Below are 57,578 nucleotides of genomic sequence, written 5' to 3' on the forward strand. Positions count from 1 at the left end.
AGTACAGATGCAGTCGTTGCTGTGGGTAGTGGTGCTAGGACGCCGTTATATGCTGTGTGGGTTAAGCTTGTCACTTTTTTCTTCTGGCCAAGGGCTGGGATGCCTTATGTCCCACATGCCAACACCTGAGGGCTGTTGAATAGGAGCCTTTGAGCCAGAAAAACCACATACGGCCTTGTAATTCTTCCAAAAAGCTTTCTTCTGGGGGAGGTTTGCTTGGCAAGAGAAGGCCCCACCTCAACACTCTGGGCTTTCGCTGTGGACTCTGCTCGCAGAGAGGCGCGGGTGGCCGTCCTGCCTCAGGAAGCTCAAGCTAGGAGAGCGCACACAAACAAATCCCACCCTCCTTCGTGCCTTCAGACTGCGGGGTTTGCCTCGCTCGGCCCCTGGCAGGAGGCCGTACCGGTACGGCTAGGCACACGCCGAGGGGCCGGGCCCTGCCGGCGGCGGGGGGCCGGGCGGCGGGGGCCGCCAGGTGCCCCTCAGCGGGGAGGCGGGCGGCCCGGCCGCGGGCGCCTCTGCCGGGGACGGGCGGCGTTGCCGCTCCCCGTGCCGCGCCTCCTCCGCCCGGCAGCGAGGCGGGCGGGCGGAGAGAGAGGGGCTCGCCGCCGCTCGGGAGCTGTCGCAGCGCAGCCGGCGTCGGCGGCAGCCGGACCTTCCCCTCCGCCCCCGGTGCCGTCCCGCAGCCCGCCTTGCGGCGCGGCGGTGGGGGAGCGCCTCCGCCACCGCTGCCCGCCCCGGGCCGCCTCGGCGGCCAGCCCGCGCGGCTGGAGAGCCCCGCCGGCCATGGAGCTCTCCCTGCGGCTGCTCCTGGCGTCCTGCCTCTCCCTGGGGGCGGCCGGGGAGTTTGACAGAAGGTAGGCGCTGGCTCCCGCGGGGTGGTCGGGGTGGCCGGCCGGGGCAGGGAAGTTGGTGTTTCCTCGGGCAGGTCGGAGCCCCCCCCCGGGGAGAGCGGCGGGAGCCCGGGCTCTTCTCCCGGGCGGGCTTCGGCGCCTGTAACGGCCCGCGGGCTCCTAACTGCCACCAGAGCGCCGGGGCGCGACATGGCGGCGGGGTGTGTGTGTGTGTCTCGGTACCGGCCACCCCGGGGCTGCCTCCCGGCGAGGCGGGGGCGGCCGGAGCCCTCGGCGGGACTCGTCTCGGCCCTCCCGCCCCCTCAGCCGAGAAGAGGTGCCCGCGGGCACGGCCGAGGGGCCAGCGGCGGCCGCAGGTCGGGGAGAGGGGGCGGCGGGACCCGGTGCCGCCCCCCGGGGTTCCCCGGGACGGGGTCGCTCGTCCCCGTACCCTTGTCCCGCGCATCGCTCGGCAACCTAAAACGTGGGCTCGGGTGGAAAAAAAAGTTTATTGCCCCGGCAGGGCTGCGTCCTGCAAGAATTAAAAAAAAACCAAAGCGCTTTGCGTGCTGTAAAAACAAAATTAGCTTATTGACGCCTCGAGGCACTTGAAACAGAACACGGCGAAGGCTGCCGCTCAAGTTTTAACATGAAAAAGGAGGTGGAAGCGAACGCCCGGGGAGCGTGCGCCTGGTGGGCTGCGCTGAGCCGCGTCAGGTGTAGCGAGCGGCTGCGGCGGCGGAGGTGGCGTCGCGGGGGCTGCCAGCAGCCCGCTGCCCAGCGCGGCAGGTCCGCGGGCGCCTCCGTCGGGCAGCGCGACCCGCTCCCTCCCCAGGGGTCTCTTCGGGGGACGTGTTCAAATGCGGCGTTCGCGGGATTTCGGCTTGTCGTTAAAAAACAGTAACGAATCGTGACAACGCTTTGTGATTGCGTGCGGCTGTGGTGTCTGCTCCTTGGAACAAGGGAAGGAAGGCTACAGCTCTGCTTTTGTATTTAATTTCTGTTTAACCGTTCAGGAAGCTTTTGTTTTGATTTTTTTTTTTTCCCTTTAACGTTTCAGCGGGAAAATTTGGCTACATATTGTGAAATAAACCAGTGCTGAAACTTTATGGTGGTGGTTTATTCCATGTTATAAATTCTATGTTTCAGACTTCTGAAATTATTCAGTACCAGCCTGGGAGTGGCAGCAGTGAGCACATTGCAAAGCCTGTCAGCTTTTTCAAGCTTTACAAAGTTACCATAATTATCTTTTCCCCTCTTTGCCTATAGTCATTTACGTTTTCTGAACTAAACAAAGTGTTAACGATAGAAATATCATAGATTCATCTTAGAGCAGTTACTGTTTTCAAGAAAAAGGATATATATCTCCATGCAGGAGAGGTTTTTGCTGGTCTTTGTCTTCTGTTTTTCTTGATGTAATTTTAGCTACTTTCGGAACATTTCACCAGACTTTTTTGAACTGTCTTGTTCAGGTGGCCCAGACAAATAGTCTCCTCCGCAGGACTGTGTCGATTTGGAAGTAGAATTGACTGCTGCTGGGGTTGGGCCCGATTGTCCTGGGGACAATGCCAACGTGAGTATCATTGCTGCTGGGGCTTCTAGTCACTTGTAGAAAAGGCTTGTACACACCTAGTCATGTCTTTCGCACATTCACGGACATTCTTACAATGCAGGGCTTAGGCTTTTGCACGTGTGAGTCTGACTTACTTAGAAGGATGTTGTCACGTTAAAATTTTATTATTAGCAGTACTAAAAATGATTGTAATCAAGTAAGGTAAACTTTAGTTAGGGCAATGAGAATTTGGGAGTTTCTGTTTGGTTTCCGGTTCATTTCATGCACTGGTCTAATAGCCTGGCGTAACACTACACTGTGTCATGTTACAAGCACTGCAGGGCGAGAATATTTGCATCCAAAAAGGAAACCCAAATTGCTGATATTTCACTTAGAAACTCAATGGAAATGTTCCAGTTAGTATTAAGTTCAAACATTCTTTCAGTAACCCCAAACTAAGGGAATAAATCCCCCTGACAGCATCCTTTTACTGGGTCACACGTGAAGGGAAACATCTCTGAGATTCTCACATCTATCTAGAATCTTTGATGTAATTGCAGGATAACCAAGTAGATAAGTCTTCATCATTAACTACATCTCCAAAAGGTATTCTGTGGTGGTAGCTAGCACTATGTAGAAGTTAAAATTGTTAGGAGTATCTTAGAGACCTCAGCTTCTTAAACTTACTGGGAACGCTCGCTCATGTGTTTAACAGTGCATATGTGAGTGATATCCCCTAAGTTTTTGCAGGAGCGAACCTATAAATATTGGTCCTCAGTTTTTTTTTTTATTTATGTGCAAATGTCTGCAAACTAAATCATTTTCTGCCAAGCCATTTTTAAAGTAAAGCAGGTATTAAATACTGTAAGTTGCTTAGTCTGCAGGGCAGTGACTGTAGGTGGCAAATATTAGGCAAAAGATAGAAATAGCATTGGCAATGCAACTGTAGACTCTCGGCAAAGGCTTTGTTCAAATCTGTAAACAGCAAGACTGGCTTTTTCCTTCCCAAGTGTGTTAAAAACCCACAATGTTTAATAGGTATATAAGATGACTGGTAAAAAAACAGTGTAAAGTACTTTTAGGACATAACATCCCTGATACTGTTTTTTGATGCATAGTTCTCAGGTTGATATCTCTCAGGCCATAGATTGTTTTGATTTTTAGGGCTCTAACTGATAACAAGTAGTTCTTTCCTTGGGTTGAATGTTTATAGAGAAAGAAGGAGAATGTGAAGTAGGTTGATTGAGGCTACTCCAGAGATGATAGAATCTATGTCCATCTTTCATAATGCAGTTTTATTTGAAAATCATTGAGCATTTAAATATTTGAGGCTACAAAGGCTTAACTGGCAAGTGTTAATAATTCACATTGTTTAAAAAAAAAAAACCAAACAAACCCCAAACAAAACCAAAATAACCCAGAACACTAAAAGGGTCTCACTGTGGCCCTTTCCTTAGAGAAGTTGTCTCCTGTGTTGTGACCATAAATTGCAGCTCATGTTTAGGTGGAAGTCAATTTCTTGCTATTACCAAGTCTGATTTGGGGTTGCAATTTTATGATTTGGGAGACAAGAATAACATAAAGTGATACTATTAAAAGATTCATAACTAAAAGTTGAAATTACAAAAGTAATAATACAGAGAAAGTATTTTTTATTTTTTACTCTTTGAATTTTGTCAATAAGGTCATTTGTAGTGCCAACTTTTTCAGATACTGTAAATACTCTTTTTTTAAGGCTAAAGCTAGGTGAATTCTCACCTCCTTCCACTGCATTTTAGTCCATTATTCACAGATTTGTTCTCCATGCACATTTCCAAGAAGTGCAGAGATGGATTTTATGTGGTCATCTACAGTAGCTGGGACCAGACTTTCAAAAGAATACAATTATTATTTAGGTATCTAAATGCATTTTTTTCCCCCATTCTTTCACACACTGGGTGCTGATAATTTTTGAATCACTGGTTCAGAAGAGTCTCAGATATTTGGGTGAAGGCCTTATTAAAAACTTATCAGGTCCTTCTAGTTTTCAAATGGGAGCCAAACTCTTAGCAAAATAAAGCAAAAAATCTGCCCCAGTTGTAGGTGATGAAAATTCCAGTCATATCACAGAGTGGGAGATTACGCTAAATGAAAGTGAATCTTTCTAGTGCTTGCAGCCAAATAGAACATCTGTAGTCAACTCTCCACCTTGGGAATGTGGCATTCAGTATGAAGGATTAACCTGGCACGGAAGGCAGCATTCCTGACCTCAAAGGAAAACTTGAGTATTTTACTGTACAAAGGGATATCACTGAAAATTTTCCAAAGAGCCAAGTACACAGTTATTTCTCCTACTTTCTCTATGGAGAAGAGCAAATCTCCTAGTCCTATCCCCAACATGAGTGGCATAAATACATGTCAAACTTCATCTACTAAATGTACATTTTCTTTGCCATTTCTAGAATAAATTATATTTACATGATGAAAACAAGTATAGAGTCAGGCTTAAAAATCTGGAGTGAGACCCAATTTACAAATGAGTCCAAAAAAGAAGCTGCAAATATTCAGGCAATAATGCTGAGCTCTTTATTAGTGAGCTTGAACTGCTTTTCTCAAACTAGTTTGAGCCATCCTTGGCGTGCCTGCAAGCGCTACAGCACCTTTGGACTCTCACCTGCTTACTCATGTCTAATTTACTATGTAGGCACTAATTACCTCTGAATTTATCTTTCTGACAACAAATGTAAGGTGAGAGCCATGCTGGAGCCAGAGTGTAGCAAGAATATAGGGTCTGATACATGACAGCGTTGACCCTGTTTATGGAGACCTCTGAACCATGGTAAGCCATGGGCAAGTGCTTGCTGACTGTATACATTTTCTGCTGTCCAACTGAGCTGCTCCACCAAACACATGTGGGCATGTCTTCTGCCCATGGCTACTGAGAAAAAATGTGTTAGTTTAAACCAACTATGTGATTTAAGGTAACGGTTTAATTGTGATGGATGTTTATATATAACCTGTATATGTCAGCTCTAACAAGGTAGGAGTGTGGCACAGCTGACAAGCAGTAACTCACTAAGCCTTGGTAACTCAGTGTTCCTGATCTTCCATCCATAATCCATCCATACAGTTGCAAATGGAAACTGAACTGTGTTAGCTAAACTCGCTTTTGTGAAGTGTGGAGTAATTCCTTTTATGTCCCTTTGACTGACAAAGGAGTGCAAACAGAGCATAACCGTGCTTACTGCTGCTTAGTAATGAAAGTCAGCATAACTCGGCTGTCTTTTTCACTCTTATGAACATGTAGGAAGAAGTTGAAGTCAGGCCCCTCCTTTAATTTACACTCTTCCTTTAAAACATCCTCTGTCTCCTGTTAATAAATTACACCAGTCAAGACTTGTACGTGTAAAGAAGTGCATGTAGGTCTGATCTGTCTGTAAATTTGCTTCCAAACACTTTCAGTGTCAGCTGTAGCATCTTAGTTAGTAGAAATATTCTCTCTTCAGTGACATGAAATTGCCTTTCCAAATGCCCTTCCCAATTCCAGCAAATGCACTTAGAAGGTGCGCCTCCAACTGAAATAATCAAGAACTTTGAAAGAGGTTGGATTTTTTTTTTCTTTCTTGCAGGTTGTGAACACCAAAGTGAGATCCGTGTTTAGGCAACTAGATCCATTTTGAGATTGATACAAATATAGCCATATTTTCAAAGGGGCTGAACAAATATAACTCAAATTCACTGTCATTTCTTACTCCTTGTGAACTGAAAATCCATCCACACTTATTTAGTGTCCTAATGTAGATTTAGAACTGTGGATATATTCCATTGCTAACGTAACTAAGTAGCTTTTCTGAGGTTTTGATCTGGTATATAAACCAGGTTTATTGGTTAAACCCAGTGTGTAGAAAGGCTAATTTGGAAGCAGCAGAAGTGTTGTTTAAGCAACAACTCTTAGTTCATGTGAAGTAACCTCATCACATGATCAGCTGATCCTTTACACTGATGGACTCACAACATCAGTGCTTTAAAGTTAGATGTTAAGTATCCCAGTTGAAATCAGTCCAAAAATCCCATGTTGTTGCCCAGCCTGCAGGATTTACTTGCACCTTGATAAGTAGTAGTGGGAGTAATAGCTGTAAGTGGGAGTAATCACACAAAAGCCTACTTCTGTGAAAAATGGTATGTTGACAAAGATGAGATGTGTGTAAAAATAGGGCTGTTGTCTTGCATTATTATGTGTTATTGTTGTGCATGCAGCAAAACTATAACCCAGAGCAAAAGTGAGGGTAGAAAGAGTTTCTTCTGGATTTCTTCTCTCAGAGTAGGGGATTTTGACTTCCTACGGCAGAGCGTTTTTGGTGAGAGCAGATACCAACAGTACATTTTAAGTTCATAACTCCTTTTGCACTGTGAGTCACCTGCATCTGTGGTACTGAGCATGTTGTCCTAACCCAGAACCCATTCAATGGGTTTTAAAGCATACAGGGAATACCAGGTTGGGGCATGCATCACTGCATGCATCGTGCACAAAACGCACTTTCTGTGTGCCAGCAGAAAAAAATTGCCTTAGGAAGTTGATTCAACTCTTTTTTTTTTAATGTTTTAGTCAGCATTGATTTCCATGGTTTGAAATACCTGGGAGAAGAGAATTTCCAGCAGTGGTAGGGCTGGAGCTCAGTTCTTTGAGCTGAATGAGAAATGTCAAGTGCAGAATAGAAAACAGTCATGTCCGTTCTTGTATTCTAGCTACTGTAGTCTAGGAGACCTGCTGAGGCCTGTCATCTCCTAATAAGATGTCTGTGACAGTATTCTGCAGGGATGGCTGTCTTCCTGAGTGTTTCTCAAGGAAAGGATAATCTGGGCCTTGTTGTCCAAGTGTCTCTGCTAGCTAAAGAGGTAGTCTAAGCAGCAGGAAGGTCCTTGGAACTACTGCTGACTGACCCTCGCTGATAATCTGGTGTACAGAAATCAACTGTGAATATATACTTGCGTACTGAGCTCTGGAACCTGGTTAGCCTATCAGAAAACTAAAATATGGGATAAGAGATGCACTCATGTCATGGAGAGACTTATGTGAGTAGTAGTGTGATGCTTTTTTTTCTTCAGTATGAAAGTGGAAGTTCTTCCCTTCAGTCTCCAGCAGGCCATGGTAGGGGTTATCTGAAAAACAGTTCTTTGTGGACGTTTTTGCCACTAATCCATCTTGGTTCCCTGGAAGTTACTCTTAGAACTAATGGTCTCTACCTTCCTTGCTTTTAGCTGGCTTGCAAATATCTCTGTAGTTCTTTCAAAAGCTAGAAAAATGGTTTCCACATGCGTGTGTCATTCATGAACAAAATAAACCCGCTTTGTACTTGGCTGCATGTCTGTTTGTAATTGATTTGTATGCTAGTTATATGTAGTCAAGGTACACTAAAGATGTAGGCTGCTTTTTGCTTCAAAATTTCAGCTGCAGTTTAACAGCCAAGAACTGTAGAAAGAGATACTACTTTAACATAGATTTAAAAGGTTAAGCAAGATTTTTTTAAGAAAAGCAATATAAACCAGCTTGAATTCTCATTCTGCATTACAGTTTGGACAACTCCTTTGCTAGAGGTGATGGCAAAAATTGTTCCTCTTGCTGTGTTCACATATATACAAAACAGAAGGTTGGATCTGCCGTTTCTATAAATGGATGCAGATCCACTGTCAGATCCTCTGTTGGCATGAGTCTGCATGACTGTTGGAGTCAGCAGAGGGTACACAGATTTTGTCTGGTGGACAGAAAATTTGACCAACAGAAGATGCTTGACAGGAATAAAATCCCACTGGACATGGATTTTTACAAGTAGTGATGTTATTTTATTACCTCACTTCAGTGTTGAATTCTTCTTAAATGATAACAAAGTCTATAAAGTTTGTCTTGAGAAGGGGTTGTGAAGATGAGCGTGCTCTTTCAGAGCATCCATCTGTTGTAACTCCATCTGGTTATCTCCCTGTGCTGAGGTTTGAGTGTTCTGCCTAGGGAGCAAAACCAGAATAGGTCAGCAAAGTAGTTTCCCACCACCTTACACTAAAACCATGAGAATTGGCTTAAAAGCCTAGGGACAGAGCAATCAAGAAGGTATACAGTAAAATAGCCCATTAGTAAAAGTATAAGTCAAGCCATCAGTTTACACCTCCCCTTAGCATTGTGTCATTAAGAAATGTAATTGAAGGATGTCAGCTTAGCATTTAGGTTTAGTCAAACCTAGTAGAAAGCATACTGTTTCAGGAGGTTCTTAAGAGGACCTGCAAAAGAGAGAGGGGAGCTTGTACAAGCTGATATAGCAGATGTAGGCGTAACCAAATGCTTTGCTGGGAACTGTGCATGCTGCTGCCTTCTTACAACAGTTGTGAAGAAACTTACAGTGCCTGTGCTGCTGCTCCTGTCCTGTGTATCTGTACTGTGCAATCTATTTACAGCGATGCAAGGTGGTGGTGGTTGGGGGGGCGAAGAGGTGGCTGTGCTCTCATTGATGCCTAGAAGGAGATTTTGTATAACCAACGATAATGTTGATGGGAGTTTACCCATATAAATAATCTCATACATCAATGGGAGAAGAGGCCATGAGCTGCTTAGGACTTCTGTTTCTTGCACATAACAATGCTTTCAGTGGAAATGGCAGTTCTGTATAGTCCAAGATGCACAAAAATAAAACCATGACAAGCCATGAAAAGACTGGCTGCCAGGAGACTGACCTACTACCAGAAACCTCCTTAAAGTAAATAAATGTTTTGTTACGGAATTTGTGGTTCCAAGACTACAGTCTGTATTAATGCATTGTGTTGGCAATGTTTAATTAATATTGATATGCAGTATGTCTGCTTCTTAAAAAATGACCAATATTTTTGTGCATCCCTGGTACTTTTCAATGAAAAGACGTTTTATACAGAATTGCAATACTACTTTAATACTGCTATGCAAGAAAAAATGAGGTTTTGCTATTTTTATTCAGTTGGTGTTTGTTGGGTTTTTTTTTCAGTTTAGAAGCTTTATGCTTTTAAAGTAGTTATGACTTTACTACGTTAAAGATACAGTATCCTTTTCTACTTCCCCACCGCATCCCTTCTGCACTTCATACATAGAATAATAGTTTTGCTGTCCAGTGTTTCCCAAGGAAATCTTAACAGTAACATGATTTGACCATTTACAACTGTAGTGTATTCGTATTTGGAGCTTCTCTCGAAGCCCAGCAACAACTTGGAGAGCCTCCCTCAGCTGTAACAAATGCTAAGGGACTTTCTGGTTAAGACTAATTTAAACTATTATAAGTTGCAATCATAGCAAACCCTTAAGTGTTGGTCACATAGTGCTTAAAATACTTGTTGCTTAAGTCCCAGTGTTTTATAATAAGGCTATGTAGCCTAACAAGCCATGCTGCTAACATTAATTTTATTGGCAAATAAATTGATTTAAAATAAGCCCGAAACATAAATCTGTGTTTCCATCTTATTTAACTTTTGTAGCATTCCTAGTTTCATATGGTAGTAAGAGCTGAAAAGGTCTCTAAGCATTAGTTTTAATTTAGATGACATTCAAAATTTAAACATTATAAAAATGACCAGTAAATTTATATGCCAGCATGTTTATTGGTTGCAGATGTTCAGATACTTATAAATGGGTGTAATTTTAATTACTCTCAAATTAGCATCCAGATGCTAACCGTGTATGTTTGCTCTGTGGAGACACAACATTAAAAATATATACCTATATTTAAATGAAAGGATACTGTCTCTTTAAGAAAAGCATTTATGTTCTGTTGATGGAAACATTGGACCTGAAGTGTGAAACATGAGAATTTTTACAACTATGTACCATATGAAACATGACAAAGTGTAGCTCCTTATTTGATTGAATAAGAATAGCATCACGTCATTATATTTAATTACGCTTATGTATCAGAATGTGTTTGTTAAATCTCATAATGAAATACTGATGTAAGGTATTTCCATTTTTAAATGTGTACCAGAATTTTTTTTTATTTCAGAAAAGCTCTGAATGTTGAATGTGTGTTAAGTCTCCAGGAATGTAACAAGTTGATAAAAACCCCAGCCAAGTCCATCCTCCTTACAGGAAAAAAAAAGCTCGAATTTCTTTTTTTGGATATTTGTTTTGCAGCTTTCTACGTCTTAAGGCAGAGAATAGCCAGCCTAAGGTGCCAGCCCAAAGGTTAGCTGAACATATTTCTTGAAATAATTTTGGCAAGGTTATGGCTTGGAGTTACGGCCTCTAAGTCATAAGTTTACGTGAAAACTATAATACGTGACAAGAAGATGTAGATGTTCTTTTATTTTTTTCCTTCTTTAAACATTCGATTTGGGGAAGATGGGGGGGAAGGAAATTAACAGGGCTGTTTTATCCCAGTTACCTATCTGATGAGATATTTATTGCACTTTTCCCTTTTCCCTCTTTTCCTTTTTCTTTATTTTACCCTCAAGCCCCAGGCAACATTTTTTCCTTCCTGCAAATTGTTTATACTCCCAGCATCATATTTACAAGCTGTCAGACTTAGGAGCCCTAATCTGCTTTCACAGTATTGGATCACATGCAGTGGGAGGTTAGTTTGGGATGGCTGAAGCACTTATTGCCCCCCAGTTGCCTGCTTTGCACCTCCACTACAGGTTGTCATTCCCACAACAGGGAAACTTTACAGCCCCTGCTCTACAGCCGCGTACAACCTGGCATGTTAGAGCAAAATGAAATCAACACAGCTCTACCTTGGTACCCAGGGCTGTAGTCCACTGCTGCTTAGGAATTGACATGTCTTGTTTACTTATCCCTGTGGCGGGCGTACCAGTCTTTAGAAAGGGGAGCAAAGCAATCAGCTGTTCATCTGTCTGTGAAAGTCATCTTTGTTACTGTGATACAGTAGTTACTCTGCTGAAGCCAGTGGGTGTTATATTCTACTAAGCAAAATAGCAATAGGGCCCAGTTTGTTTTCTACCACCACACACAGAAACACTTACGCTAGCCTGCTTCTACCTGCTGGAATTCAGGAGACACACAGAAAGATTCAGGTAACAAACAGGCATTTGAGATGATAGAGTACTGTTCTTCAAGCAATTACCATGAGCCACACGAAATGCAAACATGAAAAGATTGACAAAGCATGAAATATTTATTGCTTTTCTAATTTTGCATTGCGTTAGATCAAATTTTCACTGTTTTTTAAAAAGAGTATTTAAGTGCATAAGCATTAGATTAACTTTCACTGACTTCATTAAATCCTATTGATTTCAGTGTTACCCATGCTTTAGTTATGCATGCTTTTAAGAGCTTTTTGGAATAGCAAGGCATTCATGAACTAGGGCCTGGATTTGTCTATGCAGTTTAGAAATACATTTGGCAGCAGTCATAGCCAAGCAAAGAATTCAGTGCAATGAATAGCCCACACTGGTTGCAGTTTGTCATGTTAATGTGCTGTTACCAGAATCATATGTGCAAACTGAGTAACTGATTTACCCAGGCAAATGTAGTAGTGGTGCATGAAAAATTAGGAGCCGCTTACTTAATGGAACTTTATGTTTCAGATGGAAGCTTAAGCATGCATTTTGACAACATTTGTTATCATGAATGTTAAAAATAAGTGAAAGTAATTTGTGAAAAAATATTCAGGCATTAGTTACTACCATTTTATCTGATGATATTATCGGTCTGTAGTTACAGAAGTTGGTCAAGGACATTTATTATCTTTCAAAAAATAGAGTAAGGAATGTTTTGCATATGAAATTATCTGAAAATTAATACCTAGTTGCCCTAGTTAGGCTTATTAAGTGCTGCAGAGATGTATGTTGTGAGTGCTAGTACACTTATTTGGGAAGCAAAGTTATTTTTTTCAGAAGTAATTATGTAATGTGAGTTATGGGTATGACATGTTTTGACCACCTACTGGTAACTGTGTGGTAGGTTAAGCTTTATGCATTCTCCTGCATTTGTATGTAGTTGAACAAAAAAAGAAATATGTACCTCTGAAAGAGCTGCAGTGATTTATTTTACAAATTAGTTCATACCTTTGGGATCCTAGATCCAAATTACTGAATAAGACAGATTTATTTTCCTGAGTGTGTGTTTATGCAATTGCATAATTTGCAAAGAATTGTAAAAAGTAAATGGAAAGAGACAGACGTGAGCTGAAGCTGGCTCTGAGGAAGAGAAGTAAAGAACTTGAGGTTGTGTTCTGTTAGCACCACAGGAAAAAGGGAGCCAGTTTCAGGTGAAGAAGGAAACATATAGGAAAGTTTGTTTCACCAACATGCAAGTCTTGTTATAAAGTTGGCGCTGGGGGAATGTAAGTAGCGATCTTAAGATTGGAAGTCTGTTCTGCATTCAGCAGTCTAAGAGGATCCAATAAAGGTTTGTGAAGCTAAAGAGTATGTAATCATCTCTGGGCTGATGCACAAATTACTTTCTGTGTTTGAGCAAACTGGATTTTAAGGAGCTGGGATTTAGAGTCAGAATAAATAGGGGGCTATATGTTACTTGGGAAGAGAGGGGAGAAGCAAGGCCGTTCAGGCAGATGGTCAGCATAGTTTGTTTCAGATGCAGGTGTTCTTATGCATATTCTTAGAATTCAGAGAGGTGAAAATAGAAGTTCAAGGACAGGTTGGACATCTGCAGTCTGGCATTTTGAGGCAGATTTGAGTGGAGGGATGCAGAAAGAGCAATTAAGGACTTTGAGAGCAACTTCTGCCAATGAAACCCTCTTGTGGGCATCACGCAAGAAAGAAAATGCAGGGAATAAGAAATAACTATTAAGGAACAGAAATTAAGAGGCAAAGCACAGAAAAAGAATGTAAGAATTATACAGAGAATTATACGCAAGGCTCTTTTGATGAAAGATGTAGCTAGGAGCACTGAAAAAACAAAGAAGAGTTAAACTGGTAGAGATACTCCACTAAGAAAGCTCAGGGATTTCCACTGTTGGCCACAAATGAAGAGGAAGGAGGAGTTAGGCAGGTAGGAACCAGGCAGTGCAACCGTCTGATTAGGATTCCACCAAACAGTGTTTGGTAATTAAGAAGTAAATCATTAATGTTAAAATTCTAGATGAGAAGGAATAGAGGAGACAGCATGTGTTGGTCATCCATGCCCTCAAAAGATGGGCATCTTAGTGCAGAGGAACTGACAAAACCTGAGGGGGACTTCCAAAGTGGTTCCAAGGAAGCTGTGCAGGGGGAAAATACAGATGAAATTTAAAAAACCCGAGCATTATAGACCCATAATGAATTGATTGAATGTGTTTTTAATTTATTGTTTTTATGCAACAATTAAAAAATAATAATTCAGAATATTGAGTCCTGCTCACATACCACCAGCAGCTAGTAGTGGTTGGGAAGATTGGTGGCTTCTGGCTTTTACACAAGCATAACACATGTTAACAGCATGTGCATTTCACCAGAAATTCTTTCTCCCTCTCTCCCACACTTGGAAAAAAAACCTCAACCCTAAACCCAAACCACTCATTCATGTTTCAATTCCTTGTGTTATTTTCACAGGAAGTTTAATTTGTCCTGAAGTTTAAGTGAGACTTAAAATGTGGTATTGATCATCTTATTTTGGAGGAAAAGGTAGTTCTTGCCAACCTTTAAAATAGGTGCTCTGTTAGATTTATGGCCAAATAAAAGGCTTTAGGATACCTCCTTGACTCCATTTAAGTCAGTGGGAACTGAGACAGAGCAAGTCTTCACATCCGGTGCAAAAAAAGAATTTAAAATGATCAAACTGAAATGAATAATCAGGAGACCAGAGTTTATTTGTTGATATCTCTTGAATGAATTGGGCAACAAAATGAAATGGAAAGTTTAGTTGTAGTTTATTCTATGGCCTAGATAAATAAGCAGCGGTTGACTAAAGATGAAAATAGCTGTGCTTAGGATTTCTTTCTCTCTCAGTCCATGTTACTACCCAATGGGAATTTAAATGTTTTCAGGGAGGAATCCTTGGAGAAATGGTAGGTCTTTGTTGATATTGATTCAACAATAAATTAGCAATCTTGTTTTTAGTGGCGTTTGTCTATACAAGTGTACTTTTAACTTTTGTTTAAAACAATTACTATTATAAAGAGTAGAAAGTTTTTGCTTCTTATTGGCAACCTTTTCAGACTCTTATCTTCTGGACTTCATTGCCTTACGTGTGTAAGAGAGTGGCTTTCTCAGCCTGATGTAACTCTCCACTGTCTACATTTCCTTCTTGCCTAGTAGGGAAGCGAGTGTTACGTAGCAGACTGAAGTCCATGGACATGGCTTGTTTCAGTCATTGTAAATGTTAGTTGATGGGAGAGAAATGATGTTCTATTGGTTGTTTTAGTCGGTTGTGGGGGAATTTTTAAATTGTCAAGATGCAAAGAATATTAGTTGGGAGACTTTTTTCCCCACTACTTATGAATCAATGTGTTAAAAAAATGGATAAACTCCATGTGTTTGTTTGTGACCAGAGTAACTGAAATATTCTATTCTATCTGTAATTTTGCAAGAAAATAAGTGGAAAATTCAAAGAAAAAACCCAGTCACATCAGCATATATGGTGTATGCCTAGACTCATACAAACAGCTGAAATAACTGCCTGCTATTAAAAGAAATGCTGAAAGGCAGGCTCAAGCTTATTTTTATACCTGGATCTCACTGTTGACCGTGCTCAAAGGAAACCCTTTGGGCAGTCAGCAAGTGTTACCTCTGCTGTGGTGCAGGGGATGCTCTTACTCTGGAGAAGGGACCATTTGCAGGCTGCAGATGAGAGCCCGAGCCAGCCCACCTCTCTGGGCCCAGGGACTCCGGTAAAGGTCAGTCGGAAGGGCATATAGATGTGGCTGGTGGAACCACAGCCAGGTGTGTGGACTTGGCTGAACGCTGTCTGCTTCTGAAGCCCTGAGGACTGTGCAAAGCCACCCCCCTGTTCAAGTTAATGGGAGGATATACAAATTGCTTGGTGAGGGTGGCTTGATTCCTGATGGGAAATATTGTGGGACGTATCTGTGGTGTTAGCTGAGCTTACTGCAAAGCACTTTTCTCTCACGTATAGAAATTCTTCATTGTATTGAATTTCAGCAGCTGTGTATAAATGAGATGCATAATACTTAAGTAGCCAAAGTGCACAGAATGTACTCTAATAACTAGGATTTCTGCAAGTGTGGTGTTTGGCAGCAAACATAGGTTTCCAAATACCTGTTTAATGTGCAAAAAAGCATTTTATGATGACTTTGGCTTTATCGATAGTGATTTATTTGCGAACCGTTAGGAAGCTTCCCTTGTGGTAGTAGAGATTCTGAAGCTGTAGACTGCTGAGGGGCTGAGATCTCCTTTAACTGAGACTTTTAAAAACAGAGGAGAGAGGTATCTGTCATGTGATTTAAATGCATTTCTTAATTATATCTTGAGACTAGGTGGTAGACTAGATAAGGAGTTACTGACCTGTGTGTCATACAAGACATTAAATACTGCCTAGTATGGAGCTACGTTTGTTGAGATGTATTGGACTAGATGATCTCTTGAAGATCACATAGATCCGATTGCTTGATTTAGTAACAAGCCCTATGTTGCATGATTCATATCTGTAGACAGTTGTATATTATTTGTTTTAAACAAATGCTAATACATATTTTTTGTTCTAGTATGGTATCTGACCTATGTGGTTAACTGAGAGAATTAAGCAAAACATCCAATTCCTAATATAAACGTATTTGACCTTCTGAATTAGAGGAACATTTTCATTTTGAAATGAAATGAAAATCTCATTTATTTCATTACTGAATTTTATAAGGCTTTTCTTCTTCAAGTGTGAGAACTTTTATCTCTATCTGAGCTGCTGCTAATTTATGATCTATGCAATTGAGGGAGGGACCAAGACTTTTTTAAAGTCAGCTAAACTAAAGTTGCCACAGGTTCAGCTACTGAACTGTAACACTTCACACCAAGCTGATCCCATGGTGCTTTGTGTTTTTTAAAGAGTAATTATTACCTAACTGTATCCCACTCCACAATATGGATTTTCTGTAAAGTGTGGTTGAGATTTCATGGAAGCTTTCAAAAACATAGTAATTTATCTACTGTAGTTTAGATCACATCTTTTTTCCCAGTGACTTCAAAGTCATGAAGTTGGTCTTCACAGTCTGCATTTTGCCACCATCTCCTCTAATTAGACTTGGGTCTATGATGTCAGGAAGATAAGAGTCTCAGTGCCTAAATGGGCTCTTACTCAAAGAAGATCTTTTTTCCTGCTTATGACCATAGTGATTAAAAAAGCAGTAATTTTTTCCAGGCACAATGTTCTAGAAGTTCTTCTTCAGTCAAATCTGTCCATTACCCAAGGGCATACTTTTTGAAACATACCTTTTAGTAGTCTAAGCAACCCCTTTCCCAAATGCTTTAATTGAGAGTTGTTTCTAAATCTGAATCCCATTTCTTTCTTTCTGGACAGTGTTTAATGAAAAAAAAAATATCTTGCATTAACTAGAAACATTCCTCTCTGTTGCCTTTTAAGATATTCCTTAAGACAGTTTTAGAAAAGAGACTGCACCGTTGTGTTAGGAAGATCCGTCAAGAGCTGTGCTGTAGATTTAAAACAAGGTTTTATCTTCTTGGGGGATATCACTGGCCATATATATGTGTGTATATATAACGTTTAAACAAAAAAACGCCCTGATAACAAAGGGCAAATGCAGTCCTAAAACTGGAGCAAACTCCTACGCCAACAGTTGCTTCTGTGGATGCATTTGTGGGAATTGCTGATTCTGAATGCTTTCAATCTTAATGGAGAAGATTTTAGAACATCAGAGATATATTTGCATAGTTCTTCCGCAACCAAAACTAATCTCTTGTTCCTTTTTTAATTTTGTTTAATTCAACTCTGTTGAACAGCTTGGCTAGAATGCAAGCTGCGTTTTTGAGTGCCTTCTGACAGATTTCTGTTAAATTATATCCTTAATACATGCAGTTTTATGATACAGCCTGTTGTCAGATTAATTAATATTACAGCTGGATCTAGTTAGTTACTTTGCAAATTCCAAATGATACTGTTAGTTTAGAAAATGAACTTAAAGCCAGGGTAAATAGTAAATCCTGATTACAGGATATTCAAGTTATGTCACCCTCTGATTTCTGTCTAATTTGTGTCCATCTTGCTTGAACAGTAAGCTCACCAGAATTTTGCATCTGCATTTTTGTCATATAATGATAAACAACATTTTAGAGGATAGCAAATGGTTTAGTTTTCCAGTAGGTTGAAACAGTATGTTTAGTATAGAAAGACATTTCTAATAAAAAAAAGACTTGGAAATGTTGTTTAAAGATTTCAGCTGTAAAATGTTTTCCAGAGTTAGGCAGGATTCATTGCACTCTACAAATATTCCTGTTAGCTAATTCTACATCAGTAGAAATACATTTGTGCATGAATTCTTACATTTTTTGAAAAGCAATGCTTGTTTTATTATTGAAGTTTTAAAAGCTTGTTTTATGAATTTTATTTGTGTTATATTGAGAGAGGTACCAAAAAATGGCTTCCAAGCTGTTATTTCTTGGAGTTCTGTGTTTATGCTCCATTTGGGGAATTAGAAATTACTTGGCAAATTTGACTGTGGAAGCAGAGTAGACCGTAACTTCACATTCCGAGACTATATCTGTATAGCAGGTTGGGTAATAAATGCTTGAAATGTTCTGAGTAGAAGTAATTTGGATATGTGCAGTGATAAAGCAGCATACTACAGTTGGTGTTGCTTTTGCTTTTACCCAGTCCTTTTTTCCTCCAAAAGAAAAGAAAAGAAAAATAATTCCCATGCCAGAATCCAAATACCCAAAAGGGAGAGATTTAGGCAAAACATTGCTTAATAAGGTGGTAAAGAGTGTTGCCTTATAGTCAGAGGAAAATGGTGAATGCCGGGATCTGTGCTACTGCCTGTCGGTGACTGAACTATGGTTTTGTTTGTATGTCACCTATGACACTGATGTACGTGTTTTCTATATAGCTGGGGCATATTCCAGGTTTACCAAATTCCGTGGCATGAATCATAGTATATATATACACATAGAGAGAGCAAGTGAAGGCACAGTGTCTGCTTGCTGATGAGGTATTAAAAGAGTTTAATATCCCAGAAACAGCAGAATGAAATGTTGTAGAAAAATAGACTACTACTAAGTATCTCGCTCTTCCCACATGTATTGGGATGGTGGTTATTTTTGGAGGTGCACCTGATGTTGGAACAGTAGTAGTTGAAGCATATAATGATGCTGAAGGGAGGAACATAAATGGTACTATTTGTTAGCTCATTGCCATTTGTTTCAAAGTAAAGCGCTGTCAGCCATGACTGGAGTGGAAGAATAATGAATATTCCTCTATTTGCAGCTATATGTCAGCCAGGATGCAAACACGGTGAATGCATTGGGCCAAACAAGTGTAAGTGCCACCCGGGATACACTGGAAAAACCTGCAACCAAGGTAAGAAAGTGAAGTCCAAGACAGAGAATTTCTTCTTGAAATCATAGAAGTATTGGTCCCTCTCCCTCCAAATGCTGTGTGTGTCACCTGCGTTTATAGGGTAATGAACTCATAGACCAAGCTACTGTTGTAGCTATTCTGATATTGGGACTGACATTTGTAGAGACAATGACATCTGCAGTGGGATGACACAGGGGAAAAATTGCTTTCATTCAGATTAAATCAATGAGATTAATGTAAAGTATGTATTTACATGCTCTCCTGAATCTGAATCAAATTATTTAAATCTTGTGGTCAGGATTGTTATTTCATAAATTCACAATTTTCAGGTTTGGATAGTGAAATAGTATTTGTTTAATTAAAAAAAAATTCATTCATGCATTCCAGTTTTTGTGTTTCTAATCCTGAACTACCTAGGTAGCAATAAACTGGAGTGCATACTTCAGAGTTGGAAAGATGAAGTGTTCTCATACTGAATTATCAATATAGTTTCATTGTAGTTTCTTTGCCAAAAATGATCTCCAAAACATGTAATGGTATAAAGATCATAGAGTATAAAACAGAATTGTAATACACGATTTATTAGACTTTGGTGCCGAAGACATGTTCACATGCAAAGGTATCTCAATAAGACTGTTCTCTTTTCCAGTTGTCTCAGCCTGCAGGAAAAGTTCATATGTTTTCTGAGAGTGCTGAGGAAGTACGGTAGAAAAGTGTGATATTTAGAACTATGTTGCTGTTCAGAAATGTACCCTGATGTTTGCTAACCTTCTTTTGATGTGTTGATTTTAAAGTGAATTATTTTCTTTTAAGAAAGTTATATATTTATTTTCAGATTTACTAATCCTTCCAAAACTGATGTGGAAATGAATGTTGTATTTTTCAGTTTTGTTTTAAGTTTTATTTATTCTGTCACCTCTCAGATTATCCTGTCTCCTTTTCCCGTTACTCTGGTGTTGTGGTAGTTGTTAAGATTTTATTATTCTGCACCTGTTTTGGACAGTCTGGAACTTTTTTAGAAAACTGTGCAGTGAACTAACAGTTGTTATGTGTATATGTAACAGTTTTTACACATACTAATTCATAATATCAAGAATGCTGTGCAAATTGCTGGAGGCTGCAGTCTTGAACTAAGCTATTCACTTTCCACTAAATACTAAGGAAGGAAAAAAATGTGGTGATAAACGATTAAAGGAAGCCTTTTAGGCAGTATTGATCAAATATTCTTGCATGGTATTGGTGGCAAAGTTGCGATGGCAGATGTGCGTGAGGTTTCTGAGATGCCTTTTGACTGTGGTGTCCCAAATGTACACCAGTTCAGGTGACTACAACCTATATCTCTTCTATTGTATGGTGAGACCCTTGTGGTGTTCCTGGGGTCAGGGTATGCATTCTTGCCATGTGCCGATTCCATGTTAGGATGAGACCTGGAAGTGTATAGTGGATGCAGAGTCTGCTTTTGCCGGGAAGAAATTCAAATCGCACAGGTTAAGTGTGACCTGTGTTGTTATGCCTTAATATAGCACCTGTCCTGTTCAGTCCATGGGCCATCTTTCTCACTTCTGTTCTAGAATAGTAATTCTCAATAACAGAAAGTAATGGTGTTGGCAGAAGAAATGGTAGAGTTCCCCTGCAGAGATGGAAGTCTTTCTAGGATATGTTGAATGGTGCTGGGCTGTATGCTCAGGTTCTTGGTGAAAGGCGTTCTTTGAGTACAAGCGCTGATAAACAGGCTTTATGTCACATCTTCTCATGGCCCTCGTGGATCAAGCTGTATTCCAGGGACCAATCCAAGAGATGAACCCAGCCTCACAGCAGAACTGTTGAACCCTGACTGTGTGATGATGCCTGGATGCTTGCCCTTTTCCAGTGGCACTGCAGCTGCTGTGGCAATCTAGACCTTGCTTTAGGTCACTCAGAAGTTAGGATTAGCTGATACTTCTTTTATTTTGTCTCTGTCATCAGCAATTAAATTGCAGTGACTTTGCACAAGAGCTAACCATGTGCTCTCCCTACAGCATTCAAATCTCCTGAGCGGCTTTAGTGTTTCCCTTCTAGCTTTTTGATCCCAGGTTTACAGCTGTAACCAGTTAAGAAAAAAGCTGAGCAACTCAAAAGAAAATAGTCTGTGCCAGCTCTCTAATTTGTAGTGATAATAATGGAACTAATACTTCTTTCAAAATGTGTTCATCAGAAAATTGATACCTGCTCTTCAGTAAGACCTATTTTCACAGACAAATAAAAATAGTTGAAAACTTGTGATTTTTGCTGGCAGTCTAAAGCATATGCAGGTTAACTTTGTGCGGCTGGGAAAGGTTGTCTTTATGCAAAGAATGTAAGGCTGCTTTTCTGTATAACTTACTGTCCTCTTACCCTCTTTGTTCCAGGAGCGTGATGCAAAGTTTGCTACTTTCTGGTTTTGTAATGCAATTCTTGTCAGCACTTGAGAGAGAGAGAGAGATATGATTTTTTTTTTCTAATGATGACGTAATGCATATTACAAAGATCTGGTAATTTCGTTTTTATTATGCCTTCTTCCTATCCTATGAAGATGAGCAGCTATCTACAAGTCCACCTGGTCAGAGCAGTGCAGCACTTCTGTTCCGCCCCCTGGATCATCATGCAAGAAATATAGCATCAAGGGGTGAGATGGTCCTGTACTTCAGGTGGCGTGCTCCTTCTACCTGCACGGCTTGAAACAGTAATACAATTTCTTGCAAAGGGGTTGGAGGCTACCAGACTGATGGCTGTGATGCAAAAGCTGAACCTGCAGTGTCATTAGCATGCAGAGCAAATAACTGATTGTATTTCCTTGATGCTGTGTGTCTGTGTTCTGAAAAGGCTTGACTCTCCACCATACTCATGATTGTAACTTGCTTTTGTTTGTTTCCTCTGCTCTTCTTTCAGGGCCTGCACTTTTTTTTTGTTTCCAAGTTCCTTTGTAAAGTGAGAGCAATGGAAATTGTTTATCAGGTTAGATGAAGACAAAACTGTGATTTACATAAAGCTGGAAGTTGCAGAAAATGAGGGTGGTTAATGTCTGCACTTGGCAGCTGTTGATTAATCAGACTAAGTGATGTGAACAAAACTCTCTTAGGGTGATACAAATCTCCTGTCATAATTTTGACAGGTTTGACAGGTAGTGTGATGGTAGTTGCTGGAAATGAAAGCTGATCTACTGTTTATAATATGGTGATAACAGTTTAATTTTTTACTTGGTTTCTGGTCCCTGGTTTCCTGTTTTCAAAGTCTGAGTAAATTTGGTATTGAATATTTGACCTCTGTCTTGCCTGATCCAAGTTAGCTAATAGCCAGAAAAAGGCAGAAAAGGTCTGAGTGCTGGAGTCTTCTGCAGAAGGTAATTAAAGAAAATAGCAGTGTGTATTGCATCTTCCTAGGAAGTGCCCCATTGTTAAGTGTGTGCTCAAGTCGGTCATTATTCAGGATCATGTGTGGTGCCACACAGTAGTCAAAGAAGTCACATCCAGATTTGCCACCATAGCACTCTTGTCCTTTCCTTGCATTCACATTTTAATTTCATTTCTTTAAAAATAAAATACTTGTGCTCAGCAGCCTGCACTTATGTTGTAGACCTGCTTTCCATAGTGCCCGAAACTGTCAGTCTGCTTTCATGTACAGTACTGTCTTTATGTTATTTTGAAATTAAGAATGCTGGGTTTGCTTTGAATGTACAATTGTAGGCAACATGGGGATTTAAGGCAACATGGGAATTTAAGTGGTCGAACAATGAAATTCTCAAGTGCAGGGCAGTGAGTGGACGTTCCCATGAAGAAATTAATGGAATTTGTTAAACTTTTTAATAATGTTGGGCTTTGTATTTTAAATTCCAGTGTGAGATTAAAAGTTGTTTTATATAGAAGAAATAATGATATTTTATTAAGAATAAAAACGATGCTAAAGTGTTTTTTTATTAGCCTTTGAGTTTATACATTTAGCTTTCAGGGTGTTTTTTTTTTGAGGAAACTTCTACTGTTTTCTTATTTCCTCCTTTGATGCATCGACATTTATACTGAGATGTCTTCATAGATGTTGCCTGAAATACACAATTGATAAGTAACCAGCATTTGTTCAAGAGGTGTGTTGCTACGGCTGATTTTTTGACTGCTAACATTAGCCTGAACCTGTTCTTGAAAAAATAGACCTTACTTAAGGAACAAGAAACACACAAACTGATAGAGTGTATAAATAACTGGAATGTTTCAGCGTTCCTCCAGTCCACGTGCAGTACATCCAGACTCTTCTTAGGGCAGCATGCTGTTACGGATTGTGGGTGCCTGGAGGTGGATCAAGAGAGCTGTCAGTGTATTCATACAGGCCTTTATGTAGAACCAGTAGGACCTGCCAGTTATTGTAAAATGTGCCTCCTAGGAAACTGAGTGGTGCTTGTTGTGCGATTTCCGAGTATGTGCGTGTCTGCTGGTGAAAAGAAGAAGAGTTGCGTTCTGGGGAAAATAAGATGGGCTGAGCAGTATGCTCTAACACACCTAACCTATCTGCAGGCTGGCTTCTCTCTTAAGCGGCCACAGCACTGCCAGTACTTGTTTTCCTAAACTGTAGCACTCATTCTGACTCCACGGGGTTAAAAACATCTTTCTCTCAATAGGTAATTTCAAAGGCAAAAGTGAAAACCCACGACACATGAGGTTTAGGTTTAAGTGGAGTTGTGCTAACAGCCTATTTCTGCTGCCTTGTGACCTTAGCTTTCTGTTAATGTCAGCAAGGTTAAAAAACTTGAACTTTTTCAAGGCACAGGCATTTTACTTTCAGCATGTTTTTTAAGATGTGACTCAAAAGCTGATGTTGACAGCATTTTTTGACAGGCAGAAATAGAATGAAGCGAAGACAATAGAAATAATTTAGTCAAAATTCCACAAATGAAAAGCGTGTGATGTGATATCCTAATACAGTTGATTGCACCTACTTTTTAAGATCAGGTTATTCTCAGAGTATGTTACTAATAGCTGTCTACTTGTCAATACCAGAGCTTTCATTTCTGTACTAAGAATATTTTGTACCAAATGGTGGTGTAGTATTTAGAGTCCTGTAGAAAGATCCAATTATTTAAGGCTCATAACGTAATCTATACTTTATGCAAGGTGGTAAACTGAGAACAGTCATAAATTCTTATAATTTTCAACTTTGGATCTGTGGTTGCAGCTCTGGAAATAAATGTAAGACAGTTCTTGAGGGTAAAGTCTTCCTGAGTATCTGAACTTAGGAGCTGACGTGCAGTGGGATGCAAGCACTAAAAGTTAACACAGGCACTGTTAAAATCCTGCCCTGTCAGCTTAATTTCAGCATTACCTTTCCTCATTCTGTCCCTACTTCTAGTTAATATTTTGTACTTAGCTCTGTTACGCATTTATTTTGAAAAGTGATGCTTTATGTACAAAAGAGGAAGAATACAGATATTTTAGACTTCTAGAACTTTTCTTTCTCTCACTTCAAAATGGTTGTTGTCAGAATAGAATAGTCAATAGTGTTGGCTCTGTGGGGGTACTTTTATAAACTGAAGTCAAACTAACAGAGTTTTTGAATTTAACAATGACTTTCTTAAAAGACATGTTGCATGTGGAATAAATATGTTAAAGCGGCTATAATGTCTGTCAGGAGCTGCCTAATTGTAGTAAGTTTTACAGAAGAAACAAAAAAGCAGCTTTTTGTGCTGCCCAGAGAAGTCTGCCTCCCAAAATGTGAGCTTTCACCTGTTTATTATTGAGCATTTTTATGTAGGTTTTTTTACACAAAGATTTTCACAACAAAAGCTTGCCCTTCCCCTCTAGCGTCATCATCTGCTGCTTTGCCATTTGGCATACGCACGTACTCTATCAATAGTCGCAACTCTTAGCTGAAGATCCCACTTTCACACTAGAAAATGTACATCTCTTCTACAGCTCAAACCCAGCAGGTACACTCTTGTGAGTGTGGCATTGGTGCCTGCTGGGAGAAGTATCTTCTCCTAGCAACTCCAGAAATGTTCTCAGACTCCCAAAGAGTGAGAGTTGAAAAGGGATGCGTGATCCGCAGGAAGACTGTTGGGACAATTATCACTCCTTGTTTGTCAGACACAGGTCCAGCCCTTATTTTGGCAACTCTTTCTCACTGAAGTCCTGCTGATGCTCACCTGGTCTTCCTCGCCACTCTAGAAGCAAACGTTTCCCTTCAGGCTTCCTAGAAACGTCTTGTTCAGCCTTCTGCAGGAAGAAAGGGAAAATTATGTCCCTTACCACTACCCTCTTGCAGCAGAGGGGAGCAGGAAGTATTCTTATCCCTAAACCTGCTGCTCTTCCCAAGGCCTTGGAAAATGAAGTAAAAAAAAAAGTCATATCCATCGGTTAGGGAAAGGGTTTGGGGAGGGGCAAGTACCTGTCTGCATGACGCTTGCTCTTCCTTGACCCCATGAGGATGAAAACAAAGTAGGTCAGAAGACAACAGATTCAATGATACACATAAACACTGTTAAAAATTACTGACTTCATTCTAACCAGAGGTATGTTTGTCTGTCTGTTTTAACATCTTAACTCTACGCCTTCACACCTAGTCCATAGAAAGCAGGCGCCTCCTTCTCAGCTGGCATTTTATAAAGTGGCTGCTGTGTTTGTGTGTCTATCACACAGTAGGAACCCCAAGGCTTACTTTTCTGCTACGTGAATTAGGGAGTGACTTTTGATGAGAATGTGCTTAACAGTGGAGATGGCTCTTTGAAAAGTTCCTGGAAATAACCATGACTCTTACTGTAATGGACCTCCAGACAGCATTGTGCAATATTAGAGATGAGGGTCCATAATTCATTTGTTTAAGTACTTGCTGGCTGGATTTGTAAACAGATTTATTATTTTCATCTTTTTTGTCATCTTTATTCATCAGTACACAAATAACTAAGTGACAAATTACTCTGGTTTACCCAGATAAAACCAACATGTATTCTTTCTTGGAAGAGAATTCTGAAGGAAATGCTTGCTCAATCGTTACTTCTTGTTAGAAGCCTTGTCTACTAATACGAATATTGTAGGCTGAATATTTTCAGTTTAAGTCATGAATTCTGTATTAAATTGTAAATCTGAAATGGCAGCCTTGATGGATAGTCCTTGACAAATATCACTGATGTCAGATACTTTTTTTCAGTATTTTCTAGATGGTAAGGAATACACTTTCTCTGTGAGATTGTTTAAAGTAGGTTTGCATCAGCTTTTCTACCTTCCTCTGCGACTAATTTTGAAGCATGAGAGCGAATCACTGAATCGCTATCAGAATCACTGATAGTGATTGCAGCAGTGATATTTGCTTTCTCCCTCCTCTTCTCCAGAGCTCTGGCTGGTTCTGGATGTGGCATCAACGTGAATAGTGGCAACATGTGGGCAGCCTGAGCTTGTGCATTCCCTAATGACACTTCTGTTAGCACTTAATCTAATGCTAATACTGTCATTTCTAAAAGGATATCTGTGAAACAGAAGAATATATGCCACTTGGCAGGAGGGGTGAACAGTGCTTCATGCAGGATGTTCTGGACACTTGCTAATCAGCTGGACTGCATATAAAAAGCTAATTGCCATATTTTTCCTTCATTCTCCAGGAACTTGAAGTCGTAATTTTTTCACACTTACTTTGTATGTTTTCTTTTCCCACCCCTTTCCCATGTACCTTTCATTTCAGATCTAAATGAGTGTGGACTAAAGCCACGGCCGTGCAAACACCGGTGTATGAATACCTATGGCAGCTACAAGTGCTACTGTCTGAACGGCTACATGCTTATGCCAGATGGAACATGCTCAAGTACGGCAAGGCTTGTTGCTTGCTTTTTTCAAGCTCCTCAAGATCCCTGCTTGGGTTTCCCTGGGAAACTTTTATGAGATGAAGATAAGTCCCAAAGTAAAAGATTAATCTTGCTGGAAATTAGGCAGTTGTACAAGATGAGCTGCTTTTTTCTAATGAAATTAGGCTGAACAAAACAAGAGCAAATATTTTGATTTTATTAGTTTTATTACAAGTTTCCCCAGAAGCATTCTTCAGTGCTGTAAATCACTGTTAACTGGTCTTCAAGAACAAGTGCTTGCAGTTTTCATTGCAGCAAGACACCTGCAGTTCCGCTGTGTTATGTCCTTATGAATGTAAAGTCATTAAAGCTGCAGATGTTGGTTGTTTGGCTGGTATAAAATTGTATTGTCATCTCTCTGGAGATCAGGTTCCTACTTGCTCCCATAAAAGTGGATGTTTTAAGTGTCTGGATAGAGAGAAGGGGTGAGAAATTACCTTTAATTAAAGATGCTCTGATCTCAAAATGGCAGGACTGTCCAGGAGGTTTATAGTACATACTGGGCTTTATATTCCTCATGGGGGCTGCATTCCATGACATAACTTGCTATAATTGTGGTGCTGTGCCTTTTTTTTTTTTTTTTCCTTCCTTGAAGATGCAATTTGTGGAAAGAAAAAATTTACTGGATATGCATTTGCTCTTTAAAGCCTGAATGGACACCTGTCAAATTCAATAAGCATTTTTCCACTTCTGTCACAATTATATGACGTCTTAATTCTCCAAAGTTTTTAGTCATTTTCTAGTAGTGATCTGAGTCCTTACCTAAATATGTTAAATTATATTTCCCTAGATGCCCTTTCTTGCTCAATGGCAAACTGTCAGTATGGCTGTGATGTACTGAAAGGGGAAGTACGCTGCCGCTGTCCTTCTCCAGGACTGCAGCTGGGACCTGATGGAAGGACTTGCATAGGTAGGTGATCAAATGTAGATTTAATTTTTTTTCTCCAAAATGTTTTTATCCTTACACTGAAGGCAGTTCAAGAGAGTTTATCAGATGTATTTAGAATGCACCATACATGCAGTGTAAAGACGTTACTAATGAGAATCGGGATAGGCATTTTGCTCAAGTGCTCTCAAGTGGTCTGTGTCAGAGATCGCCAGCGGTTTCCTCCAGTCCTGCAAGTTTGACTGCATAAAACTTGCGTGGGCTGCTTGGCATCCAAGCCCTTGGCCCTTACCACTCCTGTTACTGGGTCATTTTAAACAATTGCTAACAGAGACTTCAAAATACCTGCCTGCATAAAAAAAAAAAGAATGGGGAGGTCAGCTCTTCCTCATACCCAACAAGGTGGTGCCTAGGTTCAGGGAGTAGAGGGATAATTTGTGCAAATCACTGAGATTGTACTGGGACGAGGTGAAGGTCTGTGCACACTCCCAATATTAATGGGATTGAAGCTACTGTCTTTCTTCCATACTCTGAAAACTCCAGGTAAAAATAAACTCGGGAATTCAGACTGTATAAAGGTGAAATGTTTTGTTCCCACATTCATGAACATAGAAAAGGCACTTATGGTTAATCAGATGGTGTTGTGCCACACTTTACTATGGTCTGAAGAACAGTGTGACGTGTGATTTCATTAGTCATTAACTATACAACCTGAGTGGATATGATGCTTCAGTGATTTTATTATTTATATCCTATGCAGTGCTACAGTTCCATAACTAGTAACAGCACTTGCACCTGAAAGAATGTAAGAGAACATGGATCCCCTAATTATCCATTCAGGTATCATGGCTGTCCACAGGGGAGATGGTTCTCCAAGCGGCTGACCCATGCTGACCAAGAATTTGTTGGCAGAGCAAGGGACAGATTCTACATCTTCTGATACGAGGAGCAGGCTCAGCTTTAAGTCAGAGGCTTTCTGAAGTGCATGATTGGCATGTCTATGTATGCAAAAGAATAGGTAGAACAGGAGGAAAATAAAACCACCATTGTCCCATGCTGAAGGGATTGAATTGTGATTAATCACGCTGCGGACATTAAGGCAGACAGAGATCTTTGGAAAAGACTTGTGCCATGCCATAGGGAGCTGAGTGATTTTAAGTATAAATAATAACTTGTTATACTAAGTACAGAAATTTGCTAGAAAAATACTTGCGACATTCTCCTAGTGTACATTTTTATATTCAGGCAAACTTAGTACTTTGAAATAAACGAAGTGCACTTTTAATGCTGACAACTAGCACTCAAACCAGTTATGTAGTTTTATGAAGTGCTTTCAGTTCTTTAGTGTAGTTCCACTTTTTTTCCCAGAAAGGTGAAGAACTGTGTACCCACATTTCAGTTGAGTGTGCATCATTCAGATAGATCTCATAACCCATTTTTTAAATTTTCCACAAAAATTTCAGTGCAGTCTTGTACAATACAGAGAAAGTAGTCACGGCAAGGGTGTCTGTCCTTCATGGATCATAACATGACCTACTCGCCTTTTTTTGGTAAGAACTGATTGTGACATGCACCCTTTTTGTGTTATTTCTTTATTGACCTTGAGTTGTACTAAAACCAGTAAATACCTCCAAGAATTGAAGCTATTTGGGGCTAAGACTGTGCCTTTTCCTCACATGTGTACAAGCCCATCACTGTTGGGGAGGTTGTCAGCTCCACTGAGGGTCTGGGTATTGCTGTAGTACAAATAGAAGTGTAGATGGTGACAAAAAAATTGAAGTGTGCGTTGGCTGCAGCTCATGAAATCCTTGTTTGAGGAGAGTTTGAAAGACAGCTGGGAATGTAATGCTTATTTTTAGCACAGGTGGAAATTCCTCTAGGCATTATTCTATTCTTAGTTCAACCCATGCTGATGATTCTTTTTTTAAAATGTACTTTCCAGACAATCAGTAAAGAGCCACCAAACAATTTGGCTATGAAGGTAAATCATATAAACTAAATAACAAGGAACTGAAAAAGAATTCAGGAAAGTATTTCGTCAAAATATGGATTAATTGACTAATTAATTGATTAATGACTCTTGAATCAATAAATCAGTGTTGCCACCTCTTTGGATTTGGACTTTAATTAATGAAATTAGTGGTATACACATTTCAGCTTCAGAAGGTCTGAAATTCTTTGAGGACTGAAAATAATTATTTTCACAGTAAAATAAATTCTTTCTAGTTGTTTTGGTTGTATACAGAAACTTGAAAATATGGCCTTGTAAACTTAAAAATCATCCTATTTTTAAATCAATCTCATCATTTACTGCTTGAATTGGTAATATGTTCATACAGCAGGAGAGAAGCAAGACTTTGTAATCCTGCTTGTTTGTTGAACACTGACCATCACACCTATTAGGTGCTGTCTGTATTATGTGCCTTTGGAGCAGCTTGCTGGCACTAAGCCTGGGCATGTACCCCCATGGCAGACCAGGCTGAGATCAGAATACAAATCACCCCTTCATGGCCCAGTTTTCACAGGAAGCAGGCATGAGCTGCAGCATGTTGCAGCAGGCAAAGGGAAACAGCCTTACACCATTTGGGCCCAGGTGTGAATTGGCATGGGTCCACGGATTTGAAAGAAGCCACAGTCACTGTACTGCTTGAGAACTGCAGGAAACTAATCGTAAGCACGTGCATACCAGCTTCTGGCTAATGATCGAAAAGTGTTCTTCCCACCAGTAATGAGCATCCACTCACCTCTCATATTAAATGCAAGCAGTAGACTGTTAATTTCTTCCATTATTTTTGTGTCAGTTCTCAACAGTGTATTGATTAGCAGTTCAGTCCTATACCTTTAGGGTGTGTAACTGCCTAGAAAATTGAACAATACCACTACAGTGCTCTCATCATCTAACATACTTCTTGCCTTATGGGAATTTGCAAAAACGTGAATATATTCAGAGGGAAAGGCAGGACAAGCTACATTAGGTTTTAAAGAACATAATCCATGCCATGATGAGGTATATTCAGTGGCTAATCTTTTTCTTACTGAATTGCTTTTTGAAGTTGTGGTTTAAAGATTAAAAACAACAACAAGGAACCCCAACTAACTCATGGTAATCAAGAGTCTGAAATTTGCAGCCTTGAAATAATATTTTAATAAAGGGCAGAAAATTGTGGCTTGTAAATTAAATAACAGTTAGGAACATGGTAGAACTTCTAAAACTGTTAATAATGTACTCAAAGCCTAAAAATGTAATAATAGCTTCAAACCAAGAGGCAGATTTATAGGGAGATTCAGGCGTGTGGAGAGGTGCCCAGTATTGGCCTCGTTTTCTTTCTCATTCAGGCGTTTACCGTGGTATTGCAGAAGTGCTCCCAACCGAGAGTAAAGGAGAGCTGCGATGTCAGAGCAGTCTGACGGGCCAGGAGTGTGGGAGCCGAGGGACTGAATCCTTGCTGCCCTCAGTAATTCTTCATGCAGAGCAGGACAGTGCCAGCAGGAGCTACTGGGGCACCCCATCGAGCCAGTAATTCATGGCTTTAGGTCACTTCTTTTGGCTGGGGGAAACACAGCCTGGAGAATTTGAAGCTACACCTCCCCTGCCTCAGGTAGCTGCCCTAACTAACCAGCAGTTTTGTGGTTATGTTTTTCCTGTGCTGTGCAAGAGACTCAGGCTTCTCTCTGCCTTGTTCAGGCCTCTTTCACAAGCAGCAGGGCATCAATCACTCAGCTTTGTTTTGCACTCTTGACACCTGCAGCTGAAGCGCTCCTTTTGGGGAAAGAACAGCGTGGAGGAGAGCAAAATCTCACTTTCCTGATAGGGCTGCAGAGCAAAGCCTTGAACTGTGCTCTGTAGATAACCAACAAATATCAGGAGCGGCGAGCGTCAGAGGCAGCCATGCATGGCAGGCCTCCGCCTCCGTGAAGAATTAGGGTTCAAGCACTCAGCAGGCTTCAGCTCGGTTTCCAAGGGCTACAAAGTGGGTGGTAGCGCAAGCATCTTTTGTGTATCAGCCTGACCTCATCTGAGAGTTTCCCAGGCAGTGCAAGCAGGGCTGGGTGAGCATCAGCTGCTCCCTGCGTTGTGAGTCAGCATGAACAACAGCATCATCTGGGAGAGGAGGGGCATCAGTCATTTACTGAGCATCACCTGCGTCTGCCCATGGACACCCTGTCTTCTGTCCTTGCCTGGACGTCGCTTGCTGAAGCACTGCTTCAGGTCCTGCTGGGAGCCCCTGGCAGGCCAAATGGCAGCCGTGCATCTCAGAACCTCAGAGATATTTTAAGGTCACTTAAGTTGCCAGCCTGTCTGTGAAAGAAGGGTCAACTGCTGCGCAGGCACTGCAGGGTAAGCGATTGCAAAGAGCAGGTACTCAAAAAGCGTTTGGCCTGTGGTAACTATAACTGGTAGGAGGCCCAGAAATACTGCACCCCTGTCATTAGCTTGAACTCTGTTTAGAGCAAGTCCTGAAAAGATGAAGATTTCCTGATAGACTCAATGGGCAGGTCATGGATTAGGGACACCTGAGATTTTAAAAAACACAAACCACTTCCTACTGCAGGGTGATGTACTTTGAATAGGCGTGTATGATCTGTGCTACAGGAACAATACTTCAGGCATGTTTCAGAAAAAGAATTACTGGGGTAGTTTTTATTATTATTCCTTGTCTGTAAATCCAGGTGCTGTCTTTATGAGCAGGCAGGGCTTAGTGGGACAAAACAAAGCTATAGAAATAACATGATACAGCTTTTCTTCAGACAAATACCATTACAGTTTTAAGGATGAGTGTTTTGTGGCCTTCAAGAAGCTGTCATGCGTTCTGTGGGGAATTACAGAACATCTCTCCAAGGGGAAGGGTACCAGGATGGCAAGAGCATAGAGCAAGCATTCCAAATTCAGTAGCAATGCTCATTATGCCAGTGCATCTCTTGTCACTCACAGTATTTGTAAAGGCTTCTGGCACAGGACGCATAAAAATTCAGCCATGTGACCAAGAGCTGAACTGAGATGGCATAGCCAGAAGAAGTGCTTAGGTGTTAGTGCTGGCTGACCAGCTTGTAGCCAAAAGGACGTTATCAAAAATACTTCAGCTATTCTTCTTTAGTTTTTCATTATGTGAAACTAGTTTAATTTAGATAGTAGAGATTGTATTTTAACTGCTATTAAGAATAATACAGTTCCTTTGTTTCCACAGATATTGATGAATGTGCTACTGGGAGAGTTATCTGTCCACGATTTAGGCACTGCGTCAATACTTTTGGAAGCTACATTTGCAGGTGTCATAAAGGTTTTGATCTAATGTACATTGGAGGCAAATACCAATGCCATGGTAATAACAACTTATTTCTAAATTGCATGTAACAGAGCTGCATGTTCTAAACTGAAATTGATGGTTTAAAGAGGAATGTTTGCTTATTATGGCTGAAAATTTGAAGCAGGTTGTTTTAGGTTGCACTGCATCTCTATTTTAGGAAAGAGTGGATTATAGAAATAGACTGTGAAAAAGAAAGCCTATATTTGGCCCCATTCTTGTAACTGGTTCTCCTGTGGAACCTAGTGGGAGAGCAGAGCTGATGACTACAGGAATTCCTTTCCAAAGCCTTTGTCCCCACAGGTTTCACTGTGCACAGGCAGTTGCAGATTTGGAGCAGTATATGAGCTTAGGCTATGCTCTGTAGCATACCTCAAGATCCAAGATACAAAAATGTGGCTAGAGCACACCCCAGCTCCTTCCAACCAGGCTGCCGAACTTTCCTTCCCCTGAAGACAGGTGTGGAAAAGGCTGGGGTTAGGAAATAACCTGGTTTTGTCTGGACGTGAGACTGGAATGCAGCTGGTGTATGCCCTTCAACAAAGATGCTCCCAGGTCCCACCATCTTAGTTTCCCTGGGCCTCGACTAGTTACGATCCTTTCACTGAAAAAAGGATCATGTGGAGATAATGAAGCATTGCTTTATGTTTGTTTAAGTATATTTTTTTTGAGATAAATCTCTACGCAGAGCACTGGAATTTGGAGATTTTTGCTTGCATCAGTAACAACAAACGTGGAAATAATATACAAGATGCTTGAAGCGGTTTCTGCTTGATGTAGAAACATCTATACAGATGTATAATAGAGGAAGCATTTTATGAAAAAAGAGTTTAATACCTGTGTGATTAAGAACATACGTATTCATACATTCAGTTTTTCTTTTCTTATCATGTCACCTTCAAGAAGTGGTTATTAAAATTGTGATCTTCATGATCTCAACTGCAATCTACCCACACCACATCACTGAAGCTGATGCTAAAGTATAAGCTGAGCAATACCAGAGTTGCACAATAGTCTCTTTTACCCTGACGTTTGTATCATTGCATTGATTTGTGACTGTCTATCTTCCTTTTCTCCTTGGCAATTCAGTTTTATTAAATTTTTCAAAATTAATAATATTTCCCTAATGACTATACTACTTTTGTGTTTTTGCAGGGATAAGCAGAAAGTAAGTTTCTTTGATGTAAATGATTTTTTTAACGTAACTTTCTGTTGCAGATATAGATGAATGTTCCCTTGGCCACCATCAGTGTGGTAGTTTTTCACGATGTTACAATACACCAGGATCCTACAAATGCAAGTGTAAAGAAGGGTACAGAGACAATGGAACAAACTGCATACGTATGTAATGCTCCTTTTAAAAAAGGAATTCTGAAAGTAAATGTGTCCCATGTTGTAAATGTTGACATACAGCACTATCAGGCTCATTTTCTCTTAACTATTTTTAATACTTCATAAGAGACCAGGGAATGTAGTTAGAGTTTTCTGAGTCCTAGCATGCCTTGGTAAAAATACCTTTCCCTAAGACATTTTCATAATTAGAAAGAAATTCACCTCTCCCTATTCACAGCTTCATTCTAGAGATTGCTTCAGGATGAGAACTGAGTAAGCAGGGTAGGTCTGGTCAAACAGTACATATTACTCATACCCTGTTATTATGTACACTCTGCCACTGGCCCATTTCAGCAGCTCACCCCAGCCACTCCCCACTGCTCCCCAGATGTGAGCAGAGCTGAGAGGGAGGATTTCTCTGGAAGCATTCCCTGTTGGAGAGTTCCCTTCCTCACCTCTCTTGGGAGAAGCAGCCCTCCCCCTTGGTACAGAATAGGCCATTAGAGCTCCTCCATGTTTGACATCCCTCAGGACTGTGCAGCTCTATGACATCTGCTGAATCTTTTTGAGGACCCTGTGTTCATATATGGGTTCTGGTCTTTGGTGACTCACTGATCTCTTTAAAGAGCAGTACCATTGTGGACTTGTTTCCTTTGGCTGTAGCAGTCACAGCTGTCACGGTAATGTGATCTAGCTAAGGTGATCTTTCACAACCTGAGTTCTTGCAATTATATGTGGATGCACTTCATGTGTTACTGGGACATAGTCCTACAGTGCATTTTATATTTTAATATACTGTAATATAAACACCACAGGGTATTCAAAAGAATAGTAATAAACAGGCTGCCAGAGAGAAAACCTTTTTACCTGCTGTCATCAAACAATTCATTGTTTAACAAACAGTAGTTCTTAATTTTAACTGTGTGTTATACTTGAAACACTTGTACACAAAATATGTGACTAGAGTTCTTATTGGGGTTTTTAAGATCTCCAGTGAGATATAAAAGGCTTAGTAACAAATAGAAAATTATAAATAACAAAACAGATGTTCTTGGATTTCATGTCTGCAGAAATTCCCCTTCTGAAACCAAGTTAAAATTTGTTGTCCTCTATGAAATACTGGGGGAGATGGTACTGTAGGCACTGTCACTGTGGTGTAGGTGGTGCTCAGTTCACCACCTCCTTTTTGTGGAGGCCGAAAAAATGCCATTTACTTAGTTTCCTGGTGTTAGCAAAGGTAAAGATGTAAATGAAGGCTATTGGCTTAGGTTCAATCTCTGTAAAATGATTAATGCTTATTGATAAGGAGAACAGTTTAGAAGAAGTGGAGAGGTCTCAAAGATAACTTTCTTAAGCCAAATGTATCTGCCCATCCATGAACAAAATGGTTGTAACACTGAAGTCTTACTAAACTTGCCTCCGCTCCTGACTACAAACTTGTCCAGTTTAGAGAGCTGCTTAACGCACATCTTCCTGTCCATGCTCTTTTACTAACAGTGCTTTTAGGTAAGTTTTACCACCTCTGAAAGAGTTGTTGCTTGGGAGGAGGTGAGGGTGGAAGTCTCTTGGCCTTCAGTCATTCTAAATCATCTCTAAACTGCTGTAATGAGAAGTGCTATCTAAAGGGATGTGATAATTCAGCAATGCTGACCCTAAAGTATGTTTCGGATTAGTGGAAGCATTTGGAAGAAGAGAAATGATTTCAGCAAAGACTCTCCATGTCATAATGAAATACACTGTTAAGTTTCTGGGGCAAGACACTCGGATGTCCATTTTGGTCCTGTTTTGATTCTCTTTGCAGTTATTCCTAATGTTATGATTGAAGCACCTGGTCCATATCATATATTCAAGGGCAACAGCATGCTTCCTAAGGGAGGCAGTGGTATAACCAATAGGATTCCTGGTGTTGGAGGCACAAGGCAACCCCTCAGACCAACATATGTACCTGCTATTGTTACAGAAAGGCCGGTGACCAGGCCAACGACTCGTCCTACACCCAGGCCAACAACTCGACTGACAGCAAAGCCAACCACTAGGTATGTGCCGGTGACAACAAGGCCAGTGACGAGGCCTCCACCTCCACCACCACCTCAACCTACAACGTTAAGACCTACACTACCACCACAAAGAACTCCTCTGATAACAACTGAAGAGCCTTCACATGTTCCCATTGAAACTACATCTTCCCAAGGAATTCGAGATGACAACAGGATCCAGATAGATCCTCAGAAACCCCGTGGAGATGTGTTCAGTAAGTAATTTTACATATCCTTTCATATATCAGAATTGTAGATACAGTGAGGTGAAAGCATGCACTGTATTGTTTGGGGTTTTTTGGGGAACACTTTATCAGTGAGAACAAAACCACAAAACTGAAAGTGTTCATATGGTAAAGCTGCACAAATAATTGTGGGGAGGAAATTTTGGATCAACTCAACTAAAAATTTCAGTTTTTCTTCCTGAAATTATTTGTGACCGTATCGTCCTGTATAAGTGCTTAACCTAATTACGCTTTCAGATGAAAGTTTTGGAGAACGAAAGACATTTTATTGAAAAATATTGAAATGCCACATAACTCATAAATACTTAATGGATTCAAATTCAGGGAGTTCAGAGTCACTCTTAGACAGCGTATTTCCTTAGCTTTAAGAACGGTAAGAAATGGGACCATATCTGATTATTTAAAGACTCTGTTATATTACCTTATTGTATGAATTCAAATGGTCTTGGATGTTTATGACTAAGCAATGGCAAAATTGCATAAAAATAACATAGAGGCTAATTTTATGGACTGCGTCTATGAAAATAGGTACATGAAAAGCTTAAGATAGTAAAGATTCTCATAGCATGAACACATGTCATTTTAAGAGCTGCTTTGAAAGCTACAGCACCATTTCTACACCAGCTTTTGTGCATACCACAAAAGACATTACTGGCACTTGCAGAGTTACACGTCTGCCAAGAAATAGTCAACACCCGATTTCATCTTTAGTTCTGCCACTAATTTTAGAGACGGGAAGGGTGTGCTGCATTGGCCCTTCTCCTTTCAACTTGTACAGTAAAGCTGCTGAAGCAATGTAGTAGGAGGAAAAGTTTGCTGTCTCAGAGCAGGTGTACAAGCAACATGGGAGTTTTTTTCCAGTTGCTTTAGCATCTATGCAGTAACTACTTGGACTGTGTTCTTTTAGGTCATTACACAGTGAAATATTTTGTTCCTTGTAAAAAATGGTTTGTTATGTTTTGTAAAAAATCTTATCTGTTGTAGACAGTTTGATAAATTTGAAATGGAGACAAAAGCTGACTTAGAATTTGGGAAGATAAATCCTGGTATTACTCAGAGGAGTGTGCTTTTGGCTTTTTCAAGGTTATTTTTTAAACAATCTATATTCAGTTAAAATATAAAAACATTTTTACATAAAATTCTAAAAAGAAATGTAGTAAAGACTCCCCAAAACTTAAGATAATGGGAACCAATAATTAAAAATACAGAATTCTGTGGAAATTATTCTAGACTCCAGCATTGCGTTTCCCAGGCTGTCTCGTGTTGCAGCTGTTCTCTGGCATTCTAAAGCAGAGGGGTAGTTTTCAGCTATTTTCATGAAGTCATAACAATCATCTGTATAAAGCTTATTATTTACAATTCGTCTTTCTGTATTGTCCCTAGAGGCTCAATTTTGAAGCTAATGCTTTCAATACGTATGCTTGAGATAGAGGGGTTTGGAAAGCACGAAAGTAAAAGAGAGTTTGTTTTCTGACTGTAAGCTTGCATTATGGTACATACAACAAACACATGAAAAGTTGATCTCTGCTAAGTGTTTCTCAACTGTTTAGGTCAGCTGCCACCCTTTGAGGTTTGTGATATACATACGTAGCTTCAAAGGCTTCAGTGCACAATACAGCAGGATTCCAACAGGTCAAGCACCAGCAACTGTTACTGGCTTCACTAGGTAATACAGAGACAGATAGCTCCTCAGACGAGGTCGATAGATACGTGTCTTGAGTCCCATATTATTTCTTCTTCTATCCCGTGCTAAAGATATACTTGATATACACACGTGTGACATAACTGTGTGGCAGAAGTCTGTCCGTCCGTCTCTGTCCGTCTGTCTTTCATGACTACTTTGAAAGTATGATCTACGTGGTGGTCACTGGTGTCCCCTCCCACTTTCTCTCTGTCCAGAGGTATTTTTTTAGTGAGTGCACAAAAGCACTTCTTAGGATTTGAAAACTACAGTCAGGTGCAAAACAGTTCTGTTCCAGAAGAATGCGCTACCTTGTCAAGGAAAGCATTGCTGTAGAGTAAGGTTTTACTTTATCTATTGGGGAAGGAGTGAAGTTACGTTTCCTTATGTGGGACATCTAGAAAAACAGGTAGAAAAGTTATAACCACATACATTACTACAATGGGATGTTCAGGGCATGACTCAGCTCGTCCTCGCCTGCTCCGAGACCTGCTCTTCTGAGGATAATACAGAGATACTCAACAAACGTCATCACACCAGGGGTTCAGCAGCATGGCAGCATTGCTGCCAGGCGCCGAGTTCCTGGCCCTTAGCTGGGCTGCAGAACTGGCTGCCTGCGTGCTCTTGGCCGGTGGCAAACGCGAGGTGAAGTGCGTTAGCTCAAATGCCTTTCATGTTAGCTTACAGATGGCATTTGCCAGGTGGGTTAAGCTTCAGGTTCCTGCTGGCGTGCTGCAGGCCAGCCCTGCCCCTGCTCCAGGCCCGTGGGTCGCTGTGTGCCTGACTGTTGGGCTGCAGCTGCTCTCTGTGAGGCACCGCAAGCTCAGAAAGGCAGCGCTTCCAACCAAGCGTAAGCCAGGGCCTCTCAAAAAGCATTCCTCGCAGCCAAACACAATGTCAACGATCATGATGTTAAGATAATACAGAATTTTAAACTGAAATAACTAGTAACAGTTAGCTAACTTCTGACATGCTGCTTATCTGCCGTGTGGATGTGCCAACATCCCCCACACACACCTCCAGAAACATTTGTGGATTTTTCACTTGCCTCTGTTTCCTCAGGGAAGGGGCTCTTTCAGCTAATTCCTTCAGAACTGTTGCTGTTTTAATCTCACCCACATCAGACATCTTTGCAGAATTCCTGGGTTGTGGATATAAGCTAATTTCATTTAGCTTATGCTGAGCCTCTTTAGGTTCATTTCCCCACATCATCTGCTTCTCCAGTTGAGGCAGCAAAGAAGCTCAAAAATGAATTTGCACTGTGGTCCCCATATGCCTGCCTGAAAAGAGAAGAGAAGGCCTCACTCTTGGCCTTCCTTATTTGTTTGCCATGGGAGAATGCAGGCAGCAACTCAGTCATCTTATAACACTTACAGTCTTGAAAAACAGAGGAGGAAATTGATGTTAGATCCACCCAGATCATGAAGTAGGACTTCAGTTTTGTAAAGAGGACTTCAGTTTTCAGAAGAGTTACGGTGTCTTCTTAGATGGCTGCTTCCTTGTGTGTCGCCAGGGGCTATTGTATCCCAAAGAGTCACAAAATATAGTGTTTTGTCACACAAGGATGGGCAAAACCCAGCACAGAGAGCACTGTAGCCAGCGGCTGCTGGCAATTCTGATCTTCCAGCCCTTAGCATCTGCTGAAGACCTCAATATTTAAAGTTGTGTTTTTAAACTATGTTATCTTGTGATGCATGGACTTTTTCCTTCCTTTTTTTCTCCCTCAGGCTCTGAAGCCTTAGCCAGACTTTGACAAAGCAGCATGACAGTAAATGCTGCTTTGCTTAGCTATCTGAATAGGTGGTACTTCTGTTAGGCAAGCCATGGGAAAGGGGTAGCTGGCGCGCTGTACACTGATAGATGTCCTAGTGCACTAGGCCAAATCATGCAAACAACAGGTGGTCTGGGATTGGTCCACACCAGGAGAGGAAACACGCCTGGGCAAGTGTCCTTGTTTTCTGCAAGCATCTCTCAAATTTTAATTTTTCTTTTTTTGACCTTTTCCTGAGCTTACCTTGGTAACCTGCTGCTCCCTATTTTCTCCCTTCATTGTTATTTGACCTGCCATCCCACACGCTGAGTAAACTTGTCCTAAGTTTTCACTTCAGAACACTCTTGAATGTGCTGCTCAGCTTGAAATCAGCTGAGGACCGGTGAAATTGGTCTGTTCAGTGGTGACAGAGGACAAATGATAATAGTGCTGACAACTTTATTTAAATACCTCTGCAATTTTTGAAAGGTATTGGGTTGTTGCATTTCTTTAGATGCTTTACCCCTTTTCTAAAAATGCCTGCAGTGACTTCGGGGAGCTGGTTTTTCAGAGAACAAAAAAATGAGTATTTTTTTAAAATGGAATTCCTACACTTGGCCTTTGAACCACTTAGTCAGATGCAGACAGTGGAATCTGGCACCAAGGATAATCTTCTCCTGATATGGATATGGGGGGAATGGCAATGAGGGAGGAATGCAACGATGGCTTAATATTTAACTGTTTCAGGCCTGATACAAACTACAGTGAAGTACGGAGGAATCTTTTCTGGTTACTCGGATAAAACCTCTAACAAACAGAACGTACTCAGTAAGACTGTGAATTTCTGCTACCATCAGGATCTGGGTGATAAGCATTAAGAGCATAAACCTAAAGACAAAGCATAACACTAGATATCAGCAGAGCAAGAACAAAACCCCTTATCTGTATTAAAAGATAGTTCAGCAATTTTCCTTCTTAGCCCTTAGTGGAGCTGAAAAGATTGGAATTAGGAGACTTTTCTCATAACAGCTATTAAAAAAATTTAATGATTGGATTAAAACTTGATTCTTTCTGCTCCCCCTGAGAAGTCCTTAGTGCAGTAAATGCAGTTATGTGATCCTCGAAGCTGTTGAAAAAGGGAAATGCTAAAATCAAGGAATGTGGGTTTTGTTATTTCTTGGTATCATTAGAGTAGCATCATTTTACAATAGCATTTCATTTGTCTTCTCTGTTCTGGCACCTGTTAAAATGTATTTGTCTTAATATTTAAGCATTAATACAGGCACTTTGTTCCTCTTTGTACTCTGAAGCTAAATCATAAGATCTAGGACTCTTACAAATCACACCCTTCATCAATCTTCCAGCTAGTTGTGTCCCCAGATCTGATACACAAGCTTCTGTAGACTACTTATTTTAGCTGTGCTTCCCTGAAACTCAGTTGTCACTCTGCACCTCCTGAATAGCTGCTCATAGAAAAGCAGGCAGGTTACTTTTCAGAAAACCTTCTGGGAAAATATATAATAAGATGTTCGATTTAGGTCAAAGTTAATGAGCCTTGTAACTGCCTGAGAAGTGCAAGACTGGACTTTAGAGTGGTTGCACACTAGCACCATCCCTCCCCTCTTAGGCAGATGGTACTGTTAGAGGGTGGGACAGTCCATGAAAGCCCTTCTTGAAATAATTCTCACTGCAGAATTTCAGTATGCAGAGTTTTAGGCAACATATCCTGGACACTGCAGGTATCCAGATAAAAGGGTGAAGTGTACCTCTCTGTTGCCCCTTCTTTTTAGCCCAGCATATATGGAAGTCTTCCCTGGAGGAAAACAGGACATATTCTTGTTTACTAAGTCTGGCTGACCTCTGGACTACCCTTCTTTTTAGTTATTTTCTACTAGTTCTATGTGAGATCTCATCACTTGTGTGGGGTTTCTGGAAGTGGGATTTAACAACTTGCAATCCTAACTATTCAGTCAAAAAATCTTTGTCCTTTTGTTGTTGTTGTTTTTTTTAACAAATGGGAAACTTGGTCATGATTATTGTGTGGAATGGAATTGCGTAAGAACATAGTGTTTGTTGCAAGGCAGAACACTGCATTAGTAATAGTAGTAACAATTACTAATAACATGAAGCGCGCTCCATGTTTTGTTTTGGTTTTGTAACACCAAAACAGTGATTATTCTGTAGTTACAAATAACCTGATATGTACACACTATCTCTTACACTCCCAAACTCAGCAATTAGCAAGTAAATGAAAAAAAAAGTCCTACTGTTTTTTCAAAGGATTAAGGAGCTGATAAGAAATCAGTCTTCTGCAGTTATTAAATGCCCCCCCCCCCCCCCTTCATGCTTCTATGAAGAACTTCGCTCATGAACTTTGAGAATATGGTAGTGTTGATGTATTGGCTCACTCAGAGCTTATAAAAATCTCCAAGAAAAAGCAGCCAAGTTTATATTTAACAAGATTTATCAAACCATTGAAGTTAAGTGAATAGCACAGTATATGCTATATAAAGTACACAGAAAGGGCTTGGAAAGCTTGCAGAAAATAATTGTGCCAAATGCTTTCTCCCACGATCACCACTCAACATAGTAGTCGTCGTGGCAAAAAGAAGTGTACACATGGGTTTAGAGTCCCACATCTCTTACGGTAACTCTTGTTTCATATCAAGTGCACATTCTTCTAATTAGTTCTGAGCACTGAAGTGACTGGTTTAAAGTTCTGCAACACATTCTTCTAGAAGTTCATAACAGCAGTGTTTGGAGAGAACTTTAGGGAATAAAGTTTTGAAGAAATAGTTTTTTGTAGAGCTTTAATTATAGGCAAATATTTCAAATTTAATTTGGGGAATGCTTGTGTGTGCACAGATGTAACTCAGATTTGTAAAAAAATAGCAGTGCATTAGAAATGGTATTTTAGTAAGTAAACTGAAGTAGTTTGGCAAATAAATTCCCAATATTTCTGCAGTATTTTCCGAGGGACCGGGAAGGGGATCCACAGAGCAAGCGCATACCTTGAGACTGTGACCCCTGAGTATCCTACAAATCTTAGAGCATGGCAGTGGGTTTCCTCAATGCTCTTTGCCAGTGTTCATTTAGAGCCCTGTAACCATCTGTGAGTCTGTGGTCTGAGCCTTTGGTCCCCAAGAAAAACTTAAGGGGCACGGGAAGGACAGGAAGATATGGAGGTGTAGAGTGTTAAGTTCAGTGTTAACCTAGATGAGAAGAGGATAGGGGCATCCCGTCGCTGGTGTGTATGTGGGGGCCTGAGGGTGATGGCACTGTGAGGTTCCTCGCAGGCTGGAGTCCTCCTGCAGCTCGGGGAGAGGGCAGCTTGCTTTTCCGTCTGCTGCTGTGGCCGGCCTCTTTCCATCCCTGTGCCATGTGGATGTGGCAGATGTAAATATACTTCAAGAAAAGGCTGCGCGTCCACTCCAGACTAGCAGCTATGGTCTGTACATATGCTGCGCTCAGCAGTTTTGAAGCGGATTGCCGACTTGTTCTTCATAGCGTAGGAAAGGAACAGTATCTTTTTTCCTTAGTGCAGTCCAAGAAGAGGAAAAGCAAGGTGATAGTCCCTGGGGGTGCAGCATAGATATGTCTCGTGCATGGGGACTGCTGCATTCCAGGGAGCAGCAGCCTGCAGCACGGTTGTAACGCAAGGCAAAAACTCCGCTGTGAGGGCTTATCTAAGGCGAAATTGCAGTCAGAGCACTGTCCTGCCAGAAATGACAGTAAGTAACTTACAAGATGCTGTTGGTTTTGCAGGCTTTGTAAGTAAATACTCCTACAAAATTTGCTGTCCTAGGTGGCTGGCAAATTGAATTACCAGTTTTTAACATCCCTGAGCAAACCCACTGCAGCTGAATTTAAATGGTGCCAATAGCTGCTGCGTGTACCACAGCGGCGGTGGTCTAGGCACACATAGACAGTTCACACACATACCTACTCCGTAAGCTACTGCTCGTGCTTGTCCATGACTGTAATGCAGTTAGAGCAGTGTGAGAGTGTCTGTGCTGTTACGTGTCGTAACAGCTTACACTGCCGTAAGCACCTCTGTGCAGGTGTGACTATAGCTGTATGATGGCCTTGTTTAACTGCCCCACCTACATGTTAGATAGAGCTCTTAGGAAAGATAGCAGTATACTGCTGGGAGGGATTAAGGGTGAACGATGGTTTTAGAGCATTCCTGTTTCAATGTTTTGCTGCCTGAGGTAAACAGATTTTTTTCTTTATATAATTTAATATAGTATTTGTGCATAAATGTATTGCAGGGGGATTATTGGCCTAGGTGGTGTGGCCTGTGCACATTTGTAAGATTTCTTTCATGTTAAATCTCAAAATTCTAATCACATAAGCAAAAACACAGATTAAACAAAGCAGCAAAAATATTATTACAATGTATCCTTAAAAATTAACAGGCCTTTACTACCCAAGCCAACCTAAAGTCCTTGAGGCAGTTTCAGCATTAATATCCTAGACTGCAAATAGACATAATCCAAAATCTACAAAGGATTAAAAAAAAAAAAGAGACATAATGATTCCAAAATTACTATAATATTAAGGAGTTAATCAGTTTCCTACAGACTTCAAGCTTTTTATTTATTTATTTTTAACATACAAAATTTCCATCCAAGATCTGTGGCCTGTAATACCACTTTTAAAATACATTAGCATTTGGTCAACCTTTTATCAGGCTGCTTATTCTGTCCTAATTCCAAAAAGCAGGAAGCTACTTCATTCTTATTTTTCGTTCACCTCTGTCTTCTGGCTTCAGAGGAGCTCTTGCAGCAGTGCTATTTACGTGTCCTAGTGCAAAAGAAGTTCCTTCTTACCTTTGATTTGATTTCCTGAAAACAACAGTCCTTTATTTCAGCTTAGAATTGTAAATCATCTCAATACTTCTTGTTCTTGCTTGCCTAAGAAGCCTATAGAGACATTAAGATACTTATTTTAGCACTGCAAATGGAAAACATGTCAAGTTCTTAATAGATAAGGCCCTTACAAATACCGTGTCAGATGTGTCTATAACATCTTAAGGACGTGTCTGAAACACACCACTACTGTTATTAATTATGCACTAGACCTGCCTCTAAAAGAGGAATTTCCAAGACAGCTCTATCCAGTGCAATCTGTTTATCTCTAGTTGACAGCTGCCCATCAGGCATGACATCAGTGTGTTATTTCTGGAGACTTATACAGACTGGCACAGCGTCTTCAGAAGTAGGTGGAACTCTTTGTAGCCACCTGACTTTGGCAGCCATTGTTCCCACAAAGACCTCTTAAGTTTCAGGTTGTCCTGCCTGCTGAATGTCTAATAACCTCTGGGCCTGTTAATCACCAAGAGTGTTCCTTCTTGCAGCTGAGAACAGCAGCTGAAGGACAGACAGACTGTGCTGGAAAGCAAAAATTATAATTACAGTTGAATTCCAGCTTCTACTAGAGCTCCTCCTTCTGAACTCTCAGTACCATCCTGGTAATTGTTTAGGGAGCTCTAATCCTTTGCAGATAGACGGAGGTACCTTCCGCTGTGTTTCAAAGGTTAGGTGCGTGTGGGGCCTCTTCCAAGTACCACTCCCTCCTGTTGAGATTCTCCTATGAACATCTGTAGAAGGTGAGTGGATCGGAAAGTTTGAGCAAGGGCTTTAATGCGGCTTTATTTTATTGAGAAACCACTATCTTTAAAAGTGCATTTGGAGGGGAATAGTGTGCTTCAAGGTTAAAGCTTTTTCTCCCCCCCCCGCCCCTCGGTTAAAAAGGAGCTTTCATTTGAAGAGCCTCTAGCAGATTTAGAATCACCTTTTGCAGTGCTCAGATAAATGTTACAACATAAATCATAAATCACATAGGCATAAAGTTTATGAATCTTCATGTCAAATATAATTAAATATATTGAGTTCTCCAAGAAAAGCACAATGCCCAGAGCTGCTCTGCTTTTTTTTATTAAAGATAAGGAAGTAGGTCACTAACTACCTTTATCTCATTCATTTCTGAAAAACTACTTTTCTCACAGTTCCACGCCAGCCTGGAGTGAGCAATAATCTGTTTGAAATACTTGAAATTGAAAGAGGGATTACCGCTGATGAATTTGAAGCAAACGATGACCCAGGTAAAGATCACATCTCCTGTTCAGGGCCTAGGGTTTAGGAGTTTTTTGAGATTTCTTGGGGTTTTATACATTTTTACAAGAGTCCTACATCTTATGCCCCTTGTTTAAACTATGCATTGTAAAAAGAAAAAAACCCCACCACCTAAGTGAATGTTTATAGTTTTATTTCCTAACAGATTTAGCAGAAAAATATTGTGAATTGTTAATAATATTAGCATCCTTTTTATTGTTTTAGTATTTTTGTAGATTCTTTTTCTAGTGCTCCTTCTGCTGCATTTAATTTTCATATTTACTTGCAAGTGTCAGCAAGTAAAGGGAAATTGCTGTAGTTCCCCAACCAACACAATCCAAATCACTTTTTTTTTTTTTTTTTTTTTTTTTTTTGACCTTATGCTCTGTTCTGACTAGGTGTGCTGGTACACAGCTGTAATTTTGATAGTGGACTGTGCGGATGGATCAAGGATAGAGATGATGACTTGCACTGGGAACCAGTGAGGGATGCGTCAGGTAAGATACCTGTGTACGATCACATCCTGTAGTTGAAGAACCACCCAGGCTTGAGATTGATGACAGTTCTCATGTTACGACAAATTTACACAGCTTCTGTTCCCTTTAGTTCCAGGGTATATTTCACACCCACACCTCTTCTGTGTATAAAAATCAAACCTGAGGATTCCCAAAATGAAAGAGCAATTGAGAATTTGCACTTTTATCATAGCTGGTATCTTTACAATAGGAATGTCTCCGGAGGAGTAGTAAATGTATTCAGTAAAAGACTATCTGTCTTAAAAGAACCAGAAAAAACAAAAATGTGGACTAGAAAACAACTTTTATTTATGATGAAACAAAGCTTATTTTTCAAACCACCATGCAAACTAATTATTTCCATATTACCAGCAAAACTATAGAAAGGGCTGGAAATAGTCTTTGTTCTGCTGCCAAATCTAATGTTCTAGTTTAACCTCTCAGTTTAATTTTATTGAATTCTACTCTAAGTTACAGCAGCCTGTGTATAGGAAAACTGTTAAGTAGGAAGGAAGGTGCTCATATGCAGAGACTTCTGAAAAGGGGTATGTTAGGGATGGTAAAAAGTGACCTTGCAATAAGTATTACAGGGGAGCGTGTACTAACCACTTGTAGGGTAGGAGAAGAGTGGCATCGGTACTGGTGGTCAGCCAAAGCCGCAACCCCTCCCACTGGCACACCTCTGCCGGTGTAGTCCCAACAGAACTGCACATCTACGCCGCTGGAAGTTAGTTGTATTTTGTCCCCTGTTGATTTTGCTGTCTGGCACTGGGAGGTTGGCTGTCCTTGCCTGCGTACCCTTCCCCCAGCAGAGCTTGCCCCACAGTGCTTGCTGGGGATTAGACACACATCTCTGGCTCCCCGTAATGATGGGATTACTTCATACCCAGAAGAGCGGCCTTTGAAGTGCACAATGCTTACATTATGTGAGGGGATGGCAGACTTCGGAAGGAAGTGCGCTCTCAGGCAGTAAAATGTTACAGGTTAAGTTGAGGGAGGGTGAGGGCACTGAGAACCATTTTCCTTACGCACCACCTCATCATAGATGTCTGTCCTTACACTGCCACTGATGAGACAGTCATTTGCCACCGCAGCGGGTGACCCGGCACCTTTTTCAGGCTGTTTAGCTGGCTAAGTGGAAATGCTGTCTTCACTTCGTGGGCAGGCCCCCTCCCCACCCACAGGCATGCTCTAGTATTTCCTATGCTCCTTATGACACTTTAAAAGTCTCATGAGTGACTCAGAGAGGAGAGCTCCTTCCTCCCGCAGATGAGAAAACAGGTAGCTGTCTCCTGCTTGCAGACAGGCGTTTTGAAAAAGATCAAACATAATTCAAACATCTTTTTGAAACAGTGGATTTAAAAGTGCTTTGTTTCTGAGAAAGTTGCTCAAAGCATATTCATTAGCTGTACTCAGAATTTGTTGTTAATACATATTAAGTTCCAGAACTATGATTTTTAACTGGCTTTTTTTTTTTTTAGACTTTTTTATTCTCCTGTGTTGCTTCCCAGTCAGGGACAATCTCAGCTTTTTGTTTCCTGTGTATGTTCTGCTGCTGTTGACATAACCTGTTAAAACTAGTCCCTTGAAGTCACCCACCCGCTCCCTCCTGTCTGGAATACCTTGTTGCAAGGATTTATTTTCACAGCTTGTTCCTGAGTGTTTGCTTTCACCTTTCAAAGTTTGCTATTTATTGGTTTATCAGAATCTGCATTTTGAAAGGTGCCATGCTGAAGCTTTAGAAGCTTATCTTGCATGCAGAAAATGCTGATTTGAGGGGACCTTTTCCTGCAGGGGCTTGCCTACAGATGTGTTGGCTTTGAGCTTACCTAAATCTGTTTCCTATTGATTTGATTCAGTCACTGTAACTATCCAAAACAGATGCAGTTAATGAGTCAAGTCAGTACTTTTATAGTGATATAATTGTATCTACAACAAACAGGTGCAGTTATTTAAAGTCCGTTATGCTTATTTTAGCAGTTAGTGACCTTGATGCAAAAACAATGCATTAAAAAAAAAACCAAACCCCAAACTAAAACCACCCCAACAAACTGGATCCCACTTCAGGCCCAAATGCAGATCTGGGGCCCCAGACAGCAGCATACTACTTTGCTTTGTTAAATCTCATTGAGACCAAAGAACTTAAAAACCTATGTAGAAGCAGTGAATTGGAAACAAGGTTGGCTTTCTTTTTAAGTGTCTGACAAGCCCTGGTACATTGTCATTAAATCTCACAGCTTTTGAGGGAAATCATTGTGTCTTTCAAAAAATAAAGCTCTGGTTGAGTAGTAGCAGGGCAACAATTTCAAGGAAAAATATTTTTCTATTCTATAATTAATGACTCTGTCTGTCAACAATATTACAAACCCCCAATATTTCTACATCTTTGGTTTCAACTAAGGAACCTAAATTCCACCTTTACCTGAAGTTCATTAAACTTGGATTTTTTGACAAAACAAACAATTAAAAAAAATCAGATCTCATTAAAAAAAAAAATCTTAAGTTCAGAGTAAGGTTGGTTTTTTTTTTAATTTTTGTTTTTAAAAATGAACCCTTGTCCCTGTGGTAATTTCAGATTTTAAAGTTATCATCCACCTTGCAAAAGTTTTAATGAAAAGTACAAAGAAAAAATAAAGGTGTGGGTTTTCTCCAAGAGGTGAAGTCTCATTTATTGTAGTTTTGAGTGTCTATGTGAAAGGGTGCATGGGACTTCTGGAAGTACATGCCTTATTTTTTTTTTTTTTTAGGTTTAAGTGGTGTTGCCATACCTGAGATACTCTACTTTTCATGTTCTAGGTGTTTTTATGAAGGCACCTTTACTTCATACATGATCAGAGACAATAATAGGGTTTTGAATTAAGTATATATGTTCACTGACAACTTACCACTGTTAGAGAAGACTTCAGGGAGTGGATCAAATTAACAGCCATTTGGAAATCTCTACTGTTTCTACCTTTCTATATCTAATCCAGATTAAGTTTAAATTACAGTTAAATGAAAAGGCTATCCATGTTTGCAAATGGATATGTTTTGAGACTTAACCTGTTAATACAGGTCCCAAACAAAAGGAGAGGGACAGACCTGTAGCTCAATTACATGATAACATTTATGCTGGCCTTCTCATTCATCTATCCAATAGCAAAAAACTGCAGCTTACAAGATGCATAAATATACACAGTAGCTTTAATGCCACTGTGGGTTTAAATTCATGTGGTCACCAAGGGGTTGTCAGAAATGAAGGAATACATGAAATTTTCATTTTCAAAAGAGGTATTATTTGCTTTGTAAAAAAGTAATTAGATGGGCAAGACCTAAACTGGTACTAATGTAAACAGAAGACCAGCACCGTAACTCTTACCCCGCAGGAGGCAGATGCATCAGTTCTGGTTCACATTCCAGCAACTATCTGCCTTATTTAAGACTCACTGGACCTTGTGGAGCCTTTTTTTATTTTTTGATGATTCTTGTGCATTTGGTCCTGCAACATAGTAGAATTAAAAAAAAAAAAAAAGCTAACCGCTTTTTCTTTTGCAGGGGGACAGTATCTTACCATCTCTGACCCCAAAGGCAAAGAAGGAAGAGTAGCGCATCTTATCCTGCCGTTGGGTCACATGGCTCAGGCTGGTGACTTGTGCCTGTCGTTTAGGCATAAGGTGCCCGGACTGCATTCTGGTGCCCTCCAAGTCTTTGTGAGGAAAAACGGCGCTCATGGACCAGCCATTTGGGGAAGAAATGGTGGCCATGGCTGGAGACGGACACACATAACTTTACGAGGACTAGGCATCAAGAGTGTAAGTACCAATGCATGTGCTGCCTTTTGGTTTTTTGTACGAGAAGCTGAAGACGCTTATATGGTGTAGCACTGGACTGTTTGTCTTCTGGGTCCAGTTTCAGCCTGTGTTTTACTACTTTGATCCCTGCCAATGTAATCACATTAAGGATAAGAGAGTTGTGCATTTTTTCAAATTAGTTTTATGCAAAAAAAAATCCACCTACAGCAACAGACATATAGGAAATGACAAAATAGCCTGTACTGAACTACCTTGTACAGCCTGTTTTAAGGGAATCACCATGTAGGAAAGAGTAGTCTAATGGACAATGGCATACTGTACATGGATTTCTAAAAAAAGCCTGTATCAAGGTTCCTCATGAACAATGCTTTAAATAACACAATACCATGAAATAGGAAGAATCATCCCCTGTGGATTAGTAACTGGCTAAACCAGGGCAAAGATATTGCAAATAAGTAATTTTTGATAATGCAGGGAGGTTACATGTGCAATCTCACATGGTTTTATGCTCTTCAGTGTACCTGCAGCTGATCTGGCCAAGGAGGTAAATGATGACTTAACTACACCAATAACACAAAACAGTTTAGTGCAATCAAAAGAAGCTGTCTGAAGTGCCATGGAGAATCTTTTAATACCTGGAAATCTCAGAAACATTGGGTGATAAACTGATATCAAAAGCTCAGCATTTTTCTTTAACCTCTGCTTAGCTTTGAAGGTAGTTTCTATTTCAGATCTGAAGAAGGAGCTTGGGTGCTTCAGGGCCTATTTTGCTCTGACTTACATATCAGGGGGCCTAAAAAGCTCATACATCAATGTTCATGGTGGGACCAGGCTACAACACATGCAGTATATAGTTCTAAAATTAATATTAAGGCTGTAATTACCGCAGATAATTTTCTGAAAACTTTACCTCTGCAATAGTAACAAACATGCCTGACATTGTTAGCTGTAAGTGAATGTCAGACTGAGAATGTGGAAATTTATAACAGGTGAACAATATATTTGCCACATTCTTACCCTTTTTCGCTAAGTTTAACACTTCTGGCAATCCTCAGGTCTGTCTCACCTGAGCAGTTCATTAAATAAGTGTGTATCACTAATACATTGTCTGGCAGAAAAGCAAATGAGTTTGAGAGACCCCAGACAAGACCAGTAGTTCCCCTTCGCACTGTCCCCTGCCTCTCTTGACCACCTCAGCAACAGCTGTCAGCACGGCTTGCCAACCATAACCGAGTGCCGGTCCACAGACCAGAGCTGCCTCGTGGCACCTTACAGAACAGTCGAGTTTGGCATCTTTTCCAGCCAGCATGGGGAGCCTGGGCTGCTGACCTGAACCACTGTGACACTTATTCCAAGGATCAGGGAATGAGAGAAAGCTCTAGGTAAGCACAGAGAAATCAAGAGGAAATATGGAAGCTTTATTTTCTAGCTAATTAAAAACCAAAAGCAACTCAACACTATTGATTTTAGGGGAGGCCTACTGGAACCCCGAGGAGAATATGGATGGAGAACAGAATCCTTCATCACGCTTTTTAATGAATTAGCTCTGTGTAAATTATTTTAAAGTACACCCAAAATCACTCATTTCTTAAAAAATAATTCAGTACAGTCAACATAGAATTTCTCTGACCTCTTCCATTCCTTCTCCTTATTTAAAAGTGTGCTTTCAGCAAGCATCCAAATTATTTTTAACTACACAGCTGAATTTCTGATCTATGAATCTGTATTAATTCTTTCCAGCTCAGTGATAACAGCAGACTCTTACAAAGTTTTGCTGCAGGCTTCGAATAATTTCTAAGCCATGGTCAAAAACACTGACTGTATTAAACAGTTCAGGCTTCTGAATCTACAGCAGTAGCACAGGTGAGCAGTACTGACTTACGGGAAGTGTTTGTTAAAGTCAGCTGGCCATTCTGTGTATCATCTCTGATTTATGCTCCAGTCCTTCTAGTCAAGCTTTGTATTTGTTGAATTTCTTCTACTCAGGCTAAATCTGGACTGCTAATGATCTGCATAAATCCATGCCCAAACTTCTGCTGCCATTTTGTGAGGAGCCAGTGCTTCTGTAGATTTCCATGAGTCTGCAGGAGCCAAAATTTGTTAAAAGATGGGTGTTCCTAGTTCACACAGCTAAGGCAGCTGCAAGGTGCTTTAGCAATGGACAGCTCCTCTATTAGACAAGATTTTTCAGAACACAGAGGATTTTATGTGTTCGCCATGAGGGACAATGAAAAAGGCACAGAGGTGATATGTAGAAAGTGCCTGAGATTCTCTTCCATGGAGGTTCATCTCACTACAGCAGATGGTGCAACTGGAGCAACTCTGTCCTGAACTGCTGTTTTTTCACAAAGACCCTGTGAAAGGGAATAAGGGAGAGGATCACAAACAGAAAAAACAGCCATAATTCTGAGCAGAATAAATAGGTTTTTGTGAGTCAGTCACGATTGCCTCAGCTTTCTTAGGCTTCTACTTTCTTACTGTTGAGACCTCTCTCAACCAACACTTCTTTCATTTTACTTTATTTTTGCACTCAAATCATTCTGTTTCTCTTCCCAGGTTATTTTCAAAGGCGAGAAAGGGAAAGGACAAACAGGGGATATTGGACTAGATGACGTGATCTTGAGGAGAGGACGCTGCTCTGAAGAGCATTAGCAAAGACAATGGACCAGCACAGTCATCTCCTCTAGCCCTTCCCATGCTATTCCTACCAAGCTTTGCAACAGAACTGCACGGAAAAAAAAGAAAAAGTTGGAGATCTGCTAAGTGCAATCTCACTGAAATGTCACTTAAAAACATGGAGAGCATCTCCCAGGATTCAGGAACTCCAACCCTGTGCTGGTCATTTCTATTAATCCTCACCTCTAAATCATATTTGGTATGTAATAACTTTATCCCCTGTTAAGCCTGGTGAGTGCTCACACAAAGAGTACTTGTGAAAAAGGGAGAATTAATTACAAATGGTGGCAAAAGCAAGCTCCAGCTCAGAAAGGTTTAGTGTTAACTGATAGTCATTGTCTTCCCATAGTGCTACTCTTTCATTGATGAGATTTGATAGGCAGTGGGATTGATCTAGCTTCAGAGTCACCTCAGATTAGTACAAGCCTGGACATGAACTTTGGCTTACTGCCATTGACCTTTGAAGAAGGGTTTACTTCATATTAAATAGCATTTATTTTGGTATTGCATCTGTATTAACAAAAAGCAGTTATATAGAATAGGCATTGCATCCTGTAATATTGCTACTGCTGTGTTTTGTGTATATGTGTATGGTTATTAACATATTTATGTTTTTAATATTTACAGACTCTAGTTGCAAGGTAATTGGCAGCTGTGCTTTCTTATTGTACAAGACAGGAGTTAAGCATATTCTTTGATCCTGCTGGTTGTGCTAATAGATACGTTACCAGTCAGTTAATGGTGCTCGTCAAAAAATGCTGTTGCAGTTTTTCATGTTGTAATATGCTGAAGGCAAAAGACCAAACACTTACCTGATGTAAACTGGCATCTGACAATGCTGTACAAGTTTGCATTTAGCTCAGGAGCAAGTCCTAAAGGGCTCCGAGTCCTGCAAGAAACTCCTGGTTCAGTTGAAGACTGAGCAGCCTGGAGAAGATAAATTATTTGCATCTTGTAAGACTGAGCCTGTTGACACTACCAGGAATGTTCCCTTCCCACAGGTGGCACAAGCCTACGTGTAAGCAAAAAGGGCAGCTGTATTAATGCTGTATGAACAATTCAGACCATGAAATGCCTTGAGTGATCTTTGTCAAATGTCCATATTCCATCCAACTCTTCTGTATATAATAAACATTTTATTCTTTAGAACTAGAACAACTATCAGCTCTAGCTGGAACTAAATATTTAAAAGAACTTTGGACTAATTTTTTAGTTATGTATCATGCATGTGATGTGCAGTTTCCCGGGCAATTCTTCTGTTTGGTTTGGGATTTTTTAAGTGAGGAACATTTCATCATTGTTGCTGCTAACAATTTTAAATTTGACAAAGTAATTGTAACACTTCAGAAAATGACAAAAGAAAGATTGATAAAATGTTGTTAGTGGTGCAGCCTTAAAGCTTCAAAAATGTATATATATAAGAAATAGGTCTCAGATCTTTTAAATACTTAAAAACAATGTAAAATAATGTCAGCTTCATGTCATGTTACAAAACCATCATTAAAAAAAAATTCATGTTAAGCCTTGCACAAAGTCCACAGAGACACTGTTGCAAGACCATTAGAGGTCATATTCCAACTCCCTGTTTCTGAGAAAGTACTGTTTTGAAAATATTTTTCCAATTTGTCCCCTAGGACAAAGCACAGTACATATAGCAGAAGTTTATTTGACCAAACAGTCTCTTGCAAAACTGTATCAACAAACATTTTGGAAAGGAAAAAACAATGCATTTGTAAACATTTTAAACTGTTTAGCTTTAAATATGATCATGATCTTTTTCTCTTACGTTACTTTGTAATATGTCAGAAATATTTGTGAATAGTTGAAATAATACCTTGTCCGTATTTTAAAGTAATCAGTAAAGGAGGTGGTTACTTGCTACTAACTGGAAATCTTGTTTTCATTTCTGGATCAAAAGTCTCAATTTTATTACAGTGAAATGAACCAGAAGATGACAATGCAACCAAAGTGAAGTAGCTATCTATGCAAGCCTGAAAGAGTTTTTCGCCCCTTTACAAATGGCCCTTAGAACCCAGAATATGAATGAATTCAGAAGGTAAACAGAAATAAGTACTCAGGTGACAGGAGGAGGATTTGAGGTCTCTGTGTTTTATGAATGCATTTCATCCTTACAGTCAAACAAGTAACACTGTAAAGCCTTGTAAGAACTGAAGTCTCAGCTGACTGAGTGGACATTGAGGTAGTCTGTGTGGCTCTGAAGGAGCTGCTGTGGCTGTAAGTCACTCACCTCTGCAGCTGGTCACCTGCTCTCAGCGTTTCTGAAGAGACAAGGCGAGGTCAGTCAGTGGTTCTGTTGTGACGATTCTTCTCCAGCTCTTGCTGCGCCCGCCGTTTCAGGCAGCTCCATGCAGCCACACACCTCAGCCAGGACGGAGCAATACGAGCCTCCAGAAAGAGATGAGTGTATAGCCTGAGGTCTTCCTATGAAGTAGGTTGTAACTGCCCTTCCTGCTGAGGGTTTAATAAATAGGTAACTGTGCCAAAAGAAATTCCAGCTTAAATACTTAGGCAAGCAGAAGAAATTGCACTAAATTAATGTGAAAACATTTATCAAATGTACCGTATAACCTCTTGCCAGCTTACAATTTATTGTTTTTAAAAGACATGTTAAACAGTTTTCCCCTAAAAAGATTGAAAATAAAGATTCTTCATAAATTACAGGTACTGTGACCAGTGGCAGTGTGTTTACTGCATTTACTGACATCAAAGCGAGTACAATGGAAAGGACTGATACATTTTTGTTTCCAGGTTCCATGCTGTACAGTCACCTCACCTTTCATCAGAGCCACGTCATTAAGTCACTAGTGAGTGCTTTCAATAAACACCATTCATTCTGGAGAAAAGCTTCCCTAGGTTTCCTTCAATAAATTACCCTAGACTTGGAGGTCAAAATACTGGTTTTAATATAGTCGTAGGTTACAATAACCACCCTAATAAAAGTCCAGTTAGTCATGAGAAGACAACCCTGAGCGGAAGAACGCTCATGACAGCAGCCTCCATCATCCTGCTCTGTATTCCTGGAGAAAAGATGCAACAGTAGCACCCGCCTCTAATCCCAGTGCCAGATCTCTCTATATATACCCCGTTACAGGTTGTTCCTCCCTGAAAACAAGGCACACTAATTGTCACAAAGCTTGCTAAAATCAGAGACTTTGGATCAAGCTATGCATTGTGACAGTCACCTTGAAACCTGTGCAATAAGATATGCAACAAGATAAACTGTAGCTGTCTGTCTTTTTAAAATTTTAATTGTGAATGTTAGAAAGGTAGAGTCCTTAATTGTCAACTGAGGCCCAGTTAAATCCTATGCAATTTTTATTCATATAGATCTGGATCTCAAACACCAAATTATCAAAGTTTTCCTGGTAGTTAAAACACTTTCTTACCTGCTGTTTTATCCTGATGTCCTGTAGTCACACAAGTTTCTATGACTTCAGCTTTTTCACGCCAGTAAAAAAAAATTGAGTTTGAGTGCTGCATTGGTGTAAACCTGCAACTTTAGAAAGAAGTAAGAGGCATTTTAGTGGTAAGTTCCAGAAGCGGTTTGAAAGAACACAGAAACCTCCTCAAGCGTTGAAAGTTAATGCATTCTCAGAGCACACCTACTGCATCAAACTGACCTAGCGATAAGTGAGGAAATGCGTTTTGAATGTCCATAATGCTTTATTTGGTTGAGAAGAAGATGCCAACGGACTGAAGGCCTTCAGGGGCCACAAAGACAACTTTAACTGTACGGACTGAAGCACCTATAGAGTTCAGACACCAGCTCTCTGTAGGTTTTCAGGATTGTAAGTCACTCCAAAATGAATCAAATCACATTCTAGCTGCTCTGCTCTTACCAATTCTCCTTGTGCACTTGTATGACCTCTTCCAAGCACAAACCCTGTTCCTTTGCTTTGAAACAAATTGTCCTCTAGACAGTACTCTTGCTGGTTGCTTTGGGCTGAGATAGCCCATTTTTTAAAAAACGATTTTTTTTAAATTTTTTATTTCTCTCGCTTCTTATACTTGACAAACAGCCTGGGTAACATCACCGAGATCAGGACAGCTGATCCAATTACTGGATGCAAGTGCTCACTGGACTGTTGGTGTTAGGTTACCTTTTTTGTCCTAATAAATCTCTAATTTAACTCCAGAGAGCCAGATGGGATATCATGCTTACACATGCTTGATATATGTCAAAAGTATAGATCTATCCCACATTTTCTTAATAACATGTCACACAACAAAGCAAAGTGTACCTGAATTTTCTGGATAAAGACAGAAATAATTCCTCACTCTCTAGATCAGGCACTCCATCATTACTTTTCCTCAGGTTGCTTCCCAATAGCTGTTAAGAATCAACCAATTCTTTCTTTGCTTTTAGTAATATTTAACCTCATTCTGTGCTACATGGCCAGATTTTTGCCACTTCACTGTTTTCCTGCAATCCAGCTATTAAAGGATTCCCCAGGAACAAGCCTCCGTTGCCATCAAACCAGTCTTCTACAGGTATTGCAGACATCACATCCTTAGAGCAAAAGGGCCATCTCTACAGCATCTCTGTACCCTATATACCAGGAAACATTATGTATAATTGCA

At 40.4% G+C, this 57,578-nt stretch overlaps 1 protein-coding gene across 4 annotated transcripts; it reads left to right on the plus strand.

Annotated features, from left to right (window-relative positions):
• The first annotated feature begins 567 nt into the window (after positions 1 to 567).
• On the plus strand, positions 568 to 55,657 carry NPNT (nephronectin). 4 transcript variants are annotated; one of them, XM_075032424.1, is made up of 14 exons: positions 568 to 857; positions 2,306 to 2,406; positions 10,505 to 10,555; positions 18,719 to 18,811; positions 21,363 to 21,455; positions 26,486 to 26,605; positions 27,436 to 27,555; positions 32,718 to 32,852; positions 34,053 to 34,175; positions 36,127 to 36,417; positions 45,889 to 45,984; positions 46,393 to 46,491; positions 50,044 to 50,300; positions 52,857 to 55,657. In XM_075032424.1, exons 1-14 carry the CDS (start codon positions 787 to 789, stop codon positions 52,950 to 52,952), a joined length of 1,746 nt encoding a protein of 581 aa, XP_074888525.1. In that variant the 5' UTR covers positions 568 to 786; the 3' UTR covers positions 52,953 to 55,657. The 4 variants fall into 4 exon arrangements, with proteins under 4 accessions (XP_074888525.1, XP_074888541.1, XP_074888532.1 ...); XM_075032440.1 differs by lacking the exon at positions 21,363 to 21,455; XM_075032431.1 differs by lacking the exon at positions 10,505 to 10,555.
• Positions 55,658 to 57,578: the final 1,921 nt, after the last annotated feature.

Source organism: Buteo buteo, chromosome 1 (assembly GCF_964188355.1).
Source record: "Buteo buteo chromosome 1, bButBut1.hap1.1, whole genome shotgun sequence".
NCBI classification, from domain to species: Eukaryota; Metazoa; Chordata; class Aves; order Accipitriformes; family Accipitridae; genus Buteo; species Buteo buteo.

What these genes read in the sequence shown, in the direction of transcription:
- NPNT (XM_075032424.1), top strand. Translation starts at nt 787, where the DNA reads ATGGAGCTCTCCCTGCGGCTGCTCCTGGCGTCCTGCCTCTCCCTGGGG. An exon ending in GTCCTGGGGACAATGCCAAC is followed by an intron (nt 2,407 to 10,504) that starts GTGAGTATCATT and finishes TTTGTTTTGCAG; the next exon opens with CTTTCTACGTCTTAAGGCAG. An exon ending in CCTAAGGTGCCAGCCCAAAG is followed by an intron (nt 10,556 to 18,718) that starts GTTAGCTGAACA and finishes CTCTATTTGCAG; the next exon opens with CTATATGTCAGCCAGGATGC.